This window comes from Schistocerca nitens, chromosome 12 (genome assembly GCF_023898315.1).
Source record: "Schistocerca nitens isolate TAMUIC-IGC-003100 chromosome 12, iqSchNite1.1, whole genome shotgun sequence".
In the NCBI taxonomy this organism is placed as follows: domain Eukaryota; kingdom Metazoa; phylum Arthropoda; class Insecta; order Orthoptera; family Acrididae; genus Schistocerca; species Schistocerca nitens.
This window is the reverse complement of record NC_064625.1, coordinates 25923425-25995513: the sequence shown is the minus strand read 5'-3', so window position 1 is coordinate 25995513 and position 72089 is coordinate 25923425. Positions and strand designations below refer to the sequence as shown.

Here is a 72089-nt window from a genome sequence, read left to right as displayed (position 1 = left end):
CCAGACCTCATGAACTGCAGTCTCATAATTATTCTGCGAGTCACCGATCTACACAGAGATCGTATACGGTGACTTTTCTATGTGTGTGGAAACGTTATCCTGCAGAAAATACACGCAATTTGCAGACCCAAATTCCTGTACGAGTTTTTGTTTGAGGAACAATAAAATGCGTTATTAAGGTGTCCGCTAACGGGACAGAGATATTTGTCAACGAAAGAAAGATCAAACTAGGTCGCAGAAACTACGACATAGGAAATCGTTCTTCAGATCGTACTCAAAGGAGCAGCAATGCTGACGTCGTGGGATTGATCATCCTGACCGACGCATCGGTTCAAACCCTCCGAGTTGACGTACAGATTGATCTGCCTCAGAAAATTCCTTAGGGAGGAGGAAAACAATATATGTCGAAGTCAGGTCTACCTGGTACAAACGCAGTTGCAGTTATATATGTGCTGTCTGTACTTTCGGACTTGTTCGAAAGAAGAAACGCATTTCGGTCCCCCAGCCATAATGAACAAAGACTTAAATGAATTGGTGTCATCCAGACACAGCGGTCATGGCAGCTGAAAGGAGTATCCTAGCGCGCCTCCCACCAAACCCAAATTCTCAGCTTATTCACGCACTACCGATGTAGTGCCCCTCGCCCATTATCCTCATCACTCGCGGCATTTCGCTGATTCCAGCTTGGTGAGCAGCTGCACTGAAGTGATCGACTGTTCATCTCATCCTAAATTCATATGTGATGTCTATTCTTTCGGACATTTCTTTTGCCGTCTCTCTTTGCATGGTATTTCATACCGGTTCTGAGTGATCAGTGCTGCATTTCTGGTACGTATACAATACTTCAGCTGTAAAATATTCTGTCTACCGCCAAATCTTGTTCTTTAGTCCGTTCTTAATTTCGACTTCTTGATGCAATTTTTCAGTACGATTACAAAAATCTGTTTTTGTTATTGGGACATTTGAAACTCCATTTGGTATCTGTATGACATCACTCCCCCCATGAACCATGGCACTCCCCCCATGAACCATGGACCTTGCCGTTGGTGGGGAGGCTTGCGTGCCTCAGTGATACAGATGGCCGTACCGTAGGTGCAACCACAACGGAGGGGTATCTGTTGAGAGGCCAGACAAACATGTGGTTCCTGAAGAGGGGCAGCAGCCTTTTCAGTAGTTGCAGGGGCAACAGTCTGGATGATTGACTGATCTGGCCTTGTAACATTAACCAAAACGGCCTTGCTGTGCTGGTACTGCGAGCGGCTGAAAGCAAGGGGAAACTACGGCCGTAATTTTTCCCGAGGGCATGCAGCTTTACTGTACGGTTAAATGATGATGGCGTCCTCTTGGGTAAAATATTCCAGAGGTAAAATAGTCCCCCATTTGGATCTCCGGGCGGGGACTACTCAGGAGGACGTCGTTATCAGGAGAAAGAAAACTGGCATTCTACGGATCGGAGCGTGGAAAGTCAGATCCCTTAATCAGCCAGGTAGGTTAGAAAATTTAAAAACGGAAATGGATAGGTTAAAGTTAGATATAGTGGGAATTAGTGAAGTTCGGTGGCAGGAGGAACAAGACTTTTGGTCAGGTGATTACAGGGTTATAAATACAAAATCAAATAGGGGTAATGCAGGAGTAGGTTTAATAATGAATAAAAAAATAGGAGTGCGGGTTAGCTACTACAAGCAGCATAGTGAACGCATTATTGTGGCCAAGATAGACACAAAGCCCATGCCTACTACAGTAGTACAAGTTTATATGCCAACTAGCTCTGCAGATGATGAAGAAATTGATGAAATGTATGACGAGATAAAAAAAATTATTCAGGTAGTGAAGGGAGACGAAAATTTAATAGTCATGGGTGATTGGAATTCGTCAGTAGGAAAAGGGAGAGAAGGAAACATAGTAGGTGAATATGGATTTGGGGGAAGAAATGAAAGAGGAAGCCGCCTTGTAGAATTTTGCACAGAGCATAACTTAATCATAGCTAACACTTGGTTCAAGAATCATAAAAGAAGGTTGTATACCTGGAAGAATCCTGGAGATACTAAAAGGTATCAGATAGATTATATAATGGTAAGGCAGAGATTTAGGAACCAGGTTTTAAACTGTAAGACATTTCCAGGGGCAGATGTGGATTCTGACCACAATCTATTGGTTATGAACTGCAGATTGAAACTGAAGAAACTGCAAAAAGGTAGGAATTTAAGGAGATGGGACCTGGATAAACTGAAAGAACCAGAGGTTGTAGAGAGTTTCAGGGAGAGCATAAGGGAACAATTGACAGGAATGGGGGAAAAAAATACAGTAGAAGAAGAATGGGTAGCTTTGAGGGATGAAGTAGTGAAGGCAGCAGAGGATCAAGTAGGTAAAAAGACGAGGGCTAATAGAAATCCTTGGGTAACAGAAGAAATATTGAATTTAATTGATGAAAGGGGAAAATATAAAAATGCAGTAAATGAAGCAGGCAAAAAGGAATACAAACGTCTCAAAATGATATCGACAGGAAGTGCAAAATGGCTAAGCAGGGATGGCTAGAGGACAAATGTAAGGATGTAGAGGCTTGTCTCACAAGGGGTAAGATAGATACTGCCTACAGGAAAATTAAAGAGACCTTTGGAGAGAAGAGAACCACTTGTATGAATATCAAGAGCTCAGATGGCAACCCAGTTCTAAGCAAAGAAGGGAAGGCAGAAAGGTGGAAGGAGTATATAGAGGGTTTATACAAGGGCGATGTACTTGAGGACAATATTATGGAAATGGAAGAGGATGTAGATGAAGATGAAATGGGAGATAAGATACTGCGTGAAGAGTTTGACAGAGCACTGAAGGACCTGAGTCGAAACAAGGCCCCGGGAGTAGACAACATTCCATTAGAACTACTGATGGCCTTGGGAGAGCCAGTCATGACAAAACTCTACCATCTGGTGAGCAAGATGTATGAGACAGGCGAAATACCCACAGACTTCAAGAAGAATATAATAATTCCAATCCCAAAGAAATCAGGTGTTGACAGATGTGAAAATTACCGAACTATCAGTTTAATAAGTCACAGCTGCAAAATACTAACGCGAATTCTTTACAGACGAATGGAAAAACTGGTAGAAGCGGACCTCAGGGAAGATCAGTTTGGATTCCGTGGAAATGTTGGAACACGTGAGGCAATACTAACCTTACGACTTATCTTAGAAGAAAGATTAAGAAAAGGCAAACCAACGTTTCTAGCATTTGTAGACTTAGAGAAAGCTTTTGACAATGTTAACTGGAATACTCTCTTTCAAATTCTGAAGGTGGCAGGGGTAAAATACCGGGAGCGAAAGGCTATTTACAATTTGTACAGAAACCAGATGGCAGTTATAAGAGTCGAGGGGCATGAAAGGGGAGCAGTGGTTGGGAACGGAGTGAGACAGGGTTGTAGCCTCTCCCCGATGTTATTCAATCTGTATATTGAGCAAGCAGTAAAGGAAACAAAAGAAAAATTCGGAGTAGGTATTAAAATTCATGGAGAAGAAGTAAAAACTTTGAGGTTCGCCGATGACATTGTAATTCTGTCAGAGACAGCAAAGGACTTGGAAGAGCAGTTGAACGGAATGGACAGTGTCTTGAAAGGAGGATATAAGATGAACATCAACAAAAGCAAAACGAGGATAATGGAATGTAGTCAAATTAAATCGGGTGATGCTGAGGGAATTAGATTAGGAAATGAGACACTTAAAGTAGTAAAGGAGTTTTGCTATTTAGGGAGTAAAATAACTGATGATGGTCGAAGTAGAGAGGATATAAAATGTAGACTGGCAATGGCAAGGAAATCTTTTCTGAAGAAGAGAAATTTGTTAACGTCGAGTATAGATTTAAGTGTGAGGAAGTCGTTTCTGAAAGTATTTGCATGGAGTGTAGCCATGTATGGAAGTGAAACATGGACGATAACTAGTTTGGACAAGAAGAGAATAGAAGCTTTCAAAATGTGGTGCTACAGAAGAATGCTGAAGATAAGGTGGGTAGATCACGTAACTAATGAGGAGGTGTTGAATAGGATTGGGGAGAAGAGGAGTTTGTGGCACAACTTGACTAGAAGAAGGGATCAGTTGGTAGGACATGTTTTGAGTCATCAAGGGATCACAAATTTAGCATTGGATGGCAGCGTGGAGGGTAAAAATCGTAGAGGGAGACCAAGAGATGAATACACTAAGCAGATTCAGAAAGATGTAGGTTGCAGTAGGTACTGGGAGATGAAGAAGCTTGCACAGGATAGAGTAGCATGGAGAGCTGCATCAAACCGGATAGAGTAGCATAGAGAGCTGCATCAAACCAGTCTCAGGACTGAAGACCACAACAACAACAACAACAACATGACATCACTACAGCAACATTTGGTCCTATTGTCAATACAACATCATCTTTGCTCACGTCTTTCATTTTTATTGGGTTTCTAGCCACGTACTCTCCCACCTTTGCAGCCACACCTACATCTCGGGCGCCAAGACAAGGAATTTTGCCCAGTAACCATTCGGTCAATAACAAGGTTCCTTCTCTGCATCAGGGTGACTTGACTTCGACTTATATTGTTTTCCTGCTCCCTGAGGAATTTTCTGAGGTTGATCAATCTGTACATCGACTGAGGGTTTGAACTGATGCATCGGTCAGCGTAATCAATCCCACGTCGTCAGTGCTGCTGCTACTTTGCGTACGAACTGACGAACTATTTCTTAGGTCATAATTTCTACGACCTAGTCTGATCTTTCTTTCGTTGACAAATATCTCTGTCCCATTAGTGGACACCGTAATAGGCATTTTATTGTTTCAAACTACTTACACTCTCGCATGTATTTTTCTTGGCTAAATATAATTGCATGTCAACATCTCCGTGGTGACATAACTTCCTGCCATTTAACCCACAAGCCTTTATCTGTGGCGGTGTTAGCTTAACCCTTTTGTCAATGTGACACCACACTAGTGAGGTCACTAATCCTGTGTCAATACGAAGCTTGATTTGTCGTCCACGATATACAGCACCTATTGCGAAATTATTGTCGATCATATTTTCAGGGGAGCGAACAGGAATCATTGTCTCGGGCAGGGGGCAAACGATATGGTGGCACATACTCGTTTAATGATCTAAGTTGTCTGTTGCTCGCGTTACATTCTCATTTATTGCCACTAACTCTCAATATGTGACACTGTATCCCACAATTGTAGCAAATTCGTTTCTCCTTACAGTCTTTACGTTTGTGGCCAGGCTTCTTACATCTGTAACATTCCACATTTGTGATAAACACGCCACACACTGTTTTTCGCCCATCATTCGGCCGTCTTAACCCTTCTACGAAGCCAACAGTTGCTTCTACTTATTCCAGAAAGGTCTTACATCGCGTCAGTACTGTTTTGCTTACGTCCTCGTCATAAAACTCGTGGATGAATGTGTCTCAGGCTCTCTTACAGCTTCAAATAGCTACTGCGACTTTCATTCTCACACAGAGCATCAATGTTCTGAAACCTGTAGTCAAACAGCTAAGTAGATTCGTTCCATAGCATTTGCACTCAATGACGTTACTCTATGCAGAAAGTGATAATATTTTTGCGTATAAAACTCTGAACGACCGTCGCTTTGAATTCGTTCTAGGCTCTTGATTTCATACAAATGGGCTCCGCGCTAATGAAATTTTGTGCGGCTCCCAGAATTCTTAATTTAGCAACTGCTAATCTGTCTGAATCAGTCTACGAACCCAACAAGGTAACCCTTTCGAGTTTCCGAAAGAATATTTGTATGTCTTCCTCAGGTTTCCCGCAAAACACTGGTACTGATGGGAATGACGAGAAATTTTTTATAAGGCCAACACTGCAAGTCATGTGGAAGGCTGCGCTCACTTCATTCTGTTTTTAAACGATGAATCTCGTTTCGCAAATCGTTTAGAGGTCGATGATATAACTCGGATTAGATTCTGATTTATGTGCGCCAGTAAAATCACGCTAGTATAGAAAAACTTTTATAAATCCATCACTGCCTTTCACTCTGTAGCCATATTTGAGTAGACTAACATGAATTCCAGTGTTGAGTGACGCCGTGTTGTCGGATGATGTCCATACTGCTGCTGCTAGTTTGCTGTGGAGATACAGCAGGAATTCGAAAGTTCTCAGATGTTCAGACTCCGCCTCGCCTCCTCAGCACTGTAGGATTTCCAAAATTGATCGCACTTTTGACACTACATCTGTGAGGTGGTACCGGTTTTGTGTCCTCGACAGAGGGCCTCCCTCGATATTTGTCAGGATGTCGAGCGACTGTACGCGGTGCGAGAGAACCGCGCCGATGCCGTGCAAAGACGCATCGACAGCCAAAACCACGGGCCGTGAGGGATCAAAAGGAACCAAACATCGATCACTGATCAACTCAGATTAGAGCTGGCGGAAAGCAGCGTCACAATCCGGAGATCACACAAAAGGCAGATTTTTACGCCGGAGGCGATGCAAAGGCGCTGCTATCTGAGCGGCGTTAGGAATGAAGCGAATATAATAAGTAATTTTTCCCAACACAGATTGGAGTTCCTTCAAGTTCGTAGGCGCCGGCAAGTCTCTGATCGCATGGAGATGCGACGGGGTGGCCACTATAGTTGAATTCTTTTATCTTGGCGGCTCGCGCATGCCCGCCCAGACGCGAAGGATTGCTGCGTTGCCAGTTGCACGCACCAAGAGAAGCAGCGCCATAGTATAGTATAGTTCGCAAACTTAGGTTTAGGAGGGAGCGCGCAGTTCATGAAGTTAAGCCACCACGGCCGCATTAACCCTTTCGCTGCTAGGGAGACGTGCTCCCCGTATTCCGTGCTGTGCGCTATTTTGTCATGACTGCACTGCTCGCCTGTGCAGACACATGTTCCGACTGCTTTGACACACTTATTCGATTTCACATAAACTATTTGGCCCAAAAATTTGATTTTTACACATCTTCTTGACTGATACCTTCCCTCCATAAATGACTTAATTTTGTTTCGATATTCAACACAGTTATCGTGCAGCATTAAATGTAGTAAGCCATTGCACGAAATTTTGAAGAGTTTGCAGAGGTAAAAGTCCACAGCGTATACTTTCCGTATGGTCGATTTTAGTTGCCACTAGAAATTTCAAATAATTACATTCAAACGAATAAAATTCATGAAGACACTTCGATATTGTTTTTAAATAAAGAAAATATTAAACACCGCACAAGGTTTGAACTCAGAACCTTTTGCTTAGCAGCCAAGCACCTTCACCTTTACGCTAACGCAGCTTGTCATTCAACGTAATTCCTGGAGGATTTTAAAGTATCACGCAAAATACCGACAAACACTGTTGGTATGACTATGAATTGTAACCTCCCCACAAAAATTAAAGAATGATAATTAACCATAAACCACACAATAATATTGATTAAATAATGAACCATGAACGAAATGTAACCTCCTAACAGAAATAATAATATCTGGTAAATTTTATAAGGACAGCAGCGCTGACCTTCGGCCCTGTATTCTGAATCACAAAAGCAAAATTCTTACCTCAATAAAACTGTAACTATATCTGCTCTTATTTAACGACACAGCTTCGTGCAATGCTGGCGTATATTTTTTTTTTATTCTTGGAAGGAATGCATAGGAAATATTCTTTAAATTGAAATGAATACTTTTTCTTCAAAATAGTGGAATAATTCTTTAAATTGAAATGAATACTTTTCTTTAAAAGAGTTACTTTATAAAAAAATTATTATTGGGGCATTTTTTTTGAACAAATTAAATTTACAATTAACATACATTATTAAATATGCGCAAGGTTGCTTCTTTACCTTCTACAACAATACTCATCCTCCAGAGTCCTGACCAGAGTCACGAGCAGAGCACACAGCCGACGCATGCCGACTCCCTACTACCGTATCCGACTGACTACTACTGCAGACTAGAGCAGACAAGCGCAGACTCGCGACAAGCAACAACTAACGATAAACTACTCTCTGGTCAGAGATTCTGTCATGCCTCGCCTATCGCCGGTGAAGCATACACCTTACATAACCCTCCACTTGGGGGGCAAAAATTTGGCAGCGATGGTGAGTCAATTGGACTTGCCATGAGCAACAAATTTTTCATAATTAATTAACTTTACAATCACAGAATATGTACATATATATAGGTGCAGAACATGAAATAAAATATAGTGCACATGCACTGAGTGCAGAACATACGAGGCAATGACAAAATGTGTACACAATGAGTACAAAACATATTAACAAATGGCAAAAGTGCACACGCACTGTAGTACAGAACATATCATCAAATCACAAAATGTATACGGAATGAGTACAAATCATATTAACAAATGAAAAAAGTGCACACGCACTGTAGTTCAGAACATGTCAGGAAATCACAAATGTATAGGCAATGAATACAAATCATATTGAGAAATGACAAAAGTGCACATGCACTGTAGAAGTCTTAAACATTTTTACAACAAATAAACATATCAAGGAGTGAAATAAAGTGCATATGGACTGTAAAAGTCTTTAGCATATTTACATAACATATCATGGATTGAAATAAAGTGCACACGCACTGTAGAAGTCTTTAGCATTTTTACATAACATATCATGGATTGAAATAAAGTGCACACACACTGTATAAGTCTTTAGCCTATTTAGGACAACTGATCTTGTTAACAAATGAAATGAAGTGCACACGCACTGTATATGTCATTATCATTTTACAAGAACTAGGAAAGGAATGGGAAGGATTGCATCATGGTTGTAGCACATTAGGTTGCATGCAGCTGCACTGAAAGTCCATATCTTTCTACAGAAGCACAACATCAAGTGAGACAATCTGAAGTTCTCTTCCCTGAAGTATTAATCAGTGTAGCCAAGACACTGAAATGTCGTATTAATATTCCATGTTATCATTTCGGTAGTACATTAGGTACACCAAACAGTGCGACCATAATAACATCTCCATCGCTCAAGGTGTTGGACAGCATGTCGTGTCAACACCACGTTCTTGTAAGGTACACCAACGTAGAATTAGTGCAGAAACCAAATATAATGCTCCATGATCATGAGGATAGACAGGACAAACGGATATTGCAGTAATTTGGTCAGAAGGTGAAGGACATTAAGTCACATACTAGTCTTCATTGAGAATTACACTAGTCGATTAACTGATTTTTAAGTAATTCGAGGCACTCATCGCCCAGTTACTGAACATTTCTGTACCATGTATGAAGTATTACAGAATAATGTTCATAAGTTATCTGTTTACGGAGAACATTGGCACTCATTGGCCAGATACAAATCATCAGAAGTCATCATTCAAAATAGGAGCTAATTCATATATATAGCATGAAAGTGACATAAATTTAAAGTATAAGAAACAGTGGCATTCGTTGGTCAGCAAGTATTAATTATTACAAAACATTTTTTATCCTTCAAGTGACATCTGACATATTTAAAAATAATTATTGGCACTCTTTGGCCAGTTACTTAAAAATAATTATTGGCACTCATTGGTCAGTTACCAATCATGTAGCAAGTATTGTATATTACAAAACATTTCTCATCATTCAAGTGACATATGACATATTTAAAGATAATTATTGGCACTCATTGGCCAGTTACAAAGTATTCATATAGTTTTACAAAACATTATTCAGTATTATTCAGAAGTCATCATTCAAAACAAGAGTTAATTATTGGAATAGCATTAATGCATAAGTCATCATTCAGTATTACTCAGAACTGATCATGCCAGTGACATAGGACATATTGAAAATGTAACATACTGTAACTATTACTCAAGGTCTGTGGTTAAAAAACATTACTCAGTATTACCCAGAATTCATCATTCAAATGACATATTACTCAGAACTGATCATTCCAGTGACATAGGACATATTGAAAATGTAACATACTGTAACTATTATTCAAGGTCTGTGATTAAAAAACATTATTCAGTATTACTCAGAACTCTCTTAAACTGGTGGCATTATTTGGGACTAGTAATACATTTTTTTGTGATCGATAATTAATTACTGGGGCATAACAATATTTGTTTTTGAGTTATTGCTGCAAATGAAGATGTGTAACGTCATTCGTCATAAGTCAGCTGTAGCAAGGTTATGAAACAAGTGGAGTATATGTGATCACATTCATGAATGACACACACAAATGGGTAAAAAATGCAAGTACTAGAACAGATTTAATGATGACTGCTTATAGCGTATTAATTTCATGAATAGCTTCTCCTAGAAAAAAAATACAAAATGGACTATTAAGCTGAAAGAAGAAACGCATATTATGCTGAATATGTTCTCTAGCTGTCCTTTCCAAAACCTTCAGTCATCATACCATACGATATAAAACATACTGTCAAAACGAACTGCAATAAATACTTAAATAACTACATAGCATCTCTTAACTAACAGCAAATATATAAACTTCATCATTATTTTCATCTGCAAAGAAAAACTTCATTATCCATATCACCATAACTCCATTATTATCATCATCTGTAAAGAAAAACTTCATTATCCATAGTAGCATATCCTTCATCATTATTCATCACCATTCATTATCATCTGAAAAAAAGTCACTTCATTATTAATTATACAACTATTCCTTATTTCTATCATATTTCATCACTAAAACTAATATGTGTAGTTCTGTATGACAGCCTGCATCAATCGCCTCGTATTCTGAAAGAAAAAATTAGTTAAGACATGCTTGTTAATTCTCATCCATTTACTCTTCATCACGAGGTATTGCATCCTCTTTCGTTCATTCCGAAGGTGAAATTCCTATTTCTGTTTAATTTATTTCGTTTACACGTTATTTCTTTCTGAAAATGATGAACAAAGATTAATGTCTTGAATTTAATTCATATACCCATTAGATAAAAACTGGTTTATAGTAACATAATTGAGCATACAGCATAGCATGACAGAAAACGTAATATGTCAAAAACATCGACAGTGTTCAGAAGCAAAAATGTACACAGAGTATCACAATGTAGCAGCAAAAAAAGTAAAGTAGTCACGATGTTTAGCTATCATAAGGCAAAATGTCAAAGTCAACTGGTGTTTGTTATATCTTAAATATTTCATAGTACATACAAACAAAACAGGAAAACAATCATACATACATGAAAAATGGAAAATATGCATGGTCTAGGGTGTATAACGACAAGAAAAGCGACCTGCTAACCTTACCCCGCCGGGCACTTGCCAAGAAAAATGCGATAATCATCAGTAAGTAGTCACATAAATATAATTGCATAAGTGGTCATAAAATGTGTAAGTTCATCTGGAAAAATATGCACGGTCTGATGTGTAACGACAAAAAAGGCGACCTACTAACCTTACCTTGCCGGGCACTTGCCAAGAAAAAATTACGATAATCATCAGTAGGTGTTCATGTGAATATAATTGCATAAGCGGTCATTAAAAAATTAGGAAATGGCATTACAGTGTGATAAATCATAAAGTATGTTCATTCAATAAAAGGTTTGACGTTGGATACGTGGTGGTTCTCAAAGTTTCGACGTGTACTACATTGGGGTGAGGAATGCTGCGAATTCGATATGGACCTGCGTATAGAAGCTCAAATTTACTGCATCTGCTTTTTCCTTTGTTGGATAAATAGTGTGTACGTACTAATATCTTCTGTCCAATGTGAAAGTCACGGCGTATATAAACCTGTTTTTGCTGTCTTTGCGAGGTGGCGCAGTGGTTAGCACACTGGTCTCGCATTCGGGAGGACGACGGTTCAATCCCGTCTCCGGCCATCCTGATTTAGGTTTTCCGTGATTTCCCTAAATTGTTTCAGGCAAATGCCGAGATGGTTCCTTTGAAAAGGGCACGGCCGATTTCCTTCCCAATCCTTCCCTAGCCCGAGCTTGCGCTCCGTCTCTAATGACCTCGTTGTCGACGGGACGTTACACACTAACCACCACCACCGCTGTCTTCTCCGGCGCTCTGCGGCACGTTTGATGTTGTTCAGCGCAATGTCAATTATTTCATGGTGTCGTAGTCAACGAGATGTAGGAAATGTAACTAATTCTTTAATTTTGTTAGGTAGTTCAACATTTTTCAGTATAACAGACGGAGATACCATAGTAGATTCATTCGGTATGGAATTAATTACATCTTGGAATGAGAGTATGTGTGTGTCCCAATCAATATGTTTTTTATGGCAGTAAATTCTACATAGTTTACCAATTTCTTTCATTAATCGTTCACAAGGGTTCGAAGAAGCATGGTACCTGGATATATAGATCGGAGAAATACACTCCTGGAAATTGAAATAAGAACACCGTGAATTCATTGTCCCAGGAAGGGGAAACTTTATTGACACATTCCTGGGGTCAGATACATCACATGATCACACTGACAGAACCACAGGCACATAGACACAGGCAACAGAGCATGCACAATGTCGGCACTAGTACAGTGTATATCCACCTTTCGCAGCAATGCAGGCTGCTATTCTCCCATGGAGACGATCGTAGAGATGCTGGATGTAGTCCTGTGGAACGGCTTGCCATGCCATTTCCACCTGGCGCCTCAGTTGGACCAGCGTTCGTGCCGGACGTGCAGACCGCGTGAGACGACGCTTCATCCAGTCCCAAACATGCTCAATGGGGGACAGATCCGGAGATCTTGCTGGCCAGGGTAGTTAACTTACACCTTCTAGAGCACGTTGGGTGGCACGGGATACATGCGGACGTGCATTGTCCTGTTGGAACAGCAAGTTCCCTTGCCGGTCTAGGAATGGTAGAACGATGGGTTCGATGACGGTTTGGATGTACCGTGCACTATTCAGTGTCCCCTCGACGATCACCAGTGGTGTACGGCCAGTGTAGGAGATCGCTCCCCACACCATGATGCCGGGTGTTGGCCCTGTGTGCCTCGGTCGTATGCAGTCCTGATTGTGGCGCTCACCTGCACGGCGCCAAACACGCATACGACCATCATTGGCACCAAGGTAGAAGCGACTCTCATCGCTGAAGACGACACGTCTCCATTCGTCCCTCCAGTCACGCCTGTCGCGACACCACTGGAGGCGGGCTGCACGATGTTGGGGCGTGAGCGGAAGACGGCCTAACGGTGTGCGGGACCGTAGCCCAGCTTCATGGAGACGGTTGCGAATGGTCCTCGCCGATACCCCAGGAGCAACAGTGTCCCTAATTTGCTGGGAAGTGGCGGTGCGGTCCCCTACGGCACTGCGTAGGATCCTACGGTCTTGGCGTGCATCCGTGCGTCGCTGCGGTCCGGTCCCAGGTCGACGGGCACGTGCACCTTCCGCCGACCACTGGCGACAACATCGATGTACTGTGGAGACCTCACGCCCCACGTGTTGAGCAATTCGGCGGTACGTCCACCCGGCCTCCCGAATGCCCACTATACGCCCTCGCTCAAAATCCGTCAACTGCACATACGGTTCACGTCCACGCTGTCGCGGCATGCTACCAGTGTTAAAGACTGCGATGGAGCTCCGTATGCCACGGCAAACTGGCTGACACTGACGGCGGCGGTGCACAAATGCTGCGCAGCTAGCGCCATTCGACGGCCAACACCGCGGTTTCTGGTGTGTCCGCTGTGCCGTGCGTGTGATCATTGCTTGTACAGCCCTCTCGCAGTGTCCGGAGTAAGTATGGTGGGTCTGACACACCGGTGTCAATGTGTTCTTTTTTCCATTTCCAGGAGTGTATTTCTAGCTCGTAACATACGTGTCCATATAGCAGATCGAAACTGTGGTCCATTGTCGGAAATTACTTTCAACACATGCCCCACATGAAATAAAAAATGTTTTACAAATGCTTTCGAAACAGTTTTAGGAGTAGCTTTGCGTAACGGATTGAAGGTAACAAATTTTGAAGTGAGTTCAACAGCGACAAAGATGTAGCAAAAACCTCTATTAGTTCTGGGAATCGGACCAAAAATGTCTACAGCGGCCATATGTCTTAATTTAACAGGTACAATGGGATGTAATGGAGGAATATGTGAAGTCGTATCTGATTTAGCTTTCTGGCAGATTTTACATGACGCTAAAACTCGTCGTATACGTTTCTCCATGTTGGTAAAATTACAGATCTGTCTCAGTATAAGAAAACATTTTCTGGCTCCCTAATGTGCGTAACTTAAATGAGTATACCAGATTAATTTGTTAACAAGTTCGTCAGGAATGCATAATAACCAATTGTTGCTGTCAGGATGAGAGCGGCGAAACAGATTGTCATTGCGTACAGTGTAATGGTTTCTAATGGTAACATTATTCCTATCTTGCCAAAGGTGTTTAATCTCTTTCCATTCGTTGTCTTTATTCTGCTCTTGTGCTATGTCTTGTAATGACGACGAAATGAAATTTTCAAATGCAACTTGTTGAATGTACATGACGCTGAAATTTGCTTTGCAGAAGTTGGTTGCGATGTCTTGCTGATTGTTGCTGAGAGAACGGGATAGTGCATCTGCTACAATATTTTGTGTGCCGGGAATGTGAACAATTGTAAAATTAAATTCCTGTAGATAAAGTTTCCATCTACTTAATCTGTCGTGTGTAAATTTAGCCGAAAGTAAAAATTGTATCGCTCTGTGGTCTGTGTAAACGGTCGTATGTCTTCCATAAAGAAAATGCCGAAATCTGGTAAAAGCCCATACAACACATAATGTTTCAAGTTCAGTAACAAAATAATTTCGTTCAGCAGGTGACAGAATGCGACTTGCAATAATTACTGTACAACCATCTTCTTCAATTTCCTGAAAAATGTGTACGCCTAAAGCGGTGTTAGAACTGTCGGTGGCAATGGAAAAACTTCTGGTAAGATCTGGGTGCGATAAAAGTGCTGCATTCAACAAGGCTTCTTTCAAGTTCACAAATTCAGAATGTGCTTGCCTATCCCAGGACCAAATAGTGTTTTTACCTGTTAATTGACATAATCTAGGGGTGTCTAAAGCAGAGGAATGAATAAATTTACGAAAAAAGTTAATTAAACCCATAAAGCTGCGTAGTTGTTTCTTCGTCGTAGGAACAGTAATGTCACGTAAAGCTTGAAGTTTTTCCGGGTCAGGCGTAATGCCCTTTGCTGAAATTACATGTCCAAGAAATTTTATAGAAGTTTTGCCAAAGTGCGATTTACTGAGATTAACTGTGAGTCCCTGTGCATGAAAAGTTTGCAACAGTCGTTCAAGAGTCAGATTGTGTTCAGACCAGTTAGCTTCTGCAATAAGAATGTCGTCTACGTACGTTGCGATTCTATCTTTAAGTTCTATCGGAAGTATTGTATTCAAACCGCGAATTAAAGCTGCTGAAGAAATAGTTAAACCGAACGGTAATTTACAAAATTGATAACAGTCACCAAAACAGAGAAATGCTGTGTACTTTCTGCAGTTCGGATGGAACTGAATTGGGCCAAAATCCCGATTTCAAATCTAATGTGGAATAAATAGCAGTACCATGAAATTTCTGTAGAAGTTCTTCTAGTGTCTGTGTGCGATCTGTTTTATTAATAATAATGTCATTGATGTGACGCGAATCAAGTACGAGGCGAAGTGAACCATCTTTTTTCTTAACAATATGGAGCGGGTTTATGTACGGACTAACTGCCGGTTCAATAATTCCTTGGTCAAGCATAGCTTGTAATTCTTTCTTAACTTGTTCTCTGTGAATATGTGGAATGGGAGAATGCTTGGCTTTAAATGTGTCGTGCTGTTTAACTTGAAATTCATACATAAAGCCGGACATAGTACCAGGAACGTTGTCAAAAACTGGAGCTTGCTGTAAAAGAATTTTGTGTAGTTGCGTGCGTTCGTCGTCTGTATTTGCACTGCTCTGTTTAACTTTATCAGAAATCATCTGTATAACGTCATAGTCGGCCTCGTCTGGAGTATTATAGTTGTGTACGTACGTATCTGTGAACAATGTGGAATTACAGTCTATGTTACGTGATGCGGAAATGACCTCTGTACGATTAATTGTTTGCAGATAAAGAGTGCTGAAATTCTAAAGCCAGTTTTACATTTTCATCCTTTAACATTAAATAGGAGTTTTGAAAGTCAATAATGGCATCGTGTTGTACCAGAAAATTCGTACCTAAAATAATGTCTGTTGTCAATAAGGGAATAATCTAAAAATTTGAGTGAAATGTATGACATGCAATACAAAATGATAAATGTGTCTGTAGCTTTACATCTACTCCTTTACTCGATACTGCTCCTTTTACTTTTGTGTTGCCTAATGGTAACGTAGGATAGCTATTCTCTTTGTTACACTCGTTGAACGTTTCTTCATTTATAACTGACATAGGTGATCCAGAATCGATTACTGCTGAAAATTTCGATGATCCAATTTTAACTTTGATGACAGGATGTGAAATGGTTTTCTGAATAACTGGTCTTTCCTGCAAAAGAGTGTCTCGGATGTCGTCAAAAGTAATAACATTTTCGTGAACAAGATTCTGTGTATCTGAAGTATTGCTTACGTTGCTGGAAGATGCAACCTGTACTGTATCTAGTCTAATTCTATCTGACGTGTTATTATTTACGGGAGGATGCTGTGGCATTTCGACTATTTGAACTGTTCTGTTATTTTTTCCAGACGTATTACGCTCTGGATGATACCTACTGTCTGGTTCATTCACGATTATATGTTGTGGCGGATGTTCTTGCTGCTGATAAGACCGACTGTTACTAAATGTACGCTGAAAATTGTGCTCATTATTTTTACGTCTGTCGTGATAGTCATTTCTATACGGCGCATTGCGATAGGAATTGAAATAGTGTGTTTTCTGTACGTACTGGTTTCCTTGTTGCTGTGCATTACTATTTGTTGAGGCCGACGCTATACGCGTACGCGGCGAAACATTAAAGCTTGGTTGACCTTGTGCACTACATTGTTGGTTGTATGCCAACCGGTTGGTTTTGTTGCTGTTGTTGGGAAAAACGTCTATTGTTACCAAAATGTGGTTCCTCTTGCTGATAATTTTGACGATACTGATAATTGAAATTTTGTCTGTTATTAAAGTTCTGGTAGTTTTCGTTCCTGAAGCGTCTATTGGCTTTGCTATTGAAATTGCGTGGCTGATCGTAATTGCTGTATGTTTGTTGACCTTGGTTATTATACGAAAAATTTTTATTTGTAAAGGAATAATCCGATTGTTGCACTTCCAAAAGCTGTAACAGATCTCTGAATGCCGAAATATTTTCCTTTTGCTGACCTGTTAAAAGTGACACTCTTAATGACCGTGGTAATTTAGAAATACATAATTGAATAAGTGCAGATTCGCTGTATGGTTCACTTAAGTACTGGTTTTGTTGGACCATGTGTTCAAAAAATTGTGTGACACTAGGAAAATTTGAGTTCTCATAATTCGGTAAACTAATTAGTTGATCCTTAAGTCCGTGCTGTGTCGTCTTCGACCAATACGCTGACAGAAAAGCATTCTGAAATTCTTCTATGGAGTAGCATTGTCTCGCGATCGGTCTCATACGAGTTGCCGGTTCGCCTTCCAAAAAACTGCAAATAAATTCAAGTTTATGTGTTACGGGCCAAGTCGGTGGAAAAGCAAAGCTAAATTGTTGTATCCAATCCAGGGGGTGAATCTGTGCTCCGTCATTTTTAAATACTTTAAGTTTTCTCACGGATAGAAAATGCTTATAATCAAAATTATCGTCTCGGTATGTCTGTACAGGTTCACGATTGTATGAGAATCTGTTGTCTGTGACTGTTCAGAATTTAACTCACGTACTCTCAGTAAATTACCTAAATTATACTGGCTGTGTGAGTCTGACAAATGTTCGCAAACTGGCATCTGCTGTGATGTATTAAACGCAGAAACAATTTTAATCTCTGTAACCTCTTGCTGTAAAGTTGACAATTTTCTACGTAATGTATTATTAGACGAATCTATCTCACTGATCGTCTGCTGTAAATTTTGGAATTCAGGTGTTTGGTTAAACGAAATCGGTGAAGTATCGTCTGATTTGTTATCATTATTACTTTCAATAACGTCAATACGACTGGCCAATTCATCATATTTTTCAGTCAGTATTTTTACCTGATCATCGTTTTTAGTGTCAGAAGCATTAATTTGTTTTTGTATTTTACGTATGGTTTCGTTCAGTTTTTTAACGTCAGCTTTGATGTCATCGGAATCCTGTGTTAGATCTAATTGTTCGAGTCTGTCTGTCACTGTCTGAATATCTACTGTGTGTGTATCTGTTTTTGATTTAAGATCAGAAATTTCATCACGCAATTCTGTGTTCAACTGCTTGATTGTATTAATTTCGTCCGATACTGTAGCAATATTGTTGTCTACATATGTTTTCGCTTTCGTAAACAATTTACGTTTATCTTCCTGTCTTTGTGCGGTAATTGTTTCCATAACTTGTCGTTTTACTTTATTCTGTTCCTGTATAAATTTACGGAAACGCGTTTCACTGTTTTTTAGGTGGTGATTAAAACGTTCGTCAATTTGACTGTTCTGTTGGTCGAATTTCGCGTCCACTTTTGCATCCAGTGTGCGCGAAAGTTCTGCTGTCATTAATGAAACTCGTCGCGTAACTGTGTTGCTTTTTCAGAGCATTGTTTACCGACTGCACTAATTTCGTCTCTAAGTGATTCTGTTGTAGCTGTTTGCACATCCCTTAATTCTTGAGCAACAGATCTAATTTCTTCACTACTTTTCCTAGCACAAGCCTCAATTTCCACACGTAATTGTTCCTTAGTATCATGACACTGCGCGGCAATGGCTGTAATCTGTTCACTAAGCTGTCTGGAATTGTTGTCTAATTTTTCATTAAGGTTGACTTGTTTTTCATTAAGTTGTTTGTTCTGTTCACTAAGTTGTTTGAAATTTTCATTAAGGTTGTCCTGTTTTTCATTGTTTGTTCTGTTCACTAAGTTGTTTGAAATTTTCATTAAGGTTGTCCTGTTTTTCATTAAGTTGTTTGTTCTGTTCACTAAGTTGTTTGAAATTTTCATTAGTTTGTAGCATTAATGCTATAATTCGATCCATGTCAAAATTAGCTACTGTATTCTTTGTGCTGTTTAATGGCGTACCTGCAATTGTCACGTTTTCTGTAACCATTTGGTTATTTTGTGGTTCTTGAAAATGTGTGCTAATCAGATGTGCACTGTTAGTCACTACACCGGAATTAAATAAATCTGTCGTACTATGATTAAACTGTTCATTTTCGTTAGAAAAAATTTTCTGTTCATTACGTAAATTTTGCAAGCCGGGTGTGTCAAGCTGGGCAGCGTTCATTGTAACAGAACGTGCCGCGTCATCTATTGTCGTGAAATTAACAGAGGACACAATCAAATTCGTTTGTTCATCACTAGGATAAAAATCATTACAAGTAGTCGGTATGCACTGATTGTCTGTAAAGCGAGGATTGTCATCATTACACTGCATGTCGCAAGTACTATCGGTCAAGTTATTTGAGTCGGCTATTTCACTCATTATACATCGCAATGTACTGTTAACAGTTTTTCGCGACATTTTTCACTAATCAAAAATTATTCACAAATGAAACAAGCACGATGCAAAATGCAACAAACACTATTACAACAAAGAGCAACAAATTGCCGATGATCTGTAGAAGAAAGAGTGACAAATTAGTAAATGCGTTGCGCCAAATGCTAATTACATTTAAGTAATTAAGAGCAGATATATGACTACTTCTCAGAAGATTCACAAAGAAATACGATACTGGTCCGGATGTCGCCAAGTGTAACCTCCCTGCAGAAATTTTGATAAATGAAAATGTAGCCAAATGTAACCTCCCAACAAAATAATGTTTAATAAAAAAAGTGAAATGGTGCCAAGTGTAACCTCCTAACAGAAATAATAATATCTGGTAAATTTTATAAGGACAGCAGCGCTGACCTTCGGCCCTGTATTCTGAATAACAAAAGCAAAATTCTTACCTCAATAAAACTGCAACTATATCTGCTCTTATTTAACGACACAGCTTCGTGCAATGCTGGCGTATATTTTTTTTTTATTCTTGAAAGGAATGCATAGGAAATATTCTTTAAATTGAAATGAATACTTTTTCTTCAAAATAGTGGAATAATTCTTTAAATTGAAATGAATACTTTTCTTTAAAAGAGTTACTTTATAAAAAAATTATTATTGGGGCATTTTTTTTGAACAAATTAAATTTACAATTAACATACATTATTAAATATGCGCAAGGTTGCTTCTTTACCTTCTACAACAATACTCATCCTCCAGAGTCCTGACCAGACTCGCGGGCAGAGCACACAGCCGACGCATGCCGACTCCCTACTACCGTATCCGACTGACTACTACTGCAGACTCGAGCAGACAAGCGCAGACTGACTTCTACTGTTGACTCGCGCAGACTCGCGACAAGCAACAACTAACGATAAACTACTCTCTGGTCAGAGATTCTGTCATGCCTCGCCCATCGCAGGCGAAGTATACACCTTACAGAATTATTCACGTTTCGTCGAAGTACAATAGGAAATAGCCGGCCGTGGTGGCCGAGTGGTTATAGGCACTACAGCCTAGAACCGCGTCACCGCTACGGTCACAGGTTCGAATCCTGCCTCGGGCATGGATTAGTGTGATGTCCCTAGGTTAGTTAGGTTTAAGTAGTTCTAAGTTCTAGGAGACTGATGACCTCAGAAGTTAAGACCCATAGTGCTCAGAGCCATTTGAACCATTTTGAACAATAGAAAATAAACAATTACCGCTGTCCTTTATTGCGAAAAAGCGGTTAGTGAGAATGAATTTCCTTGCTATTGACTGAATTAGGAGGCTTATTGCTTGTTTGGTTTAATTAATTAATAGAATATGAAGCAATTGGTATAAAGAATGCTTTTTCCAAACTTTCTTTTATAGAAAGTCTGCTACCAAGACATTGCTTCTGTTCAATTACTTTATTTATGACCAAACGTTTCTAAAACTGAAGACAGTCGTCCGTGCTCTGCACTGCAGTCGAACTCTGGCAACGTCGTTCTCTGTTCATTGGCTGACCGTGTTTTGTGACGTCAGATGCGCAGAACGAACCTAAACTCGGCCGCCGTCTTAAATGACGCGCACTTTAGTCCTTGCATCGCTGTGAGCAACTGCGTCATCTGCTGCGTCTGAAATTGTGAAAGCTCGGGCAGCGAAGGTTGTTCTCTTTGTGAAGCCATGGTGCAACAAACAGGAAGCAAGCAAGTCCGTGAAGTGGGTAGCGACTACCGTGCCGCAGACGAGGGCAAACCAGAAAAGTGAGCAAGCAAGTGACCGCAGGGCGAAAGCACGTCGCCAACCTAGGCGAAACTAAGTGGACAAACACGGAAGCAAAGAACCAGAATCGCAGCTTTAGGGAACTTGGAAATAAGGGACCAGACTCATCGCCATTTTATTTATTGTCTCTCCCTGTTTAGAGGCACAAAACGCGAGGGTGTTTTCAGCTCTTTACTAAATGCAAATAAGTAGGAGGCCGAGTTGATAGGAGCTGTAGGAGTCCAGGTTGCAATAATATGCGGTACGGCACACTGTTAGGATTATAATTCAAGAAACACATAGTACAATGAAATTACTTATCTTCAGTAGTTTGTAGGAGTGCAGCTGCGGCTACGAACTGACAATCTCGTAACATGGGATACCATGAAATAATACAACATATTTGCAGGGACTAAAACCTGATGAGTCCTCCTCAGCGAATCAATGTAAACATTACAGAACTGGTTGAGGGCCGATTATGAAAGTGCATCTGCCTAGGTTGAAATCTAGCTAAGAAGTGGACGAGGAAAACTCCAGTTCCATCGAGCTGCACAGCCCGCTAGAGTGTGCTGTGCTTGACAAACGACGGGCTGCCAACCTTGTGTTGGCGCGGCGTTGTAGAGTATCTGTGGCAATGATATTACAGAGAAGGGCGATGACATTAAGACTATCCTGCCTCATTATAGAACGAAGATACGTTTTCACCCTCTGTAGACAAGAAAACGATCGCTCAGCGGTGCAGGGCGTTACTGGAATCGTCAGCACTACACGTATGAATTTCACTAGTTCAGGCAGTAGGTCAAACAGGTGGTCTTCCTGTTTTAGGTATTTCACTGTGTCATCCAATGAACTAATATTCACAGAATCATTACTTTGGATAATCTCACGAAACATGCTTTGGTGGAGAAACAAGCACTCTTTGTCTATATCTGATTCGTAGAAAGATAAAATAGCGAATGAATGTTTGTTATCACCAAGAAGAAATTGTTCAATTTGATTTACAAACATGAATGATTGAGTTTTGAACCGTGATTCCAAGAAGCTGATGGATGTATCCATTGTTTCATAATACAATCTTTTATATTTGTCACATACTTTAGTGAATGTTTCTACAGATGAATTCATGGAGTCTTAGTATTTCTCAGGGACATTTCTTCTACGGCATAATTTTGGGGAATCAACATCCACATCTTAACATTTTGAAGTTACTTCACCCCAGAATGATTCAAAATTGTTTCTCATAAATTTAATAGAAGTTACAAAAGTGGAAATCATCTTATTGGCCTCCTCTAAGTGTAGTGATTTCCACTGTAGTGCTATGTTTACGGTATCAATGAGACCAAACAGTTTTACCAAAAGTGATAACATGAAAAAGAAATCATATGTCTGCATATTAATCAAAAAGCCGTTTGCTTTGGCCCCAGTGTCTGAATTGTCATTTCTTGAAACATTTAGAAAAAATTCCTGAAGTTCTGCATAGTTGGACAAAACTGAAGACATTGCCAAGTATCTTACGGCCCATCTTGTAAGACAGAGTGGTTTGAAATTTGTAGAGGCATCTGCCTTCAGGTGAGCAAAAAGATCTAATCTTTTAGGTGAATCTCTCACAAAGTGTATTAAGTCCTTCATAACATTCAATGCATTTCGACATTCTGGAACTGCTTTCACAGTGTCTTGTACCGTTAGATTTAAACAGTGTGCAACGCAGTGCACAAACATAGCTCTCTTCTCCATTTCCATAAACTTTGCCTGGACAGCATTATATAATCCGGCCATGTTAACTGAACCGTGAAAAGCATTGGCCCCTACAATTAGATGTAGGCAAATCAAATTGTCTTAAAATGTCGATAATAATAACAAACAGAGCCTTAGCTGTGGTACTTTGTATTGAGTATAGCCCTAAAAAATATTATTCTATATCTTGCGAAGCATCAACAAATCTTATACAGATACTAAATTGCTCTTTGGCGGCTATGTCTGTTGTTTCGTCTGCTATTATTGCAAAATACTCTGCACTCTTGATGTCCTCCAATAATTTTCTAAGAAGTGTATTACTTAAAATGGCCAAAATTTAGTTTTGCACATCATGGGATGTCCATTTGTAAGTTCCGCGCTGTAGCCATATTAGAAGCAGCTGGTTATCTTCACATCGAAAGCGTAATAAATTGTCAAAGTTACTTGCTTCATCAATATGCCCACGCATTGCAAGCCCCTGCACTGCTAAATAACGGAGGGAAGACATGATTTTTAGTAAACAAGCTCGGTTTTCTTTCATTTGTGTCAGTTTTTTTGTTGTAAATCTGGCTAAATACATTGACATTCGATTTTAAGGATTTGAATTTCAGTAGAGCTTCTCTGTGGCGGCCCGATGCTTCATGCGCTTTCAACTTTTCTACCCCTTTCTTCCAGTTCGAAAAACCAGTTTCCATGACAGTTTTTTCCATTTTGTGAGAAAACTGAAAACGTTTTTCTTCAAACATTTGTCTGCAAATTTTGCAAAAAATAACATATTTTACCTTATTGTAATCGATCCATGCAAATGCTGTTTCCAAGAAGGCTTATAACAGTGTTGTTTTTTTCCGTCACTATCTGTGTCACAGCACCACTAACACTAGGTCTAGCTTCGCCATCGCTAACACTTGCCACATTGTCAAATTTCTTCCTAATTATAAACTTGTCCATTTTAAACTGGACAGCAAGGGACAAAAGATTAACAACTGAACCGAGTCACAGTAAGGCTAACTGACCACTGGCGATGCCCAGCTCCGGAATATTTACGTTCGCTGCGAACATCATCTGCGGCCTGCGTAACAGTACTGGGCGCCTAACAAGAAGTAGCCATGTAACAATAGTGTTGATTATTGTCAGGGCCGGCTCTAGGGAGGGGCAAACCGTGCCATCGCCCAGGACGGCAGATTTTTGGGGTTGGCATATCCATCTTGCGTAAATGAAGGAATGTGAGACTAAATTGGAAATACAAAATATTCATAAAATCAAGGGTCTTATTGAAAATTATCTGTGGTACAGAAACACTGTGCTCCCATTCACGAAAGAAACGTTTCCTCCTACAAAAATGTCTTAAAATGTATTGCACTGTAAACGTATCACTGACTGCTGCTTTGATCCTAAACAGCATATTCACAACAAAGAGACGAATGAGTGTCATATGTGAAAATAAGGCGTCATGTATGAAATATGTTGTGAGAAAAGTTGACTATTCCAAAAAGGGGGTTGGGGGGGGGGGGGGCGGGACGCTTGACATATTCGCGTGGAGCGGCAAAATACCTGGAGCCTGTGCTGATTTGTGTGGTGTTGTACCTAGTGATTGTCAATAGAATTTACAAAAATGAATGAAGGGTCTTTAACGTTACCTAGTCCTTCTAGCGGTCGCCATCAAATTCGGTGTCACTATTGCTCATTTGTTTCTTTTACGAACTGCCAGCAGGCTGCTGTGGGAGGAAGTGGGGCTCGTCGTAGCAGCCAAAGCGCTGCGAGCTCATGGTGAGCTTTCGTTCCCCGCATACCTCCGTACAGTAAAAGTGTGCGAATAGTAAAGATGCATGGGACAAACCCTGTCACGACAGTTCGTCATATGCAGAGGTTGGAGGACTAGCAGAAAGGAATACGCAGTAGCTCGTAAAATCGGTATTTTTTCCCTACATAATCATTACATACTATTATGCAAAAATGTATGTGCAAGTTTTAACAAATTTCCCAGTAAAGAATGAGGATGGGAGAAAGAGGCGTGAGAAATGAGTGTTTGATTATTGGGGAGGGGGGGCGCTGAGGCCCCTACTTTTAACTATTGAGGGGGGGGAGGCACAAAGTACATTGCCCCACCTAAATCGGCGCCACTGTCCAAGCCACAAGTGTGCTTCAAAAACTCCACGAGAGAAGGTACACTGAAGGCCCTGATGTGCATACTGAGCCAGCTGTTGCAAGTATCACTGAGCTTAGCTTATTGTATACAGTGTTTATCTGCTCCAGTGTAGCTCAGTGTTTATTGTCACACTTGAAACTTAAATGAAGCTACTTCTTCCAGTTCTTTTTCACATGAAAAACTTTCATGTATTCTTGTTTTTGCTTATTGTTGAAAACCATGCACTTAGTGTTTTTCAGATTAATTAGTAACTCTTTTACCACGAATCATTGGCTGAGTTATTGACTAATGTGGAAGTGTTTTTCTCAAATGCTTCAAAATCGTTGGAAATATTTAGCACAATGATAACATTAAACGTACAAAATCTCATTTTCATTTTCATATGTTTTTTTCATTATTTGCAAATAAAATGATGAGGATCAGTCCCCTTACAGATACTTGAGGTACTCCATAATTAATGCTTGTAACTTCTGATCTGTATAGCTTGTAGACTTCTGTATATTGCTGAGATATCATGTTATCCAGTCTGCAACTTATCCACAATTACCAGTATTCTCTAGTTTCCTTACTAGGACTGCATGAGTAATTGTGTCGAACGCCCTGGATAAGTAAAGAAAAACTCGAGACACTGTCGTTACGTTGTCCAAGGCGTGTACTATAAATTATGTTAATGTTTCTTTTGCTGCTTCCATTGATTTTCCTTCCTGGAATCTGTGCAGGAGTTACCATATTGTGCTTGTCCAGTTAAGCAGTTAACCTGTTGAGCATAATCACTTCTAATGTTCTGGACCAGCCTGATTCTGAGAATACTGTCTGTAATTGTCAGGATCATCATCGTTTCTCTCACTGTATATAGGTAGCATTTTAATTACTTTAAGTTGATCAGAAAATATTCCTTAGAATGAGCAGTTATAATTATTTCTGCTATCATCTGCTTGAATAGGTAGCTCGACACTTCATCATGTCCAGAAGATATTCTTACCTTGAACCTTTTTCTAACGTTAGTGACGTTCTCGGTAGTTACTGGTCTCAGGAACATGAAGTGGCTTCGTTTATCTGTCCCGTACCGCTACGGTCGCAGGTTCGAATCCTGCCTCGGGCATGGATGTTTGTGATGTCCTTAGGTTAGTTAGGTTTAACTAGTTCTAAGTTCTAAGGGACTAATGACCTCAGCAGTTGAGTTCCATAGTGCTCAGGGCCATTTGAACCATTTATCTGTCACGTAGTCTGCTGACTCCCTTAGATATTGCCCGCATCTCGTGGTCGTGCGGTAGCGTTCTCGCTTCCCACGCCCGGGTTCGATTCCCGGCGGGGTCAGGGATTTTCTCTGCCTCGTGATGGCTGGGTGTTGTGTGCTGTCCTTAGGTTAGTTACGTTTAAGTAGTTCTAAGTTCTAGGGGACTGATGACCATAGATGTTAAGTCCCATAGTGCTCAGAGCCATTTGAACCCTTAGATATTACTGTACATGCACTCTTTAGCTTCATACTATGTATATATAGTTATTGCTCGGAATGTTGGCAACTCCTGTTTTATCTGTAATGATTTTTACTCACTCTCATTTGTTTCAGTGTGTAAGTTTTGTTGCTCCTCTGAGTTAATTATATCCTAGCTGTATCCATTTTATTTGTCACTCACTGTACTCGTAGTGCCTTCGAAATCTTATTTTCTTGTGTTCACAGTATTATGAGGATTTTATCCTGCTCTTAGAGGGCGAAACATTCCAGCATCAACATTTTGCGAGGGGCGATACTTTCGAGTTTCAGCAACGTGGTGTTAAATATTCTTTGCTTTGCAGGCAGCGATAGTTGGAATGCGTGCATTTTCCATTCTTCGGTTCTCTCCAGTTTTGCTGAGTTACTGAGATATCTGTTCCATTAGATGAACTGTGAGACATCTTTATGCTAATATGATATCAAAAGTTTCTCATATAATTAGTTGTCTCTTTACAAGTAATTTAGTTTGGTCCTTCGACCATAGCCAAAATCTGTGGTCGAACGTTTGGTCACAGTTTGGCGCCGTCGATTTTCTTCTGTTTACGATGTTCACGTGTTTCACCTCACAGTTTGAAGTTTTGAACGCACATCTATCACCGGTCACGTGGTGGAAACATGAGTACTGTGGTGGTGTGCCCGTCCATTTTGAACTACCTGATTCTGGGCTTTCAGGCACGCTTTCTCATCGGTAAGTGTAATAACTATACATCATGCTGTTAGGCTTATCCTGATATCACGCTCATTTTATTTTCAGATTAGTCATTTTTTACCTTCAGCTGCACTTGAAGGATGCCTTTGTTATGCCATTATGGTAGTGTGCTGTAACCAAATAGCTACAGTTTAATGCTTTATGCCGATTAAATTAAAAATTCCCCGATGTAAGAAGTTACCAGAAGAAACTTGTAGCCGCAATCTTTTTACACAAATTCTACCCGGGAGATACCTAAGATTCCGAGGGAGATCGGCCATCCCGTAAATGCAATCATTATTAGCATGTATTCTTGACCAGTCATTTATTGCGTTAAAATGCACATGGAAAGGTAATAAGAATTTGTCTGTAGCATTATATTCGTGGGACTGAAACGTGCTCGCATGAGACTTGGTTGAATAAATTAAAATGGTCTACTCTAAATTTGCGAGGAAGACTTCACTTACGGCGTGGGCGCTGTTTTCGGGAGCTGTAGATGTTGGTGCATATCGTTATTTGCAATACTAGGCTACATTCGAAGTCGTAATGTTTGTTTACCTTGGGGAAACCGTTTATATATAAATCAGTTGTTTCAACTATATTCGCTGAAATTGCCATGTAGCGTATATTAGTGAATTTTGATTCGCCCAGCAAATATGCCGGCAATTTCTTAATCATCCTTTTTTTGTATGTATTAAAGCTAGAATAGAATGGAATCGTAATATTCGAAGACAAATGAGTGTTAGAGGCCGATATGAAGATGTGAAGCAATAGATATAGAAAATGATGAGTCTAAAGCCACTGCTTTGTGTAAATGAGCTTGCCTTAGAAGTAAATCTTGTACAGCTCGAACTTGAATCTTGTATGAATAATAAGTAAAGTTTTGTAAAAGAAAATTTGTTATTTCTTTCTTGTAAAGAAATATCGCAAGTAGTTTGTTAGGTGTGTGGATCATTCCATATCAAATCACCCAATAAAAAATAAATTTTACACCCACCTCCTTAGATTTTCATGAAATTTGGCTCAAATGGTTCTAATACCATCCTGACAACACCTGCAAATTTTTTTGCTGTATCTCTTATAGTTTTTTTTATAAATTTTTAAAGTTTTTATGTTTTGACTTTTCTGAACCTTTGGAAATGGTAAATTTAATTTGTATTCAAAACTTTAAAATTGCTTATCTTAAAAACTCTTTTAGATAACATCATGAATTTTTGCAGCAAGTTTATTTATTATACATATTTGAAGATAAAAGTGATACTATTAAAATATATTAATATTTTCTATGAAAAAAAATATAGGGTGAAGTGGGGTAAGTGTAACCACGTTTTGGCAAAGTTCAAATTTGACACCAAATTGCCAACTTGTTATTGAAGATATGATTTTGAAATTTCTCATTCTTTGACTTATTGACTTTTAAACAATATACATTTTGTTTCTGAAAGAAAAAATTATATGGTCAAATAATTGTTTTCAAAATTTTGTGTTGTGAGGTCACACTTGCCCCATGGTTCGGGGCAAGTGTAACCCCGCATTCTTGTACCCACACAGAGCATTGTAAGAGAGACTTGGGGTAAGTGACCTGATTACCCAGTTTTTACTGAATTTGAGGATTTTTAAATTATTAAAATACCTTCAATTTTACTCAAGATATGAACTTTCTTGCACTCGCCTCTTTGTATATTATGAAATAAACAGAAACTGTTCGCTAAACAAAAAAAAAAAAAATGTGTTAGCCTAAACCATAAAACACTGAAACAGAATGCATCATAGATTTATTTTTGTTTTAGGCCAGTAATTTATTAGTTTAAATTCTACAAAAGTAATATTTTTTTTTCTTTAGTAGGCAATTTGACAAAAATAATAAAATACCTAGTCTCAAGAGAAAAGAAAAAAAATCACTTTATAAGTTCACTTTCTATTATTTTTCATGGTAATTGAAATAAAGTTGTTGGCAATTTGTGTTTAATGCTAAACTGCCCTAATTCAACTTATTATATTCACACTTAGCCCCGCCGGCCGGTGTGGACGAGCGGTTCTAGGCGCGTCAGTCTGGAACAGCGCGACTGCTGAGGTCGCAGGTTCGAATCCTGCTTCTGGCATGGATGTGTTTGATGTCCTTAGGTTAGTTAGGGGACTGATGACCTGAGATGTTAAGTCCCATAGTGCTTAGAGCCATTTGAACCATTTTGAACACTTAGGCCCTAAGTATTATTTAGTCACTGAATGCTGTATGAATCAAATAACACCAAATGTCAGGTCTCCCTTGTGACCCAAAGTAGGCTCAGGCAGCACTGAAATGACATCAGAGGAGGAAACTTGCATCTCATCTCTTCTATCAGGCCAATAGAATGTGGTGCCATGCTTTCTTATTTTTGCATCTGCGGAAAATCACTTCTGGATCTCCTAAATCAATAATTTTGGTAACTTGGCCAATAAAATGAACTTTCTTACATTTTGTTGCAAAAGCTACCAGAACATACTTTACCAACTGTAATTTTATCTTTGGCTTCAAAAAAGTTTGCCTCTTTTTCTTCTTCACAGCTTATTTCTTTCCTGAGATCATCCAGTGTTATCATCTTCATCACTACTTATTAAAGATAGGCCTCCTTCAGTTTCCCTTTCTTCACTTGTTGATTCAACTTCGTCTTTTTTCTTGTTACCCACGTGAGCAATCGGGGATTTTTTTTCCACAACATTCAGAGATGCCATTTCAGATAAAGTAACAGCACTTTGTTTGGAAGATTGACTTTTCCATTACCAAGCCCTTTTTTATGCTGATAATGCTTTTTTATTTTGCTTTCTCCTTATTATTCTTGTTTCCTTTAAAATCTTTTTCTTTATAGATGGCATTTTGAAAAGTGATAACTTCAGCTCCTGGTGCAATCCTTTTCTTCTTTGTTTTACCAGTGGGTCTACACTGTTGGACTGTTTCCAATAATAACCTTTCAAATGACAAATCAGAAGTTCCAGAACATAATGAAACATTGGTTAGCTTGGGAATGGTTGAGAAAGAACTGATACTGAGAGAACTACAGGGCTCATTAGATGAAGGCCTATAAAATTCTGGAGGTTGTTCAGCTGGAAGCTTCCCAAAAATCTGAGTACATTCTGTTAGAGACGTAGTTTCCACACAGTCTATGGCTGCATGATCGTGAGCTGGCAATGGATTTGTTTCTGCCAAAGATTTGGTATGAGCTACATATCTTTTATATGGCTCGGGATCATATTTAGTTTTATCAATTACTTCTCTACTGTAAGGGAATATTCCTGCTTTTTGAAAACCACTTTTCACAAATTCAGGTGGTGTTTCATTCCATACAGCAGTGAGGAGATTGGAACAGTCACGTTTGCTAATTTTTACCCCTTGATGATGTCTCTGGTGATGAGTTAACTTTTGGTCCCAAGTAGATTTCACATACAGGAAGGTCAGTTTAGTTGATCTGGTGTGATGGCAAAAACAGGGTTATGGCTTAAATAAATATGTTCCGGTAAGTTTGTTTGGGGCAAGTGCAACCCCCCCTGGTTACACTTGCCCCACATGGGAAAAAGTTGGGGTAAGTGTAACCACGCCTGGCATATCAAGAGCTTTTTCAGTAGAGTAAAATGAATCTCATATTTGCAATTGTCATGCAAAAGTTAGTTTGTAACCAAAAAATTGTGCAGTTATCTTTAAAACTGCGAAAATGACAGACCACCAAATTCTGAGCATGTCACTCTCTCGCAGAGTGAAAATGTAGACGTCAATTCAAGTCCAAAAATTACCAATTTGTCAGATTTGACAACTTATGGTTAAATATAACAAAGAAAGGAGTAAATTAACATGTGTGATAGGTCAGAGGTAAAAATACAGCTTCTTTAAGGCACCATAAACTGTGGTTACACTAACCCCATGGTTACTTACCCCACTTCACCCTATGTATTTTTTTCTTTTTTAACGGATGTTTTGTTTTATAAGAATTGCAATATCTAGAGTCTCAGACCTGATAAAATGCTCAAATTTGTTTTAATTTACTCTTAAACATATAGGCTACTTGATAAAACAAAAATAATAATGGCTTTTTAACATTTTTATTAATTGTAGTAGATTACATTAGAATTATGTACAAAGATAGTGTTCTTACAACACTTATGTATAACCCAACCGATTGCTTGAAACATTGAATTTTTTGAGTAATTTTGTCTTTTTAATAAACATTAATGCTGATTCAAACTGTTTTTCCACTTCATCCAAGAGCTTTCAGTTCTTTTGATAGTCTTTACTGAAGTAATACATCCTTCCAGTGCCGCTTGTTTGAGGTGCGTCTACTACACAGACTATGTGCTCCAAAGGCACTATGCAAGAATCTTCTCTTTCAGGCCAATAAAATGATGCAGCTGGTCCTGAAGGATGTAGAAATAGAATTTCTGCATCTTCTTCATCATTGAATATTTTTACCTGTCCAAAGTACCAGTTACCATCATGATTTGCATGGTTCAACATGAACCCAATCAGAAGAAGAATGGAAAGAAAAGACTAAGGAGGGTTTTACACTATCTGTAGTCCTTCTAATTTCAAGGTTGTTTGTTGGAAGTGGTTTGAAGTTATGAAAACTTCTTGTTCCAGGAATGGTTCGGGTTGCTGAAAAAACGTTTTTCTAGTTTTAACCGTAGCAAATCAGCTTCTTTTTTGTCAATAAAGTGAAAATGAATGTTTTCAATATTTTTTTTCACAAAACTTGTACACATTGATTGCTGTCATTATTTGTTCTTCATCTGAAAGCTGTAGACTGGCTTTCCTTAAAATTCTTTTAATAGTTCCTCCTAGGCCATCACAAATTGACTTCCCATGACTTGTTGCAAAAATAGTGTTGGGCCTTCAAATTAGTCTCTCAAGTGTTCAGTCAAATTTTTAAAACTGTTTCTATTTTTGTACTGCCAGCACAACCATCTGTAAAGTAGTGAACTGAGACAATGTCAGTATGATGTAATGACAGCCACTTTATTTCTTGTACAAAGTTAACAAAACCAGTGTCATGTTCTTGGTCATCACTAATAAAACAGTGGTTGGAAACAAAAACATTGTTTTCCTCATTTCCTAGGAAAATGCCAACTGGGTGTCGAGTACAACCACTTTGGATCTCATTGTGTATTACAAAGGAATAATTTTCACTGAAATCCATCACAATAATTGCTGTTTTGGGTGGTGGGTCTTCTTTCAATCTTTTAAAGGCTGCTGATTGGGATTTTGCTATAAACTACTGTGGGGTGAGCTTTTCCAATGACCTAACCAGTAAAGAAATGTAGTCTTCAACACTGATAGACTGTTTGATCATTTCTGCCCTGTCTGTGTTAACCCACTGACTGATTACAATTTCTTCTTCTAAATCATAATCTTCACTTAGTTTTTCAGTTAAGTACTCAGTTAGTGCAGCATTTGGAGGACAGCTGTCGCAATGATGTAGCATGCAGTTTTGGTTTTCCGTGTTGCACACAAGCATCTTAATTAGGTCTTTATAAGATTCTTCAATTTTCACAGCATCCAATAATAGTTTAACATTCTGGTGGATACTGCATACACATACAGTGTGTGTGCGTACCCCCTGCGGGTCCGGGGTAAGAATAGGCCCGAGGTATTCCTGCCTGTTGTAAGAGGCGACTAAAAGGAGTTACAACAGTTTCGGGCTTCCATGTGATGGTCCCCCTTGGGGTTTGACCTCCATTTTTCAAAATTCTACAGAAGTACGAGCCTTTTGGGGAAGGACGCCTTACGTGGTGTACCACTGGTCCTCAGTGCACTAAGACCTTGGCACTCAGCATTGTAACGGCGTTGTAACCATACCCACTATTCCTCAAATTGGGCCTCAACGCCTGATGGGTTGTACAAGTTACGCCCATAGTGTGTCCCCATCTGCACCTACGATCATGATGGACTTTTCATGGCACCAGAAATCCAGCACGGTAGCCAGCACTTTGTTGTGGGGTCGTCATGTACCCTCTAGGTTGTAGCCCCCTGACAACACAGGGATCGTACTGCCGATACCTGAGCTGCACCCTCCCCACGTTGGTCAAGGAGTAGATGCCCGTCTCCTTGGGGCATCAGGACTCCCGACAACGGTCATCCTGCCAGGTGGCCCTTGCTGAGGCTGGGTGGCGCCCGTGGGGAGAGCCCCTGGTCGGAGTGGGTGGTATTGGGGCGGACGTTTCACAGATGAAACGTCAACAAGTATCAGGTCGCTCTGCGGCCGAGTCTTTCAAACGGAAAGGTACTGTCTAGTTCTGGTTCTCCTGCCCTTTCCCCCTTGGCCACTCCCTGGGAGGAGGGACAGGCCCGCCGGCTTGGGGCGAAGTACTTCCCCCGCTATTTGGTCTGTTCTCGAACCAATGGGGGGACGTTCGCCACCTCCAAACCCATGTTCTTTGTTCAGCACATTGAGGACATCTTCGGGGAAATCGAGGCTCTCAGTAAGATGCGTTCGGGGTCCGTTCTTATCAAGACCACCTCCGGCACACAGTCGGCGGCGCTCCAGGCGTGCGACCGCCTAGGGGATATCCCAGTGTCCATTGTCCCGCATCTGGCACTGAATAGGACGCAGGGGGTTATTTTTCATCGGGACCTCCTGCTGCAATCTGATGAGGAGCTCAGGGCCAACCTGGAGTGCCGAGGCGTGCATTTCGTCCGGCGAGTCCAGCGCGGCCCCAAAGACTGTCGCATTGACATCGGGGCCTTTATCCTCGCCTTCGAGGGGGACGTTCTCCCGGAGAAGGTACAGGTGATGTGCTACCGGTGCGACGTGCGACCTTACGTCCCGCCTCCTATGCGCTGTTTTCGGTGTTTGCGCTTTGGGCACATGTCGTCACGGTGTGAGGCTGAGCCCCTTTGTGGCGATTGTGGACGTCCTCTTCGTGAGGAACATACATGCACTTCACCACCTCGGTGCGTTAATTGTCCTGGCATTCACTCGCCTAGATCCTCAGACTGCCCCGCATATCAGAAGGAGAAGAAGATACAAGAACTCAAAACTTTGGATCATCTCTCTTATTCTGAGGCCAGGAAGAAGTATGACCGCCTCCATCCCGTGCCATTGACCACTTCGTTTGCCTCAGTTGTGTCCCCTCCTTCGGCGGTATCCTCACCCCTATCCTGTGCCTCCTCCCCCCATCCGGGGTCTCTGCCTCCGCCTCCCAAATCCCTCCTTTCCAAATCCTCCTCCCCCGTGGCCCCCGCCGTCTGTGCCCCAGGGGCCACCTTCCCCCCCCCCCCCCCCCCTCCCGCTGCCTGAGAAGCGATCCTCTTCTCAGGCATCCATCGGGGAAATATTCCGGACCCCAGCTTCCAAGGTCCGGCGTTCCAAAACGGACCCCGCACGTTGAGGACCTTCGGGTCCAGCCCACCACCCCTGTGCCTCCTCAGACTTCCAAGAAGGCCCCCAACAAGAAGTCTCTATCCCCCTCTCCACCCCGGCGCGTTTCGTCTGACGCCCCATCTGTGAGTCGCTGCTCCCGGCCGTCCTCAGTTTCGCCGGGACGCTCTGCTGCCAGGCGCTCAGCTGGCCTCTTGTCGGCAAATGATGCTGCCCTTCCTACACCACCAGGGACAACGGCCGCAGCTGGCGACGACTCGATGGAACAGGATCCGCCTCCCGCCGGTTGTGGCGTTGTTCCCACGAAACCTGGCCCTCCGCGGCAGTCGAGGTGACCAGCTCTTCCCCCGTCTCGTTCCCTCTTTTTTGACTAGCGATGGCCTTGTTGCATTGGAACATAAGAGGTATTCGATCTAATCGGGAGGAATTACAACTGCTCCTCCGCCTGCACTGTCCGCTCGTCCTTGGTCTCCAGGAAACCAAGTTGCGCCCGACTGACCGTATTGCCTTTACCCACTATACCTCGGAGCGGTATGACCTCACCCCTGTGGATGGTACCCCAGCTCATGGTGGGGTCATGTTGCTCGTTCGGGACGATGTCTATTACCATCCCATCCCATTGACCACCCCACTCCAAGCAATAGCTGTCCGTATTACTCTTTCTGCTTTTACTTTTTCAGTTTGTACCATCGGTCCATAGTCCGATCGAAGCTGGATTATGGGAGCTTCGTCTGCTCAGCCATCCCTCTTACGCCATCTCAACTCCATCCACCATCGGGGGTTACGTCTTGCGACCGGAGCCTTCTACACTAGTCCTGTCGAGAGTCTTTATGCCGAAGCTGCCGAATTACCATTGACCTACCGGCGCGACGTACTGCTGTGTCTGTATGCCTGCCGGCTGTTGTCTATGCCCGACCACCCCTCTTACCAGTCCTTCTTCGCCGATTCTCTCGACCGTCAGTACGGGTTGTATGTGTCTGCCCTGCTGCCCCCCGGAGTCCGCTTCCGTCGCCTGCTTCGACAATTGGATTTTGCACTCCCTACCACCTTCAGAGAGGGTGAGAGCCCGACACCACCTTGGCTCCAGGCTCCGGTTCATATTTATCTCGACCTCAGCTCACTCCCGAAGGAGGGTACTCTGGCTGCAATACATTGCTCACTGTTTGTCGAACTTCGTGCTCGACTTGCCGGTCACACCTTTATTTACACCGATGGCTCCAAAACTGACGATGGTGTCGGCTGTGCCTTTGTCGTCGGGGCCGCCACCTTTAAATACCGGCTCCTCGACCAATGTTCGAGCTTTACGGCCGAGCTTTTTGCTCTCCATCAGGCTATTCAGTATGCCCGCCACCACCGCCATTCATCGTATGTACTCTGCTCTGACTCACTCAGTGCTCTTCAGAGCCTTGGAGCTCCCTATCCGGTCCATCCCTTGATTCAACGGATATAGCAGTCCCTCCATTCTTTCACTGATAATGGTTCTCCTGTCAGCTTTCTGTGGGTTCCCGGACATGTAGGAGTGCCTGGGAATGAGGCTGTGGATGCTGCAGCCAAGGCTGCAGTCCTCCTGCCTCGGCCAGCCTCCCATTGTGTCCAGTCATCTGACGTTCGTGGGGATGTTTGTAAGAGGCTAGTGTCGTTGTGGTGGGATGCTTGGTCATCCCTCCAAGGAAACAAGCTCCGGGCAGTAAAACCGCTTCCAAAGGAGGTCCTTCTGACCAGGTTGCGGATTGGGCATTGCCGGTTTAGCCACAGCTACCTGCTCTCCGGTGACCCAGCCTCGCAGTGCCCTTGTGGTCAGGCATTAACAGTGCGCCATGTTTTATTGTCGTGTCCCTGCTTTAGTCAATCTCGTGTTGTCCTGTCCCTGCCATCTACTTTACTGGATATTTTAGCTGATGGCGCTTGAGCAGCTGCTTGTGTTCTGTGTTTTATAACTTTGACTGGCTTGTCCAAAGACATCTAACCTTTCTACTTATTTTATCTACATCTTTGTCAGGTCTTTCTGGTGTCCCCCCCCCCCCCCCCCTCCCCTTGAGTTTTACTAGATTCCATTTGCTCTAACAGTGACTGGACGCTAATGACCTCAGTAGTTAAGCGCCCTTAAACCCCACCAAAAAAAAAAAGTGTGTGCGCCTGCAGCACCAGCAAGGATACACCATTTAGGTCTCAAGAAACAAAATTTTGAAAATCCTACTTCTACCTCGGGATTATCCCATTTGAAAGAATAATAGTTCTCAAGTTATACAAAATGAGTCTTTTTTGCGTGTACACATTTTTTGAACACTTACTTTGTCTTTTGTTCTAGGTAGCACTCTGGAACTTTCATCCTTTTCATAAAAATCTGTTAAGTCTTACTGTATTTTCAGAAAGAGTTTTACCTTTTTTGGACCAGGAGTTTCCAAAATACCCTTTTCAGTTTTTAGCTTTCTAGCTTGTCGCACCATGTACTCACTCTCATTAAATTCTTTTATCACTTTATTTCGACTCCAAGAATCTGGAGCCAAGGTCAGAATCTGGATTTTTCTAGACCTCCAACAGATGACATCTTCTCTTTCATAAGAGAAATCATTACATCAAAATCCTTTGCTTTCTCAACCACACTTGTATCTTCTTCATCATCAGAACTTGGTGCATCATATTTTAATGCTTTTGAAACCGCCTTTTTTGCAGTCTCTTCAATATTACTAACCTTCCTTTTAAAATAAGACCCTTTACTTTGTTCTGACAAGCCATGAAGCTTTATCGGTATTAAACCTAAATTATCAAGAGCAATGTTTGTTTGTACGAGGGATTCATTTCTGGATTCCAATGATTCTAATTCAACCATGACTTCATCATCTGTTTGACTTTCATTGACTTCAACTCTTAATTTTTCCTCACAAAAGTTATGGCATGTTGAGCAAAGCTTTTGTCCAGGTTTTATGCCACTATTTTTTGTCAGTAATTGTTTAGAAAGATCCAAGCCTACACTTTTGATGGGCTTTTTGTGTTTTTTAGTGGGTCTACACATGTTGTTTGATACTTTTCAAAAACATTTAAAAAGTATTAGCTGTGGTGTGAACATATATTCTTAAATTCACACAGATTAATTCCAGATCGTAAGTGGATCAAATTTTTTTCTTCCTCACTCAATTCAGGTACCGGTTGTAACGTTTAAGGTGTGTTGGTTGTTTGGAAACAGATTCTTTAAATAACCCTACGCTACAGGTTTGAATATCTGACATACTGATTACACTTTTGGTCTGATTACTGTTCTGGTTACTTTATAGGATATTGGAAAAGAATCTCTGTAAACTAAGTAACAGTACTTACTGAAAGTTCGAATAAACTTAATAAAATAGTATCCAAGCACTATTTAACACTGTAATAATTTTTTTACTTCAAAACACAGGAATAACAAAACAAAATCCAAGCATACATTGCTACTCCAAGAAGACAAAAACTTAATTTTGGTGTCTAAGTCACTTGGTACTTTTTATTTTTAAAATATAATTAATATTATTTAAAAAAATTAGATAACTATTGAACAGGTTAAAAATCCAACATAATTTTTCTTTTATCTAATAGCCTATACAATTAAGAGTATTTTAAAACAAATTTGAGCTTTCTATCAGGTCTGAGACTCTAGATATTGCAGTTTTTGTAAAACTAAACAAAAAACCCAACAACTACTTGTAATTTTTTTTCATTTGGAAGATTTTAATATATCTTTATGGTAATTTTTTAGCATTTAGATATAATACACAAACTTATTCCTGATATATTGAGTATTCTTTAACATACAAATTTTTTTAGTTGTGAGGACACGTTTAAGTTAAGATTTCCGACTGCTGAAACAATGCCAAATCTAAAAACTTTTAAAATTTATTTAAAAAAAACTATAAGAGATAGAGCAAAAAGATTTCACAAGTGCTTTCAGGATGATAAAAGAAGTAATTGTACTAAGTTTCATCAAAATCTGACATGGTTGGTGTCAAGGCCTGGGTGACTTGACATGGAATGACCCGTGTATAAGCTTCACCTCCACAAACTGATGATACTAGTGATTACATTAAACACTTGCTGTTAGACTTGTAGTGAGTAGTTTCTTGAGGATGTGGGGGATGACATAATTTTGAAATGTGTAACAGAGCCCTTACTTTTTCACTGCTAATTTGTCATCCTACTTTCCTCTTCATTTCTGCTGTTTTTACTTTTTCTTTTTGCATTTATTTTTCTTTATTTGTTGAAGGTTTGTGTCACAATTGTGTGATTTGTCAAGGTAGCAAATTACAAATCACTGTAGGCCGAAATATACAACACAGTGTGCATAACATGCTTTATGGGGATAGGACAGGTAGCCTATGCAGCTAGTAAAGGCGATAGATTGTGAGCTTAAGGAAGGAAGACTTCTGTGTTCAAATATGACTGTTTCATTGAGGAATGTGTAGTTCTTGTGCAGTGTAAAAACTCGGAGCGGCGTCCATTAATTGGTTGCTGCTATAAAGATATTGGATTGTAATAAATTTTGTTGCTATGGTTATCTGAATAGATTGTTTTTTTGAGTGGATCTAATCTCTCTCTCTCTCTCTCTCTCTCTCTCTCTCTCTCTCTCTCTCTCTCTCCCCCCCCCCTCTCTCTCCCTTTATTTATTTATTTTTTTTTTTCACCTTCAGCGACAGTGTGTGTTCCGAATATGTTGCAATAAATGAAGAGGAATCACCTCTGAAAACCAAAATTCTACATATTTAGTTGCACATAGACACAAGCCAAATGGTTAATAACATAATGTAGCTGGCAATAGGTGTAAACAGACCAACAACATTAAGGAGGTGGACTTCATCTACCCCCTTCTTAAGCATACCCAAGAAATGTAAATTGTTATCTCCCCCCCCCCCCCCACCCACCCCATTCAAACTTCCCTTTCTGCGTATTGGTAGATGATAGTACTGAAAGCACATCTACATTCACATCTTTTTAAATGTTTGAGCTCAGAAACGTTTGTGTTACTGTAGTATTAGATTTTGAAGTTACAAATGTGAAAAAGTCGACTTCTCCTATTTTTATTCACTGTCTTAGGGCATTGTAATAATTTGGGATAATCTGTGTTTGGTGAACAGAAGTGTGTACTGCATATAAAGTGTGGTGTCCGCTGTAAAAATACTGTTGACAGCTATTTAAAGAGTTAGGCATGCTAATTACAGCCTCATAGTTCTTTTATTCATTAATGAAATTTATCAGCAGCTGATCAGTTTTGGAAAGAGGAGTAACATTGACAAATATAGCACTAGAAGAAGGAAGTATTTACTCTGTCCAGCATTTGACGTTAGTGTAACACAATGGAGTGAGGTATTGGGCCATAAAACCTTTAACCAGCTACTCAGTTAAGTAAAGAATTTAATGGTTAATTGTATTAACTTACTATACAAATTTAAATCATATCAGCATGATGTCTAGCAAAAGGATGCAGTTAAGATTCTCTGAACATGGAGGTTATTAGACTTGTCTGCCATTTCTTCCATTCTATACAGAGCAGTTTCTTAGTAGCTCATCAACTAAAATAAAATTTTGCCGGAATCGTCCGCCTTCTGTTCTCCAGGTAACATAAAATGCATTATTCCTCTTCTTGAATGACTACACAAATTTCATTAGTGTAACCTACATAGAGTAATGAAGAATAAGACTGGTGACAGTCAAAATTACACTCATTCGCACTACTTCATGGCAACAGTGATACTCATCAGTCAATGACACATATTTTAACTAAGGGTCCATCCAAATGAAGTGGTCCAGTAAAAATTAAGTTTGTTGCTTGATTATTTTTAAATGTTTTAATTTTTTATATGATTACCCTGTAACTGAGAGGTTTAAAAAAAATTACCTTTCACTTTTACTGAATTTTTATTTGTAAGTGTGCAACGGATGTTTCAGTTTAGAGATGTTAGCAAAAATATCTCTGCACTGGGTTCAGTTAAAACATTGCAGTTGACATGATTGTTTCTTAGAGCAGTGTTCTCTACAACATTGTGTATTATACAAAATACCTTAACTTCAAATATAAGTAGTCAAAATGACCTCCAAAGTTTGGTATCGAAATTCCACTTTTTAGGCCCGCAAATAAAATGAGTGATTTGAGTTTTGTTGTAAATGGCACATTCTCTCTGCAACTTAACACAAAGCATAAGAGTGTCTGCTGACAGCAAAACATTTTAAAGTCTTCAGGACAGAGACCATGCAATATGATACTTCATAAGGAGACTGCTTTCGGTGAGGATGTTTTCACAGCTGTTTATATTTGTAACAAGTCGAGTGAAAAATGTGAATGGTTGTGTGACAAGTGTTACTTTCGAAGCAAATTTTCCTTTATGCAATGTGATTTAGGCTATGTTACATGTGAGAAAGTGCAATGCTTTTCTTAAATCATTGTGCATTTCACTCTGTCAAAACTTAACATCTGGAAGACCAGGCACTTACAAGGGAACCTCCCCATCGCACCCCCCTCAGATTTAGTTATAAGTTGGCACAGTGGAAAGGCCTTGAAAAACTGAACACAGATCAATCGAGAAAACAGGAAGAAGTTGTGTGGAACTATGAAAAAATAAGCAAAATATACAAACTGAGTAGTCCACGTGATAGATAAGCAACATCAAGGCCAATTAGAGTTTAGTAGCTCCGTGGTCCCGTGGTTAGTGTGAGCAGCTGCGGAATGAGAGGTCCTTGGTTCAAGTCTTCCACCAAGTGAAAATTTTAATTTTTTATTTTCAGTTTGTGTCACTCTTGTTTTCATCGCTTTTTTGGGAGTGATTATCACATCCACAAGAAAACCTAAATTGGGCAAGGTAGAAAAATCTTTTACCCATTCGCCAAGTGTACAAGTTAGGTGGGTCGAAAACATATTCCTGTCATGTGACGCACATGCCGTCACCAGTGTCATATAGAATATCAGACGTATTTTCCTGTGGAGGAATCGGTTCACCTATGACCTTGCGATCAAATGTTTTCTGTTCCCATTGGAGAGGCTCGTCCTTTCGTCTACTAATCGCACGGTTTTGCGGTGCGGTCGCAAAACAGACACTAAACTTATTACAGTGAACAGAGACGTCAATGAACGAACGGACAGATCATAACTTTGCGAAAATAAAGAAAGTAAAATTATAAGTCGACGGAAGACTTGAACCAAGGACCTCTCGGTCCGCAGCTACTCACGCTAACCACGGGACCACGGAGCTACTAAACTCTAATTGGCCTTGATGTTGCTTATCTATCACGTGGACTACTCAGTTTGTATATTTTGCTTATTTTTTCATAGTTCCACACAACTTCTTCCTGTTTTCTCGATTGATCTGTGTTCAGTTTTTCAAGGCCTATCCACTGTGCCAACTTATAACTAAATCTGAGGGGGGTGCGATGGGGAGGTTCCCTTGTTAGAAAAATTTCAGGACCAGACAACCAACCATTTATGCCATTACTTAAAATTTGACAAGCACATTTGTGTTTGATATGTCTTAAGGGTAACACATGCTAATAAAGACTACAATGTTAATCACATTTATTTTAGTCCTTTCATTGATTACAAATTGTGAAATAATGAAGGCAAAAAAGTATAATTATTCTTAAAAAAGTGAGAGGTGAGTTGTTGAGGAATTCACATGCAACTGGCTTTTTTTGTGGAAAAGTGAAACTGCTTGATGGAACTTGTGTTCAGCCTGGTGACTCACAAAATATTTAATGCACAGCAGTGAAAATAACAATCATGCTTCTCAGAAATATTGAGCAGCTGAAATTTAAACAGTGTTCTAAGGATCCTCCCTAACCACAGCCTTGTTAAAAAAGGTAAATAAATATACATTTATTTTTGACAACTAATATTCTATATGAAAGCTTAATTTTTCTTGCAGTTATAGTATCCATGTATTAATTTAAGCCTGAAGTGCCAAGAAGTTTTATACCAGTGTATAAAACCGTCACAATCAAAAGGACTGAGTTTTACAGCTCTGAGTTCAAGTTTACTGTCACTTTACAAGGGGGAAAATTTAGTAAGACCCGGTATGTAGTGTATCTTCACCTGGGGAAAAGTATTTTTTCACTCAGGAAAAAGTGTATTTTTAACAGGGAAATCTGGGATTTTTTCTTGTCAGCACATATATCCTGTTAAGATTGCATTTCTTTAGTTGTCTGAAAGGCCATTTACATCTTTTTTTATCTGAGTTTATTAGCCACTTGGTCATGGTTGTGCTTCTGTGTTACCTCATAAAGATATTCAAATTTATCAACTCTTAAATTTTATGTAATTTGTCTTCCTGAAACTTGTTATGCACTGTGTGTTGCAGGTGGGCAACTATTTCTGTGAGCAAGTGATGTCTAGCGGGTTCAGGATTGTATCCTTGCTGTGATACGTGAACCTCCTTCCCAGCCTGAGCATCACCTGTGCGATGAGGTATTTGTCTGCTGCGACACGTCAGGTACTGTACAGAGCACGAGTGGCTGCCAGACACCTGCCTATCCACTGCAATTGTGAGTAAACCCTTCAGTTCATAACCCATGTAATCAGTATGTCATCTGTTACCAGCAAGTGGAAATCAACAAAATTTACTGTAAAAAACTTTATTTTGTTGAAAGGAACAACAGAGCACAACTTTAAAGGAGTGGTAATTGTTAAGTGATAACTATCAACCGGTAAATGTAGCCTCTATCTTTGGGAATGATTGTATGTGTAAATTACCTAATTACTCGCATTTTGCACTGTGAAGTTGGTAACTTTCATTTAAACAATGCACCTGGTATTTCACAACAGAAGTAATAAAATATGTTTTAGTCACTGATACTCAAGACTTGTTGGTAGGACACATTCTGAGGCATCAGGTGGAGGGAGGTGTTGATGGTGAAAATCATAGAGGGAATGAAGAAATGAGTACAGTAAGCAGATTCAGAAGGATGTTGGCTGTAGTAGTTACTCATATGAAGAGGCTTGCACAGGATAAAGTAGTATGGAGAGCTGCAGCAAAGCAGTCTTTGGACTGAATACCAGAACAACTCAAAACAAAGTAAACATTTCTGCAGTACTTTCTTTATGGTCACACCTATCAGTTATAAATGTCTAGCCTGTCCCTTTATAAACATCTTATTCTCTTTCCAAATTGAACATTGCCAGATACTGTAAAATACAAGTACCCAAAAATATAGATAATAAAGCTACCTGGCCCTGTCACTGATAGTTCATCTGGGTACAGTTAACTACATAATTGTATTTATTAAATAATTTTGGATTTTCATACTTTGAGCCAGATTTCATCCCTAAATTCGTATTCATCGGCAGTTTTATTTTTTCCGGTCCCTAGAAACAGTAAATAGTAATAAGGCTGAGTCGAAAGTCCATAAGACTAGGAGCTTCTATCACCTATTCTGTTATGCCAAAAAGTGGGAAAAAGAGGAGCGATGCAGATTCAGTACTATATAAACTGAGCTTAAATTTTTAGCTCCATTAATACATGATGGGCTGGGACACTTCATTGTCTGAGGAGGATTAGGATAAGCTAAAAAAATATAGCAGTAAGAGAAGAGATTTTTTCCATTACAATATGTATAATTTTATTTTTCACACTACTGGTTTTGGACATTGTCCTTCCTCAAGCATGCCTGAAAACGTAGCAGTATTGCACAGCAAAAAAATCATATAATTAATTGTAATTAGTCAGACAGTGTTACACAAAGGTAATATTTACCTCTAGTAACATGTGGCTACATTGTCATTACTTTAAAAATCTTGGGAGGGATGGGAAAGATAGTGGGCAGGACATTTCTCATTTCAGGGCGTGACGAGAAGTAGAAGAAACCGTGGTGGAGAATGTAATTAACTTGCTCAAGTCCTGGGTAGTACTGAGTTAAGAGGGGAATGCTCCTCTGTAGCTGGACAGTGGGACTTTCAGAAGTGGTGGGAGACTGGAAAGATAAGACACGGGAGATTTTTGTTCAGGGTTGGAAGGATAATTACAGCCTGTGTAGGCTTTGGTGGGGGTCTACAATTAAAAATTGAATTTTGTGCTCTTTTGAAGTAGGCTTTCTGTTAATTTCCATGTAGATCGGTCTCTTGGGTCGAGCTATGTGACTTCGTTTGCCCACTCCTGATACCTGTGGGCTTTAACTTAGGCTTTTATCTGTCTTTGCAGCCTGTTAACCAATTTTTGTTGCTGGTAATCATCTGTAATCCGTGCTTTGTAGTGATAGTGGCTGATTTGGCCATTTGGGGCACAAGTGTGAGATTGATAAGTGCTTGTCCCCAGAGTTTGAGAACTTTTCCCCATCAGTGTGGCATTGTTGGGCCAAGTGGCGTCACACATTTGCTGCATTTTAGTTGATTGTTGCAATTGTCTGTGGGGTGGTCAAATTCGTGATGGCGAGTGCATTGGGTGGGCTGCACTGCTCTCGGTCTTGATGGTTCCACTGTATGTATGTAGTAATTAAATGTGAAGTGGTGTAGGAGCAGGTAGTTATGGGTGTACAGATTGTGTGAACACACGGTTCTTACCCGATGGCTTGTTGTCGCTATGACCAGTGACTCTGGTCACTTTGATAACTAAATATCTGTGGAGTTTTACTTCTTCAGATACCTCGGCACGTGTAACATCATCTTCGATGTTTTTGATGACGATAGTTATGATTGCAGACATTGGTTCCATATGTGACCTTGGCAGTTTGAGTCTTCATGATAGCAGCAGCCCTATGTGGCTCCCTGGAGAGCTATTTATGATGAAAGTCTCGCCAAGGTATTCATTAAGGTGAGCACGGCTGCTTTTTTATAATTGTGTCGCCCTTTTGTTTGGTGATGACATGGGAAGCCTAACATACACATCATTGTGGTCCAGAACCACTCGGAAGTGACCTCAAAATGACGTATACACAAACGCGCTGCACACTTGGTCGACTGCTAGAGATCCGTGGTCGAATCAAGATGGTGTGGCTTTTGGCATCTTTCTTCTCCATTCTTTGGAAGTTGATAGGTCTGCTAATGGGAGACCACCAACTTCAGGAGTGGCTAATTGCAAATCTTGCACGCAGTTGCTGAGTGATCCAAGTACTTTTTGTTATTCTTTCACTGTTGCTGCAGTTGTATGTGAGATTATAATGTGGTTACACAGCTCCCTAGCTACAAACTGCTGCAAAGGAATATTTGTGTTTTGAACGAGATAATCTCTATTTGCTGCCTCGACAGCCTCCTCGACCTCGACAGCCTCCTCAGCTGCTTCGTCACTGCTATTGCCCTGTCACTGCTATTGCCCTGTCACTGCTATTGCCCTGTCACTGCTATTGCCCTGTCACTGCTATTGCCCTGTCACTGCTATTGCCCTGTCACTGCTATTGCCCTGTCACTGCTATTGCCCTGTCACTGCTATTGCCCTGTCACTGCTATTGCCCTGTCACTGCTATTGCCCTGTCACTGCTATTGCCTTCATATGAAATTACTTAAGAGCCACTTCTGAAGCCAACCCCATACATTTCATCAAGACAGATTAATGGGCTAGTCTTAAAACTTTCTGGCATTTTATCAAAACCCCACTGTGGGTAAAAAATAAAGACTGCACAGAAATGTTTGCATGGGTATTTATATCTCCAAAAATCTTCACATGTGCAATCTGGTATATCAAAGTTTACAACATAATTACTGTTTTTGGACTTTGCGCTCTCCACACAAAATGAACCATCTGATCTCCTACTCACTGATCTTGCAGTTAACTCTACTTTTGCTGATGCATGTCGCTGCATGGCATGTTTCACAAACATTTTTTTATGCAAAAACAGTGGAACGTCTTTGTTACACACTTCGATGGCAGAATTCTACAAACGGTGCTTTCTAATTATGCTTGGAAGAAGCTGGTTTATTATAACCTTAGTAACCCCTGTTAGTCTTGTCTGCATTGTGTTTAAGGAAAAAATGTGTTACAACCTTGCTCATGGCTTCAACTCCATTTGTAGTGTCAATGGTTGCAAATCTGCCCTTGTTCTCAAACGCTTTCACCCATCTGTCACATACCATTAGCTATTGCTGTTTAAAGTATTACCATGCACGCTCGTTTCTCCGAGAAGCCTCATGCGTTCGCAACTCTTCTACGCGATCTCTAAACTCTTTGTTGGTGATTCTGAAATTTCTTGCCACATATCCAGAAATGTCTTCATGTCATTTGGTACACGTAGATTTCTTTTTTTACCCCAACCAGCTTCGCCATGCCTGTTTCAGATGGAAAAGGCACAAGTAAACTTTTGTCTGAGGGAATGCTTGCTCAATTGTCTTTATCTGCAACTCTGAGGAATCAGTAACCCAATAGAGGGGATTCCAATCCTTGTTCCAATCCTTGAAAATGTTTAGTGCTTCACGAATGGATCTTGCATATTCAACGTGGAAGAAAAAAAAAAACCAACAACCAAATAGCCGACTACTCTTCACAGCTATAAAAAATAAGTAATATTGTATGTTATTTTGTATGTTGCATCTAACAAACAACTATCTCCATACTTCTTCAAAAGATCTCTCTCCCAACTGCTCTGATAGCAAAAAAGTAATGGTTTCACTTCTCCATTGGCTCTTGTACAATGTCTATAATAAATCATGTGAGTGCTCGCATCTTTGTGCCACTCATCAACCTGATTCCGCAATCTAGTCTTGTCAAACACTTTATTTGTACCATAGAGGGTCCGATAAATGTGACTGTAAATAGTTCTCCGTGGGGTAAAAGGTAGTATTTATTTGACATGGTATGTGTGTCCCAGTGAAACTGATATCAACAAATCTATCTAGAGCCAACTTAATGACTGTGAGAGATGTCATTCGACTGAGTACTAAGTTCATTTCCTTCACAAGTGAAGGATGTATGTATCCACTTGCTTCAACACTTTCAGTAGTGTGTGTGTGCATGCTTGCTGGGAAGCAGTCAAGTAGTAACGTAGGTAACTATTACGTGGGCATGGTAATGCCAAATCCTTACATAGACTTACAAGAACCTGTAAGACAAAAATGTATCATTTATTTAATTAAGAGCATTAAAAACAATATATTTTTAAGTATACTTTCAACTGATCATGTAAAATTTTCTCCAAGCAGAACCCAGACTGGAAACTCACTTTTGCCTTGGTATCCCTGTGTTCAGTTACTGAGTGCATACAGTAGTCAGGATACACCCTTACACCCTTCACGTTTGCAGTAGCTAGGCAACTGCATTTTCTTGTATCTGTGATCCTCAATCTCTTAAGGAGTCACATGGTCTTCTTAAAGAGGGTAAAGAACTACTATAAAACTTATTTAATAAACTTTTCCTGTAATGAACTTGTTTTATGGAAAGTAAGTCTATATTAACATAGCATATTATTACCAAGTGCTCGGGTACACCAGATTCTTTATAATATGTTGGCCCCAAAACAGTGCCTTGACCACACACTCTCAACTACAAATGCAGAACCAAAAAAGGGTATAGGGACATGTCCCTGCATTTACTTAAAGAAATGCTTCATTTTACTTCGAACTGTTAACAACCTATTTCTCAGACATAAACACATTGTTATTGTTAAATAATTGACATATATTATTGTTAATTACCTTAATACAATTTGAGATAACATTTCATTCATTTCACAGGTATTATCAAAGTTCTGGACTGATGGAAGGAGATTGTCTATATATGTTACATAGTGTTGCAGCAAAATTTTACTAGATGTCATAAACAAAGATGTGAAGAACACTTATGTAGAAAACTAATTACTGTAAATGTGGATTTACAAAAAACAAACTTAACTAGGAAGGCAATGAAGCTAAAGGTGCCTGTCAATAGGTTCAATAAGCTGACTACTGTTCTACACATCAACACCACAATCATCAAAAACTGTAGAAACCATTTCAATGTGAACACAACTGTAGAGCTTCCTTCAAATCACTTGTTAGTTGGCATCTGTCACTTGTTGGCTCACCGGCTGCTGCTGTATCATAGGCAACAAACAAAGCAGGTCACTCAGCAAGTGCTGTTCAATTTAATTTTCATGTTAAAAAAGTAGGTTTAGCTCAGTAGAGGCAGAGCACAGGTTGGGATTATGAAAGGGTGGGGGACGTAACTCTGTGCAGTGTGAAGTGGCCATTATGAAATGACACGAATGACATGCTCTGCCGACAACTGGTTTTGGGGTGACCAATGGCATAACTGATGCAGATATGACATTTTATAGCCCTGAATTTAAACTCATTTGATAAACTAACCACAACATGATGTGCAGTATATCCTAGAAATGGCTGTCAGAATTCTACAGAAGAACTGTTAATCGTACTCTGTTCACAACTATTAATACATTTAATGCCATGTGACGACAGGGAGTCACAGTAGTCTCACACCTAATGCTGTTGGCTTGATGGTGAGACCAATATCCGAACACTAACGCGGACATTGATTTTAAGAATGCAAGTGATCAAAGCCGAACGTTAAGATTTAATGTCCGAAAACAAGACGTGCAACTGCAGACCGTATTTTAATTTGCGAATTGTAACACACTCATTACTTAAGAGGGATTTAAAAGAAAGCGTGATTAGTTAAAACCGAATTTCAGGAACACTGTTTTTATGGCGTTATTGCCGGGACTAACAAAAGTATTCCTTAAAAGCGGGTTTGTTAATACGGGGTTTTACTGTAGCTTCAAAAATTGGTATGTCTTCACCTACCTTCGTCTTTCACATAATACAGTACAATTTGTCTTTTAGAAGTGAGTAGCATGCCTCTATAGTTGTTATACAGATTTGCCCTTTAATATTTAGAAATATTGTTGTCTCTTGCATTGTCATATACAGCTTAACAATTCAATCACGAATATCAGGTGTAACGTACTATTACCTCTGCGGTGTCATTTGAAAATATATACAGAACTTCTGTATGTCCTTTTCCCTCAATCCCGTGTGAGGGTGTGACACTCCTTTTCACCTCTACTACGGAGTGGGCATATCCAGATTCTGTGCCGGGATTTGTCACTGTGGTATGCTTCCAGTGCTTTGCACAGAATGTAGATGCACCACACTGTGTTTCATACTTCTTGTATTTTGCATGGTAACAGCAGATGCAAGTTCGGCCACAGCTGTTGTTAATGACACAGGCGAGGCACGGGCCACAGTATTGTTGTGCACACCATACCGCATATTGTGGTGCTCACATCAAACCATTCCTGAAATTTCCTTTTTGTCCCTCTTTCAATCAATTTGAGTTTGGTTAATCATTTTGGAAGGGGTTTATTTCAATAAATGATGAGGGATCTTAGGTGGGTCTGCCAAATGTCAGGGGTTTTAACAAGAATGCTTTCATTTGTTCACTTTCCGTAATGGATCGGGTCGTTGGCTCTGGCTGAAGGCCTGTTATGAGACCCAACCTGTTAATTAAAACTGCCGCTTTTCTAATTTTGATTAATATTTAATAACTAAATAGTGATCAGGGAACTGATCACTACTAAACAAACAAGGATAGTATTGAACACATTTATTGAACAGTAATCTTCCTAACATCAAACTGAACAATGACATACATTTATAAGTGATAAAATAAAGCTAGTAGTGGCAATGACCCTTAAATTCCAAAACTAACTCTTAAGGTCGGATAACACATCTGTAAGTGTTATTTTCTACTCTCTCTTCCCTTGTCAGACGACATAAAATAGGTCACACAAACCTACTTTAGTTACCAAATTCCCAATAAGTGTGTGGCTGGAAAACTGGGCTCTGGTAATCACAGGCCTGCATATTATCAAATTAAATGCCAAAGCTGAGCATCACGTTACCAAATGCAGCGTCGTGGGCGGGTCAGCAAGCTGCCGATGGCATTTGCGTCGTCGAGGAGCCTCAGTTGTAACAAAAATGAATTTATTTTCGCGAACAGGCTTCCTGTTCGTAAACTCCCATTCAAAAGCTAATTCTGCTTTCGCACTCGTTAAAACAGGACTCGCCAGCCCAAAGGCGGAATCCAGTAACGTCGTTAATAAAGTTTGCCTCAAGGAAATTGCTCTGCTCCTTTCTGCTTTCTGTGAGACAGTATTCCCAACCCTGATTGGTGGAATCAGCCTGTCTCTAACAGTAAAAGATGACAGTTCCCCTAACTGAATACTAGTTTCAGTTGCAGCTGGCAGACTTACTCAAAGGCCTGCACAGCACACCGAAAAGAATTTACTCTCCTACAGAAGAGCCGAAAGCATGACGTCTGCTCGCTACAGGAGGTAAGACGCTTCTCCCTGATAACGGCTCCAAACAGCTGCAAAAATCAACACCCCCACACTATTTTTTGAGCTGGCCAATCCCGTGACTCTAGACCAGCACAGTTCGCTCCCACTATTATTTCCTGGCTTCTTCGAGCCAATCAAAACATTCCGCGCCTTACTGCACCTAGAATGTTCTGGAACAAACTGAAACTCCGTTCAAAATTGAACCCACCAATCGTGTCTCTCTGTTCTCTCTCGCGCGGGAAAAGGTCATTGCACTAGCTTAACCGCATTTCTTAGAAAGCCCCAAGAAAATGTTAAGACTCGTGGGAAGGCTCCCTTAGGCGCCAGCTCATCTCGACATAGTGGCATCGGCGTAACGCCCAGTGCCAACGAGGCGCCGTCCCTCAAAGGCCTGCCTGTGTTGTTCTGTGTTTTTGAAGGGAAGAGGTCTGTATTACATTACTTTGAAAAACTGTGGGATCCAGGGCATTATAGATGGGTAAAAGCTTTTAAGTACACGGACATGTTTGCCAGTATAAGCACAACAAATGGTGCTGAAGAAATGAACAGGTTGGTGAAATATTCACACCTTCAACAAAGTACAAATGTAACATTAACAGGTTTTATTAAAGTTTTAGTCCATAGTTACCTCCCAGGTCTTATCGAAAAGTATTTTAAATTAAAAGCTGTTGATTTTAGTGCAGTATCAGTAATGATGGTAACTATGGGATTGTTTCATGTAAAATGTGCAGGAACTGAAGACTCATTGTATGGTAAACTTTGAAAAACCTGATCTTGTCCAGATTATCGAAAGTTAAACTGTACATGCAAGAAATTCTGTGTGAATGGGGATTTCACAAATTGGCACATAAAGCAATTACAGTACAAAATCTAGCACTGCAACATGTGGCTTACAGGATACCAGCAGAAATCACAGAAGCAGCAGCACATTCCTGAAAGAACAAGAGGGTGTATATGATCTGGTCTGCTTCTCAATAAGTTAAAAAAGTTTCATTTCTGTTGATAATGATAACATTTGTGTTTCCAGTTGCTTTGGCACTTTTTCTATTGATTAAAGCCCTGTGGATTCTTCATTAACTCCATACCTGTAAAACAATACAGAGATTTCAATTAGATTAGTTAAAAACAGTTGCTTAAGCAGCATACAGACAATACAACAGCAAAAATGCAAGCACTGAGGTAGAGATGTGTGTGAATACTTTTAAGTGTCAGCTACAGCGAACATGTTAAGATACAGGCTATCTTTAATGCCACGATTTTACTTACTAAAGCTGCCAGATCACAATAGGCTGGAAGTATTTGCAAATATCAACAGTAACTACTTACACACAAAATTGAATTAAATATGTTTAAAGCTGCATTTACTTTCTTACACCTAGTCAACATGCAACATCAGTATCTATGTGCAATTTGCTTGCAATTCTTTTGCCAGTGACAGACAATTCAAACAGATTTTTCACATACTGTGTGTGTAATTGAATTTACTCATGTTATCATACAGCTCTATATTGGTGTGTTCTGAAGTAGAAGCATCACAGAACATTCAGACACTTTGCACTCCAGTTTGTGGTTCTTTGTACCTATTGAACAGCTCTGCACAGATTACAGTAAGTGGAATGCACTTTGAATACTTACACCTACTGCTGGCAATGAAAGTTGTAAAAAATGAACATCACCAGTAAAATCTGAATACTGGAAAAAAAGTACCCTCTACAGTTTAATCTTTTAACATAAGGCACATGCCAAATCTACATTATACATAATGCCAAAAGATTTATTATGTATAAAGCAAAGCCAACAGCCTTGGCCGAGTGGATACACCGGTTCCCCTCATATCACTGAAGTTAAGCACCACTGGGTGTAGACAGCACTTTCGTGGGCGACCATTCGGTGCCTCACATTCTGTTGGCTTTTCAGAGTGCACAAGTATATTTCTGTCACTTTGAAGTTGATGCTACTGCTAATGGAAGGCTGTTGTCTGTAGGGTTTGATGACTCTACATCATGTTGCAAGGTTGTGAGGTGTTCAATCATTTTATTAGCTGTTTCATTATTGCAATTGTATGTCAGATTTATTAAATTCTTACACTTCTCTTGCCCGTTGATGCACTGCTGAATTACCATTTGATGTTTCAGGAATGTGCTGTTCATTTGTTCCATGACTTTGGCTGGTATCCTGCAAGTAATTTGTTTCAGTGCTGGTTTACAGAAACTGCTTCGCGAGCCAAACCCATATGTTTCATCCAAGCAAATCAATGTACTAGTCCTATAACTGAAATTCAATTTGTGAAATCCCCATTCTGAGAAATGGAAAATGCCACAGAAGTGTGTGCAAGGATACTTGAACTTTTGGAAATATGGACAAGAGCAATCATGTTTTTCGAAGTTTGCCGTGTAATGAGAGCCTTTGTTTCCTGCACATTTTACATGAAACAATCCCGTAGTTACCATTGTTACCGATTCTGCACTAAAATCAACTTCCACCGATTCATATCGCTTCATTACATGCCCTGTGAAGTCGGGTGTCTTCCTATGCAGGAATACAGGGATCATCTTATTGTATGACTTAATGGCAGAATTTAATTTACAATACTTTTCAATGAGGCTAGGGAGGTAACTATGGACTAAAACTGTAATAACACCTGTTAATGTTGTATCTGTACTGTGATGGTGTGAATATTTCACCAACCTATTCATTGCTTCAGCACCATTTGTTGTGTGCTCAAAAGCTTTCACCCATCTACGATGCACTGGAACCCATAGTTTCTCAAAATATTTTAATGCAGACTCCTTCCCTTCAAAAACTTGATGATTTTTCATTTTTCTAAATTATCTTTGTACTGTTGCAAGGAGGACGATGCTGCAACTCTTCTCCACTGATTAACTATTGTCTCTCTGTCTTCTTGTTTTTTCGCGTGTTTACGTAACCACCTGTTCCAAGCTTGTTCCCTGTGAAATGAACATAGATACACTTTAGAGCAGGGAAATACTGCCTGAATAGCATTTATCTCGGATTCTGAGAAATCAGTTACCCAGTATGCAGGACTCGTGTCCACGTTCCACTCCTTGAAAATATTTAATGCTTTACAAATGGATTGTGTCTCTTCTGTAGTCCGTGAGACAAGTGATTGGTACTGACAGTTCCGGCGGGCAGACGGCGCTGTTGCCGAACGTGGCTCACAGCACGCGGCACCCTGTCTGATACACGCATTCTCTAGCATCAGAAATAAAAGCGAGACAAAATACAAGTCGTATTGGTACGCGTGAATTTATTTAAAGTTGATGCTTGAAATATATTAACTCGAAAACTGATAAGAGCTATTTAGTACAAGTATCTAAGATGCTGAAACATAATAAAGTTATTTGTTAAACTTACAACTGAAATGAAAACTATTTTCACAAGTTGTTGAACATTAGCAGTTTTGGTTTCCATTGTTAAGTATTAGCATTATTAATTTGTTCTACTACAAGCTACAGAATAATTGGTCAGTGTATTAAGAGTTATAATCTGAAGAAAGTACTCACAATATGATGATCTGGTTGTAGATCGATAGCAAACTCCCTCCTTACATTCCTGAATACATTGTAGTTACTGTAATGGAAAAACACCACTCACATCACTGTCAGAATCTGATTTGACATTGTCTTCCTCAGCACTACTCGAACTATCACTGCTCTCTCCCAGATGTATAATTAAATTTTCGATGCATTATTCCACAACCCCTTCGGTTTTGGCCGCCTCTCCGATGGCACTTGCAGTTCTGTTTAAAATTTTAGCCCACGTCTCGCTTGTCACTTTATTGATAGCTGCTGGAAGGAGAGTTTCCACTTCAGAGATCGTGAATTTTTTATTGTTTGCAGCAATGTAATTTTTTATCTGCGCCCACACTCCTTTAATTGCATTGAAGTGACAGTGGTATGGAGGAAGCCGAACGATTTCATGCCCGTGCCTTTTAGCAATCTCGTCAATTACATATGTTGGAAATTGGGGTTTCTTTTGTGCCACAATTTCGAGCAGTTCTGCCTTCCTTAAATCTTCTCTGAAATCTAATTTTCGCCGTTTCAGCCACTGAATGATATCGTCTTTTTTTGTTGCCAAGGTTGGTGCGTTATCGTGAACAACGGAATAAGGCGCATTGTCCATAACAATCACTGATGGACTTGTCAGATTCATCATAAGCGATGTCTCGAACCATTCTTGAAATACTACACTGCTCATTTCTTCATGGTAATCTCCTGTCTTTTTTGACCGAAACATTTTCAAGCAGTTTGGCACAGAACCTTTCGATGTTCCTGCATGTAAGACAATATGCCCTCCTTTGCCAACAGGCACTGCCATTGTCCCCTCGGGCGTTCAATCATTTCAGCCTCTATGTAAAGAATGGCTGGCATTGACCCAAGTTTCATCTAACCACACTATACTTTCGAATTCCACACCCATGATCCTGCGCAGAAATCTGCACCGCCATGCAACTACATCTGTCCTTTCCATTAATATTTTGCGTCCGTTAAACAGTGAATAGCTGAAGCCTATGTCTTTCAACACTGTACGCAATGAAAATTTGCTCCCTTTAAAAAGATCATCTTTCTGAAGCGACACCTGTAATTTAGATAGTGGGATGTTCCCTTCTCTTATAATAGCTGTATATATGACGACGAATAGCGTCTTTCTGAAAATCGTCCAAAGCTGTTACCTGCTTATTTCTCGGTCGCTTCTTTCCTGGTGTGTGCAGCTTTGTTGTGCCACTCTCGTCACAATCTACACTATACTGTTCTTTCCCTATCTTTACAACAGTGTTCTTACTTATTTTCAATGCTGCTGCAGTTCTCTTCACAACCTGAACAACAGGAATTAAGGGCCCACCTTTGTCCTTTTCTTTCTCAAAGTAATCCCTCACAGAGCACACGAATTCAAGGGCCTGGGTGTGTAGCACACTTTTCTTCCTCCATTTCACTTCTTGTGTTGGGCTGGTACTACCTGCCGCACTAGACATTGTTTACAACGAAACATAAAGAAACACTAAAAACAACAAAAACGAAATAAACTGCGAATTCAACTTCAGAAAAACGACGAACGACCGCACCGCCTGCACGTGAGACACTGGTAAGTTTCATAAGCACGCGCGACCGGGTTTCAGAGCGGCAACGTGGCCCTTGCTACCTGCTCAGTCAGGCCGTCATTGGCTGCCTGCCTGCGGTCGCTAGGCAACGGAAAGACGCTACCGAGCTGTCAATACCAAAGACTCGTCTCCCAGACTATACCTGAACATAAAAAAAAACCTACAACTAAATAGCACACATTTGCTTTCGCTGTTATGAAAAACAGTGGAATGTCATTGATGTGTTGGCAGAAGAGCCAACACCGTGTTGCTAGAGGAGGCCGAAATGCATGCGTTTAAGCTCACACAGACTGGCGTGAGGTCTGGAACAATTAAAGGAGTTGAGTCTACTAAATAAAGTACGGAGTTGCTTGAATACTTAACTTTAATCCATAATTGGAGAACATCGCTCTTGATGATAAATTAATTATAATCTCAATATAAACTGGTAATGGCGCCTTGCTAGGTTGTAGCAAATGACATAGCTGAAGGCTATGCTAACTATCGTCTCGGCAAATGAGAGCGTATTTGTCATTGATCCATCTGTGGCAAACTCTGCTGTACAACTGGGGCGAGTGCTAGGAAGTGTCTCTAGACCTGCTGTGTGGCGGTGCTCGGTCTGCAATCACTGACAGTTGCGACACGCGGGTCTGACGTATACTAGCGGACCGCGGCTGATTTAAGGGCTACCACCTAGCAAGTGTGGTGTCTGGCGGTGACACCACAGTCATACTTAGTGGTTTTATGTTGCATCAAGCAAGCATACTGTCCCATACTTTCTTAATAATTCCACTTCCCACGCACCTCTGCACAAGGTCTAAAATAGATATTGCCACCTGACAACTTTCTTCCACTCACTAACTTTCATCTGCAGAGCATCCTGATCAATTGTTGTCTTTTTCATTTTCAATATAGCATTATACATATGATTATACATTGTTTTATCTGAGGGATAAAACATTACATTGTCACGATCTGGCATGGTGGTTGCACTGAAATTTGTCTTGACAAAATTGTCAAGATGTAATTTGATTACCGGTGCCGATCTTGTTGCTTCTTTAACAACATTTCCTATTTCATTTGCTAGCATAGGGTGTATTTCTGCAGTAACTTTGACACTTTGTGTACTGTGTGTGTGTGTGTGTGTGTGTGTGTGTGTGTGTGTGTGTGTGTGTGAGCCTACTGGTGAAGCAACCACATGAAATCTAAGAAAGCTTGTGGGCTGATTTGGGGACACCAAAGCCTCTCTCAAGCTTTCCAAAACCTGTAACACAATAGACTTAATTATAGCAGATAAGTGCTAATGGTCTCAAACTGAATGTAGACAACCACTGATTAAAAAATATATTAAAGTATGTTAAAGTTTACTCACCTTTTTCTTAATATTAGGATGAGCCCCCTCTGACTCAATTGAATATCCAGGGTATACCCGGATACATTTAACAGAGAATGTAGCTGGGCAACCACTTTTGTCTGTAACAGTCTCTTCCTGGGGTTCATATGGTCAACCTTGAAGTAAAAACAAAAAATTAAACATTTTATTGATTCTGGTCAATGTGGTTTAAATGTTTTTTCCTCCTTACAGTGCTTTCAAAACTGCTCCAGTGTAAACAAACTAAAAAACCATCTACACAGTTAGAAATGACTGGTCTATGACATAGCTACAAACTGTGTGAATAAAACAATTGACTCCAGCATAACAACTAAGGCTGAATCTACACTCGGCTCCTTGATGAAACCAATAAAAACAGCAACTCAAAGGTACAAAAAAGCCTACTCGAACAGACTGCTGCTAATCATGGAAGGTATTAAAACAGGTTTAGCATAGAACATTCATGCAGGATACGTGCTCAGGTAGTTTGCTTGCAATGCATTGCTTCCACAATACAGTTAAGGGGTACAGCCACTAACATTTTGGCTAGCACTAAGGTATTACCTAAAGTCATTCCACCCACTTTGACCTGTGGTGTCACCAAGATGACACGATACCCTTACTTCAACTGTATATGGCTCAAGTGAATCACTTGATACCATGAACCCAAATCCAACTCCAAAACCAATATTACAAATTTTACTTTACTTTTATTGCATCTAAAATGAAGTCCACAGCACCAAACACCAACACAGACATTGTTATGTCAGTTATCAAAACTTGTCCTATCTAAAATGAAGTCCACAGCACAACAAACCAAAACTCAATCACATAACTAATATCAAAAAGTTAACAGCAATACCTGCAGTACCTACCACCTGAAATCCAACATTACCAAACACTAACAAGAAAACCCAAGAAATTCTTAAAATCCTGCATAATCACCAATTTTAATATATACGAGGATGGATCGAAAAGTAAGTTGCAGTTCCACATTATGGCCATTTATTAAACCACATATACAAATGCTACATGTCTGACACACTCAACTACACCATCAAATGACTAATAAAATACGTAAACAACTCTGAAACAAACATCCAACAAGTGTGCACCATCAAATACTGTAACATGCTAGCTACAAACATAATCCAGCTCAAAAGCTCTGCACCACCATGACATTGACAATTACACCATTAATCAATGCACTTGGGTCTAATCCCAACTTTTGGTTGACCTCGCTTAAGTTAACCACACGGGCCAGCATCTGCTGTGAACTAAGAGAACATCTCAAAGTGAAGCTCTACCCAAATCAACCACAAAAGTACGAGGGCCGTTCAGAAAGTAACCTCCGGTTGATTTAAAAAAATACACCAAGTTCAATAAAAATATTTTAATATATACATCTTACAACTACATCTTTGCACTATTTTTCTACATAGTCTCCATAGCGATTGAGGCACTTATCGTATCTCTTCACAAGCTTTGAAATTCCTTCTGCATAAAAATCACCCGCTTGTGCCTGGAGCCAGCCTGTGACCGCATCTTTGAGCTCTTCGTCGTCATCAAACTGCTGTGACCCGAGCCATTTCTTCAAATGCATAAAGAGGTGATAATCACTTGGCGCCAGGTCTGGGCTGTAAGGTGGATGGTTGATAATGTCCCACTTGAAGGACTCAAGAAGGGCCGTTGTTCTGCGAGCAGAGTGAGGACGGGCGTTATCGTGCAAAAAAACGATACCGGAAGTCAGCATACCACGGCGTTTGTTCTGTATAGCCCGTCGTAACTTTTTTATTGTTTTACAGTACACGTCTTGATTAATGGTCGTACCACGTTCCATGAATTCAACCAACAACACCCCTTTGGCATCCCAAAACACCGTTGCCATCAGTTTTCTGGCAGAAAAATCTTGCGAGGCTTTTCTTGGTTTGGTAGGCGAATTTGAATGTGCCCACATCTTTGATTGTTCTTTTGTCTCAGGGTTCACGTACTTAATCCAGGTTTCGTCACCGGTCACCATTCTGTTTAACAATGGTTCTCCTTCGTCCTCATAACGTGACAGAAAGTCTTAATGCAGAGGCCATTCTTTGAGTTTTGTGGTGGTCGGTAAGAATTTTGGGCACCCATCGTGCACAGAACTTACGGTAACCCAATCTTGCTGTCACTATCTCGTACAAGAGAGTCTTAGAAATCTGTGGAAAACCAGTAGACAACTCCGACATTGAGAAACGTCGATTTTCACGAAGTTTTGCATCAACTGTCTGAACGAGTTCGTCAGTCACCAATGATGGTCTACCACTCCTCTCTTCATCATGAACGTTTTCTCGTCCACTTTTAAATAAACGTACCCATTCACGGACAACTCCTTCACTCATAACTCTTGGTCCGTACACGGCACAAAGCTGCTGCAGAATATCCTTTGGCTGTAAAAAACCTTACGACAGCACGCACTTCACATTTGGCGGGGTTTTCTATTGCAGCACACATTTCAAACTGCCACAAAAACTAAACTAGCGCAGGTACGACGTTCACTCGACCACGGCTTGATGCCGACTGACCTGTTGAGTGCGTGAACGCACAGATGGCGTCGCTACTCCCCCCACAACCCGCACTGTGACCAATCGGAGGTTACTTTCTGAACCGCCCTTGTACATTAGCTTGGACCTCATTGATAAGAGTATTTCAGCAACATATTCAACATAATGCAAAATAAGGCAAAGACAGACTAAATACACACACAACTACTTTTCCACTGTGGAGGAAATACAGTGGCTTAAAGATGCCAGGGCCATATTTACTAAAGGGGTGTCTAGACAGAACATATGATTCCTTATATTTAACCAACAGGCCTAAACATTAACTTGAGACTAGATTTAACCAACTACAACTTAACAGGAAAAAACAATGCCATAATGTGAGTCAGCATATTATCAAATGAAGAAAACAGTAATAAATTTTTGTAACAGATGTTAGCTAAAACAAGACCTATATATTACAGTAATTTTGAAGAATCCATGCACGGGGCTACATATTGATACTCTCGCCAAAGTCACACTTTATCATCAGTGTTTTCAATTTTTAAAAGATCACAGAAGGTAGGGTACTCTCCACTTACATCCTAACTTCTCCCATGAAAAATTTTTGTTCCCTCTCCTTAAAAATTAAAAACAATCTGCGACATTGGCTGAATTATTGATATGTAGCCCCACACATGAATTCTTCAAAATTACCTATATTACTGAAGTAATTACACAGTTGAGTAGCCTACTATTTCAATTTATATGCAAATTACAAAAGTATTTGTTGTTAATTACCAGTGTTTAATATTGTTAATTCACCTGTTTTGAAATATGGTACATTTAATTAAGCACAATATATTGACAGTGATAAGAGCAAGTCAAAAATATCACTGTATTGTGATGATGTCTTAAGAATATTTGTTTGTTTTGTAGTACATTTTGATTTCATCCATTATATAAAAAAGATTATTTTATAGCAGACAATATTTAATAATAGGACTACCCACAAAAATCAGCTTCCAGCATAATTGCAATCTTAATTCTTGCAACCTAATAATGCAAGATAATAAATGCTACTGGTATGCATACTTTTCTTAGGTTGTACTATAAGCTATCGGTTAACAGGGTCTACTACTAGGCAGATGAAACATAGCATGATGTTACAAACCAGGTGATCTGGAACAGGAAACCCTTTCTTTTCTTTGTAGTACTTCGGGCCAAGAATACATTCCCGGTGACTTCCATTTTCCACTGAGAAAGGATATCTGAAAAATCGGATATCCATGCTCCCACTCTTAAGTCTGAAGAAAAATTTTGGACAACCTGCAAAATCAGAAATAAGTGGTTGGAAAACTGGACAAAACTATGAATATTTACTTCATTATGGGTAACTAATTATCTTCTTAAACAAGAAAACATTAAGTATTCAATTTGCATGTTTTCATGACTACATGGTACGATATGAGAACAATATACTATTTTAACCTTATTTCTAAATTGTAACACAGTTCATCAAAACTAAAATAAAATGAGACACTTAGTCACTTACTCCGTGACGCATCTGAAGATTTTGGCTGCTGAGTGCTTCTTCTCACGGAGTACGAATAACCGACGCACTTCAGCTGGGTCAGAAGTACATCAGTTTCTGCTTGAGATTCACAATAACCACACAATTGCCCGTCGTCATCGATGGTGAACTCTCAGCTTTTCTCTCATTAGTCTCTCGAATGCTGAACACAAAATTAGATGAGAAAATGAAAAACAGCGCAAAGGACACACAGCACAATACACGATTTAAACGCAAGGAATGCAAAACACATTTAAACGAATGGCGCAGAGCACAGCGCTACCCTGTCACAACCTCTCGAAAGTTCATAAAAGTCGAATAGTCGATATACGGTTTCTATCATTTTCGATGTAGCATGTATACGTCATAATGACGTCACATCGTATCAAAGTCTGGTGAACATAGCATCCTCCATTTTCCCGCCAAAAGCCGCCATCTTGGATCACGTCATGTGCTGTTGCCAAGTCTACATGCCGCCATCTTGAATGACGTCATCGCTGCCATCTTGAGTAAATTTGGCAACAATGCAGTGGCCTCACACTCTTAGTCCCACTACTACTGGTTCTTTATACATTTTAGTTTATGTTGTTACTATTGAACCTGTGTGACCATCTGCTCGCATTAACTTAGGGAACTATACTTGACTTTGTGTTCTGGCTGCTCATATACCCGGCCCATAAGAAATGGTGTCTATATTGTGACCCTTATTTGATTAACTTGGTAAACAAATTAATTATTTTAGAAATGTGCGCAATGTAAACTGGTGAGAGTTTCTCTAAGATAACACGTTATGTGGTGGTTGAACTCAAAGCTGTCACTCTAGCAGCTGGTAGCCTGTCTAAATTCAAATTGCAGATTACTGAAACTTGAGAATTGACCACTTTATCGGACTTTGTACTGTATCGCATCCCAGATGCAAATTGGCTGTTGACTAGTGTTATAGGTGTGTAGCTGAATGGCTGGATTGCTTTCTTTCCCGGTTTTGGGGATGGGGATGACGATGGTGTCTTTTCATGCCCATGGGTATAGCTTTGTCTTCAGGATTCTGTTGAAGGCCTTCGCCAGGACTGCGGCTGCTTCTGCTGGCATTTTTGTCATCTGGTTTGTGACTAGGTCTTCTCCACCCACTTTTCTCTGGTTCAAGTGTTTCAGTTGTTGTCTGTCTCCCGTGGTGATATTTTTTCTCTTTGGTCATCTTCTACTGCAGCTAGAAACTGCAGCAGGCGGTTAATCTGTTGTGATGTATTCTGGATCCCTGGGGTCGTCGTTTGGCGTGAGATTCTGGGCGAATATATCTTTTAGTGCATCTGCTTTTCCATTTGGCTTGCAGATATCGTTGTTGGCTACTAGTAGCGGGAGTATTCTCTGGTGGTGGTGAAGGAGATTGTTGGTGGTGCTCCAGGCTGATCCATCATCTATTCTGAGCGCAGATATCCTGTCAGACCAGGTTTGAATTCTGTAGGCTTCTACTGTCGCTTTGATATCGCGCTGCAACTGGTTTACTTGTCTCTCGGTTGCCGGGTTTGTCCTCCTCCTCTTTTTTCGTAGTGCCGCTGCGGTAGTGGCGTCTACAGCCTTCTCCATTATGTAGCGGATTGTTTCTTCAGCTCCTGTGTCCGAATCAGGGGATGTTATGAGGTCTTCTGTTACCTGCTGTGTGTAGTTCTGCCGTCAGATGCCGTGAAGGTCTAGTCTGTTTTCTGGTGAAGTGATGCCTTGTAGGGCAATTCCAAAAATGACTGGTTTGTGGTCTGATGCCAGCTATTTGCATGTTGTGGCATTGATGGCTAGTGGCAGCCCTCTGACCTTTGCAATATCCAGTATATCTGGATTATAGTTTTTCGGGCGTTTGCTTCCAATGTCCTGAGGTGTGGGAGTTTGATGGGATGGTACGGTGCGATCTCTTTATGTACATGGCCGTTCTTCCTCTGTAGGTGGACGATCTTTCCGGTGGCATTTGTACTTCGGAACTCCTATTCTAATATTTTAGGAATGTTCCACATAGGAGGCATATGTCTATGGCTTCGTCATATATACAATTTGACGAAATTCTCCTGCTTGGTGTGGCAACCCATTGGTGTTCCACGTAGCGACTTTGACATTCTATGAGTCTGTTTGCCATGTTGGTTTCGTGAGGCTGTTTTTGTGTTCGCCATGTAGGTTCTCGGCTTCTCTGCCACTGTATTTTTAAAACAGTAATTTTTTGTTGTATCTTCATGATTTTGTGTACTCGTGCATGGGGGTTATAATTGGATACTGTGGAGGAATAATGGTGCTCTTAGGAGTATCTTGTGTTGGTTGAGACTGGATCAACTGAATAAACATCTCAGTGTTGTCCTTGCCAGACGGCCAGAAACTGGGATCTGAAACTGGACTAGTATTTTCTTGCTATTTAGTACTTAATACGTATGTAGTAATATTTGCCCGACATGCTCCTATGAGGTACACACATCTTCCAAATGTTGAGAATAAGATATGACCATGTATTAATGTATCAGTGACAAATTTTATACAAAGCCATATTACATAAACACCTACTAAACCTGAACTGATTCTGCCCACCATTGAAAACCATCCCCACAGTCAGGTGGCTATATTTTCTTCAGTCATAGTATCAATTCCTTCTTTAGTGAGAATTTTAGTTATATCTATATTTTGTAAGTTAACATTAGCACCAATAGATCCCTGTACTATAATATTCTCAATGGCTGCTTTCTCAGATGGATGAAGTAACTGCATCCTCATCTTCACTAAATCAGATCTAGTATATAGACCAGCAGTCATGAGGGAATAAGGAGAGATGTATTCCCAAGACCCCTCAGTTAATGGTGATAAGGTGGTTGGCTCCTTAGTTATTCTTAGGTCAGGAGATAACAAATACCATGCATTGTTTAAGAAATATAGTGGTGATAACATAGGATCACATCCTACCTCTGTTGCATGTCTTTGAAGTAGTCTAGTTGGAGGTGCCATAAACCATGATTGATTCTTGTATGTTACAGGCATCTCTTGATAACATAGAGATGTCTTTCTTAAACTAACCACTACTGGTTGGCATTGTGCGAGATGTATAGCTTCACCCATAAGTGCGGCAGTATATCCTGCTGATTCTTTATATGCATAAGCAAATTCCACAGGATTGATCATAGCTACAGACAAGAGTGTCGCTAGAGATAGTCTTTCAGGTACGCCTTCCGTATTCTAACTCTTGGTACATCTCAGTTAATGTTTTACCATATGTTCTGTCTAAGTAAACAAACTTAGTATTAATGTACAGCATCATGTCAATATCATGTGGACTTGCAGGCTTGAATGGTAGCTTTACAGACCTATCATTTGGTATATAAAATACCAATTGGGGATGCTCTGTACTTACCATCCACAGACATTTGGTATAGACACAAATTTGTCTTAATGATATAAGTCTGTCATCAGATTGTATGGAGTACACCATGCTATTTCCCCTATCCAGTGATTGAGATGTCTGTTTTATAATACGTCCCTGATATATAGTAACATGATTACTTTGTCTGCATAAAGATAGACAGGCTCCCACACAGTTCCTCCTTTCCCGTAATCCATACAATAGTACTCGGAAAACTTACATAGTTGACCTGTTGGCAAATGCACTATATCCTGGTTGTTTGTGTCTGTGTATTGATCACTGAATCTTATAGTTATCTGACCTTGTATGATAACATTATCCCATGAACCAAATGGATCTGTATACTGGCCACCTACACAGCTCCCATTTACCTCTATTTTTTTTCTCCTAGTGTGATTGGCAATGTCATGGAGGAGTTGTATTTAATGCCTGATACAACTGTACCATAAGGAGTTGTGTATACAAGGCACTCGTGCCAGTTTCTGCATCCTGTTGATCCAAGCTTGTCTATATAGGATACATATACATTTCGTACAGCTGATACATGAGATGACATACCACAATATACTATGGTACATATTCTGGTATAAATGTCACTGATCTGTAGGAGCTGACAAATACCTCATCTGACTGAACATTTCTCATAGTATGTTAGCAATGACCAACAGACTGCAAAGATATTGTACTTACGTTAATTCTACTATCTGCTCAGTCACAGGTGATAATGCAAGAAGCATAGTGTGCTTGATATAGCAGTATTAGAAAGAGTCATCTCAATTACCATTACCAAAATAAACAGATAAGAAACACATTTGCACAGTAAACAGGATATAACAAAGAAAAATAATATGAGAATAATACCCTATATAAATATGAGATATTTTATAGGAATCGAACTTTGTACTATTGATCTGGGACTGCGACGTCAATTTCAATGGCCATTTATAGTTGCAAAGATCAATAAAGCTATACATAGAATTGTCCGGTAAACGGGATGTGGCTAGTACTGGAATAAAACTTGTAACTTTGCAATGTAAATTTTCAGGTGTATTTTTACGATAAAGACAACAGTTAATACTGCCAAGTCTGTACTAAGTGACTACACAATGTAAATTTCCCACGCACACCACAATCGCACACGTAGCCAGTTTATGGTATTTACACCCGTTACCGAAGTTAAGAGTTCACTGTATCGTTTAGTTATGAAAATGCCCTCTCAAATGTTGTGCACTCTGCTCTACACGTAATACCTGTTAGTCTTAGATCGCGCAACACGCCATGTGGTTTTAACTAACAGTCAAAAGCAATAATTTTGATATTCCGTCTGAAATTCCACGCGGCTTCCACTATACGGTTCACTTAAATACACTTTGTACTACTTCGCGAACTCGTAATTAGCATTTTTCTGCCATTTTACAGTACTTTCGTCGGAGCTGCTTCCAATGAGATGTTACTAGTTTGAACCCTCAGCCCCGACTTGCTTAGATCACACCAAAGGCTTTGTTTCCAGTATAGATTGGCGCGAGCCTGCATTTTTCTGATTGGCTGATATCACAAACAGAAAATCAGGTTGCAGTATTATCCCGCACTAACCCGCGCTTTACTTCAATGACCAATCATAGTAACACATTTCTTTCTATGGCAATTGCTAAATAAATAAATTTAGAAAAGTATCAAATATAAAATTACTCCATCTGAAATTATCGATTAATTTGTGTTATACTCAAGATTTATTAGTAGTACCATAAACTGACTGCACATTTAATTATAGTAAATCCCCTGTATATAATAATATAATTTCCCTCTTTCCTGATGAGGCAACAGTTTGTTGCGAAAGCTTGAATTTCATGTGTGTTTGTGTGTCTATCGACCTGCCAGCACTTTCGTTCAGTAAGTCACATCATCTGTGTTTATAAATCCCCTATATAGTTTCACTGGTACTTCGTGAATAAACAAAACAATTTTCATTTACTTCTGTTCTTCTTCACTTATACAACACTCACACTGCTAATTACTACAATATAAAACAATTATAATTATGCAAATGCATTAAATATTAGTCAAACATAACTTTACAACATTGTTTTGACTAAGACTGCTAGCACTGCCCATAAACTGCTGACCTCTGCCGCCTACTAGTACAACTACGTGCAGCTCTATAACTCAGGTCCATGTCAGCTGGTGACATCTGTCGATGACTCGTGCCTATAACGATATCGTCCTAACAAGTGACAGGAGCGATGCAAAGGCACTACGCCTCAGTCTGTGCTCTGAACTGTGGTTTTCTTTATCATTCTTAGTCTCTGATTCATGCGCTGAGAGATAAATATAAAAAGACTGGGAGGAAATATTTTCTAAAGATGTCTAGTTCTGAAGCACTCCTATCCAATTTTGCTAATACAACTGGAATTACCATGTTTGGCATAGTCTTTCGAGATCTGAACATTGCATCTACCTTTGACCACAACACTACATTGTTATTTGAACCTCCGACGTATGAAACCTCTTTTTTGTCTTGGTCACTGTCATCAGAATCACTCGTGTTAGAAGCACTGCTGCTATGACGTTAGAAGCGCTGCTGCTATCATGTGATTTAGAACTGCAAGAGAAGTCAGGATCGTCAAGTCGTCATTGTCTTCACCAAGCCACTGCAAGATAAGTTTATCCATATCGGAAGCCATCTTTGATTGAGTCCTGCGTCATTGTTTCTGAAATAATAAAGAATATAAAAACTATTATAGTTTGTTTCCTTTATATTGAGAACTGATGAGGCAATGATGTCCCAAGAAAATGTACTGAGACATTCTGGCACCGTTTCTTCTGCTTGTGGCAAGTCTGGGACAGGCGATTCCTATCCGACAAGAGGAATCTGCGTTCCCGATAGTTCTTCCAGTGGAGGTGGCGGATCACAGCTGTTGATTGCACTGGTAGAGGGGATTGTCTAAGGAGTGGAATCTCAACCAGTAATTGTTCAGAGTCATACGTGGAATATTGAAGTACATGGATGCTTTTGACACTGCACTCGCCTCTAATTGCTAATAGAGCAGCATTTATTACTTCAGGAGTGTAAGAGCCTCTATCGGTCTTCTTTTTATAATTGCGGACCTTTTTACGTCTGGAAAAAAAATACAATTAACCATTTGAAAAGGGGCTATTTGGCAGAATTTCTTACACAACAAACATATTTAAAGTAATAATACCAGATGTTCTAGGCCAGGGCACGTTTTCCAATGAGACACGTTGAAAGTTTCCCGTATGGTTATGTATCGTTACCTTTGTATCTCTTTTCCTTCTATCTCTGCTAGAGTGTGCCAGACGTGTGTGTGGCCAAGGCGCCTCATTTACACGTACTTGCGCGCTTGGTTCAATGCTCGGAAGGATTGAATTTAAGGGGGCCGGCCCGACGTCCAGTTATGTTAAAAGTGCGCAACGGATAATGTGGGGGAAGGCTCAAGCAACCAATTGGGCAAGTAAGTAAATGCCATGCTCTAATATGATCTATAAGGACTTCACTTTGTTGATAACATTGCTATGTACACAGGACTGGGGTTTGTAATGACCACGAAATCCATGACATCAAGTTTATAAGACATTTATTATCTATATTCCCAGAAACTTTACAAACTTAATAATTGCATCAAACAAAGCCAAGTCAAATAACTTCTAGTTTTGTCTCGTGCTGAAGGTGCTTGAACTAACAGGCATCTCGTTGCTACTTAAGCACTGGGAATGAGGATGGAACTACATTGCTGCCCTTGTGGTTCGTCTGCTGGGACAGTGACCGAAATTTGCACCCAAGATTACTACTTGGACCGAGTAACAAATATTTTTGGTGGGAAAACGGGGAACAAAGCAGACACAAACGTCTCCCATATACACAAAAGAAAAAAAATTCTTAAAAAACAAAACATCCTGTGAAACATGGCACACACAAATAAACAATCAACAGCACACGCAAGCATACTCGCCTTAACTAATTTCCAAGAACGAACTGGTAGCTCGCTGGCAGTGCAATTAAACACCATGTGGGTTACCCATACAAACAGCTAATTTCTTTGTACTCGCGCCTCCGTTCGTTCTTGCTTTCCATTCTATACATTCATTCACACGCTGAACCTATTCTTTATCAAAGTGGTTAGTATGTGCTGCTTGCAAATGAAGGTTAAAAGGATCTGTGAACAAAATTTGAGACGGCCTAAAATTACATCACATGCTCGGAATCCTAAGTAACTCACACGAAACAAACTCATCTCCTACCAGGTTTCACACAGAATAGTCATCTAAATTATTCATCAGCCGTTATGACCACGTGTTAACTAGGCGGGGTGAGGCCCCAGGTTACTTTAACATTGCAAAACGCTGCTTCTAAAAGTGAAACTACACGATATTTATTTATTTATTTATTTATTTTAGGGCTATTGCTACTCTCGTGTGCTGAAGGCACCAAGTGATCGCAGCACTATAAATGGATAATACGAGCCCCCATGCACACCTCTGGAAATGAAACCTACCTGGAAACTTTAATTGTACAGGCAAAATTTCAATTCAGTTCTGAAAAAGAGCGGATTAATAACAGTGCAACACACAATACCTCTGCCCACAGTGAAATTGGTGGCAAAGACGGTCAGTTCAGATGCCACCCCAAGAGTGACTATCATGGCGGCTCTCAACGGCCGTTTCCCTTACTAGGAGGGGAGGGGGACCTGTTACCAGTCCTAAACTACCCCCTGGCAAACAGGTGCATCATCACTGTGTTTACTCCAGGCTCAGGTTGTCACTAAGCCGACCTACAAGGTGACCACATCTCTGCCTTGGCACTACCAGCAGACGCAAGGCTACGTAGAGGGATTGAGGAAAGGAAGTGCATTTATGTAATTATGAATTAAATAAACTGGTAGTCCACTTCTTCACCCGAATTAAACTAAAAAAATGTTGAAAGTATATTCAATATATTGCAACAAAAAAAACTAATTGTAAAGAGATAGAACAAACTCTTCCCTCTCAACGTGCAGGAATATATTCCCCCATATGCTATGTCAAGTGATAGAGGACTTAGGGTCTTCAGCTAAGGATTTTTCAAAGGATGAGCATGTGGTGGTGGTTGGTGGGGGTTGGAAACAGTTTGGACAAGACTGGGGCATAAATTATAGGTGGTGACCTGGGCAAGACAGTTTCCCTGACTCGTGACAGAAATGCACACTTTGATGAGCTGTTCCAGTGTCATGATCAGCTTCACCTATATATGGAGCTTTGAGGCACATTAATGTGGGTTTACAGAAGGCACTGATGGCAGTCAACTTGACTCGTGTTGCTGTCATGCCAGTTGGTAAGATCGGTAGATGGTGTCACTTGACGTGGCCTACACCTAAGCAGGATTAGGAAGAGAAGATTGCTACAGTAGATTCATCAAAGTATATGGTGTGTATCTAGGGCCTATCATGGTGAAATAGCCTAATTGCTGTCATACATAGAAGTAGATCTTCTTTATGATAAATGGAGATGATTCCCCCAACTTCAGAGTATCTTTAGAGTAACTTCTGAACTCAAAATTCTGAGAATATCAGGTCCTCTGCTCTTGAAGCAGCCTGAGGGGCCCAATTCGCCATCAGTGTCGAGCTCTGAATGTTTTGGACTTCCCTCATTAGTTCACAAGATGGCATAGTCCGGACTGCAAGTAAACACTGCATTGGAGTTCTACTGTTTAGAAAGAATATACTTAAAACTACTATTCTGCTGACTCCACAACTACCACCTTAGAAACTGTATAAGCCTAATGTCAGTAAATTGGAAAATTTGAGTTAGGGTATCTTCACATATTAGACAGGCAGTCATCAGATGAAACACTATTACTTCTACAAATAGGGTTACTTCTTTAAAACAAACTGTTACATACCTGATGTGCTGCTCACTCAGCTTCAAGGGATGTTTATTTTTGCCCCGAGCTGCTAATATTGCAAATTGAGACTGTTCCCATTCTGCTGTTGAGGGGGTGTAATCTGGACTGTAAGTAAATTTTAAATTAGAATATAGCCACACTACACTGCTATTTGATAGCAACATTCTAACTATAACCTAATCTGTCATTGTTACTGAATATTAGGTCATTGGAGCAATACCACAGACATTAGATATGATGGGTCCCATTGTGATTGTTACCTGTGCCGTGCAGCACATTTGATACGGTGTAACCATGCTGCACAGAAACAATGTGGTTCATGTCCAATCCGGTAAATAAATTTTACATTATAGTGCAGACATAGTAAAATAGAATATAAAGGTATCAGTATACATATATAAACTCGGAATTTCATTAAACTCAATGTCATTGCCATTAGATTTACTTTACTCACACCTGATGCAACATGATGAACACCTGACTGCCATGATATAGTGTGTTGTTCCACAATGTGGAGCTGATTGTGGGTATCAAGCCCTGCAAATAATTTTTGTTATTATTCACACAAAATCGATAGGAGTTGAAAAGTGGCATATAATGTACTGCAAGTAACTGTTAAATCAGAACCCAAATGCACTACATTGCTACTGAATGGCAACATTCTAAATTTTATTTAATATGACATGTTTATTTGGCGTGAGGACGCTATAGTAATATCACACGTATTTGAAATGATGGATCTCATAAAGTTTTACCGGTATTGCTGTGCTGTACATCGGGCATGCAAGACTGCTCAGCAGGAACGTCATGATTAATGTCGAGCTCTGCAAATAAGTTTCATATTATAATTCACGCAAAATTGACCGGTACTGAACATAAATTCATATATTAACCATGAATTACATTTTACTCTGCCAAGGTTAAACACACAAACATATGTACGCAATAAGTTGAAAATTGATACATACCCTTATTCAGAAGTGATCTTACTATTTCACAGATTTCTTCAGGATCTGGTCACCCAGAGAAATATTACGTGCTGTTTTCTTCTTGGTAGAAAACAGCCTCCTCTGTGGCATAAACTTTCTTTTCTGGCCCTTATCTGTTTGTCTGAAGTAACCGTTTCGGGTTCGAACCAGCTCCTACATTTACCTTTAAGGATAAAAGTTTTTTGGCTAACTTCAGTTCAGTCTGTCTTCCACTGGCAGTAGTGGAAAACTCTGAAATATGCTTTTGTCTCCCTTTTAACAATGATTTTGGTGTTTTTGAAACAGTTTTTGTGCTTACTTCGGCTAACATAGCTTCTCACTGGTGGCTTCAACATCAGTACCCAGTACCTCTGGACTTTCCAGGGGATTTTCACCCACACTGTCACTCAGCAAACAGTGTGAATGA

At 40.1% G+C, this 72089-nt stretch overlaps 1 long non-coding RNA gene across 1 annotated transcript; it reads left to right on the top strand.

The window, feature by feature from the left end:
• Positions 1-27228: 27228 nt before the first annotated feature.
• On the top strand, positions 27229-61227 carry LOC126215341 (uncharacterized). Its single transcript, XR_007542124.1, has 3 exons — positions 27229-27302; positions 42958-43141; positions 61055-61227. It is a non-coding gene; the product is annotated as an uncharacterized LOC126215341 (long non-coding RNA).
• Positions 61228-72089: the final 10862 nt, after the last annotated feature.